The sequence below is a fragment of the Manacus candei genome, unplaced genomic scaffold, assembly GCF_025592945.1.
Source record: "Manacus candei isolate 608988 ecotype Guabito, Panama unplaced genomic scaffold, ASM2559294v1 h1tg000011l, whole genome shotgun sequence".
NCBI classification, from domain to species: Eukaryota; Metazoa; Chordata; class Aves; order Passeriformes; family Pipridae; genus Manacus; species Manacus candei.
In genome coordinates this window covers 769,307-840,945 of record NW_026138059.1, presented here as the reverse complement: position 1 = coordinate 840,945, position 71,639 = coordinate 769,307, and the positions used below count along the sequence as shown (strand labels likewise).

Below are 71,639 nucleotides of genomic sequence, written 5' to 3'. Positions count from 1 at the left end.
TACAAAGGTGAACATCCTCACTTCAAATCTCTTTAGGTGTTGAGGAAATTCTACTCTGAGACTATAATTAACTTCATGGAAGACAGTTCTGTAGGAGTCTTTGTTGTTTTCACACCTTTTTGGGAAAGTGAAAGAAAATGTCCTTAATCTAAACCTTCAACTAGATCTTTAAACACAGCAAGGAGGTGAGGTACAGGGGACCTTCCTTCTGTTTGCCTTGACCCACAGGGGAATGGATAGATCCTCCCCAGCTCATGATTCCTGTTTTTGGCCACAGTCAGGGGTATTTCTTGTTCTTTCTTTCCAGCTGAAAGCTGTTAGCTAGAAGCACTTCTGGTCACCTCCATGTCCTGCTGCCACCAGAAGGCACTGCCACTGTGCTGACACAAACACAGGCCCCATGGCCTAGCAGCCACTGCCCATCAGGACAGAACAATGCATCCAAGCTGACTTCTATCCTCTTCCCCTTTCCTCCCACCTAAAGTACAGGACTTTGTACTGAACAGTTACCAAACAGAGAAGGGAAGCCCTCCTTACCCATTTATAAGGATGGGCCACTGTGGAAGGCTGTCCTGGCTTTGGGAGTTTGTAGCCCAACAGTCATCCAGGTTGAGGTCCAGTCTTGCATCTTTAGGCTGGAGCAGTTCAACTTCAAAATACAGTGCCTCTCTCAGGTATTTTACCACAGGATATTCTGATTCCTGGTAGGGTTCTGAATAGGATTTCTCTAAAAGAGAGCATTGATAGAGTTTTGGTTTTGCAGAGGAAATATTTGGAAACTTTCTGCTTCACTCTTCTTTTCATCACCATTTACTCTGGCACAGTAATACAAAATTTGGGACAACAAATCAAAACAGAATGACAGAAAAGTAAAATCCAGCAATGAAAGCAAAAATCAACTGTTTTCCTTGGCATTGAGGATCCATAATTGAGACACTCCTGTTGCAAAAATCCATTAGATTAAGATGCTAATTCAAAACTGTCTTGGTAAAGGTACTGAGAAGGGAAAAACAGTAAAAAAATTCATCGAGGCCACTCCAGTCAGGGTGAACATTTGGTTAAGGCTTCAGTCAGCCCTTTCTGCTATTATAGGTATTATTTTACAGCAGTGTTGCACGTAGCTTCTTTCTCTGGCACAGGTTGCAACTACTTTGGTCAGTGCTAAGCCACCTAAGAAATGATAGGAGAGAGAAGCTGACATCACAGCCACTACACAAAACTCGTATCATGCCCAGACCAAGCAGGAAAAACCATACATGCATCAGTGATGCTAGGTCTGTTCCACTACAGTTATTTGGCCATTTATCTGCATTCTGGAATGGAAAACCCCTGTTAGAGGCCTTAAAAAGGTTTTCACCTGATCCTTTAAGATATTCAAAATAGTCCCGGGCAACCTGTTCTAGGTGACCCTGCTTGAGCAGAGTGGATAGATAAGATCACCTTCAGGTCCCTTCCAACTTCAGCCATTCAGTGATTCTATACAGTCTAATCGTAAATGTTACCTTTGAAGAGCTTCAGCGAAAGAGCGAGAGAGCCAAACCCTGGCTTAACATGAGGCAGTGGGTTCTTCTTAGATTCGTATCGGACATCAACAACCTGCTTGACTGCATATGAGCAGACAAATGCCAGCCTGAGAGAAGAGGTTTAACATTAGATTTTTACAACCAAAATAACACATACAACCTTCTTCTAGGGAATGACACTTACCTGTATACTGGTGTATCATTGCCAGGTCTGAAATAGAGTACCTCATTCTCATATGTCATAGTCGTGCTGTTGAACTGAAAAGATACACACCATTACAAACAGGACAATCCCATTAGAGTTTACTTTGTGTTTGACACAAATTCTACATCCCTTAACTGGCAGATTGCACTGAGCAGAGAACACTTAGAAATGGCCAGACTAGCCAACAGCCTTATGTTTACCGAACTAAAGTTGACCATAGCAGGCAGATGTGCCATAGTCAAGAAAGATTATTACCTCGAATATGACATAACACCCCAGAAGGGGAGTACATAAGGCCTGAGAAAAGGATCAGCTGTTCACTGAATCAGTGTATAGAATGAGATGCAACACCACAGAAACAAGTTGCTTTTATGATGACCTGAATTTGAGTGTGTTCTGATCTTATGTTATTTTGTCTGTTTTCTATGTATACAGTACATAGGTATAGCAACAGTGCTCACACTAGTCTTTGTCCACACAGTCATTAGCAACACCTAAACAGCTTCTGCAAGGCATATGAGTATATCTCAACAGCATAAACTTGCATTCAAGTCCCCTACTAAACAACTCAGAGGCATCAAACTGAAGGCTAGTTTCAGAAAGCACCTACGACCTTGAAAAGCTTTTTCTTTTTTCCAGATAAGAACTTCTGCCCAACTGAATTTAGTACCCTTGGAGAGAAAGCATAGATGTACTACTTAACAAAAAGTCAGCTTCTGCTCAACTCTGAACCTCTGAACCTCTGCCCATTCTAGCAGTAACCCCATTCCAGTGCAGAATAAACTTCATGTGACTAAATCCTTACCTTTCTAATTGTTCCACAAGTGTTCACACTGAACTTGAAGGTTGCAGTCTTCTCTGTCACTAGACTGGGTTTGCACTGTCTGTCCCTCAAGACAAGCAGACTAATGTCCAAGTCTGCAATACCTACCATTTTTATTGCAGTAATAATCACAGTGCCATTGGGCAGGCATTCTGAAAGAGAAATCTACATTTTCACACAAATCAGGACCCAAACTCATTTTGTAGTCTAACAATAAAGAGATTCTTCACAGATTTTCCAGCAAGTTCTTTGGCAGCTCAGAAGGAACTCTTACCCTCTTTCAAAAGGGTTTTTCTAGCCAATACTCAGGACATTTAACACTGATGAGTAACTTTAGAATGACTAATTTATATGCTGATTCTCCCCATGCCCCACCAAAAACCCCATTTCATTAAACTCTCAAAAGAGCCACAAAAACCCTATAAAAAAAAGCTTCATGATGTTGGAGGTGAGGGGAAGTAAAGTTTCCCACCTCCTTCCCTTGCTCCCATACTAGGCAGGATAGTCACTACAATATGTAATTTGACTTGCCTCGTTGCATATTAATTGGTAGAAAATCTGACAGCCAAATAGAGTGCATACAAGCATAAGCCCTAGAAACATTTCAGACTACTTGACTTAGTTTTGGAACTCAAATAACATTAATAGCTAATCCCCAAAATGCTATTACGTATTAGCTCTGAAGGTGAAAATCTGCAGGAAACTGAGAAGTCCCTCCTATTAGCCAAGGTGATGCCATCCTTCAAGGTTAAGTAGAGTGAAGCTTTTATTCCAGAAGTATGAAAGCCCTAGAGATGAAAATCATGGGTTAAACAAGAGAATAAAGACACTGTTCAACTAAAGCATTCAAAAACTGAGAGGGCAGGTTATGACAAGGCAAAGGTAATGGTGCTTGAGCAAAGACAAATTCTCAGGCTATATCTTTTTAATCCAGAAGCTTACACAGTGAGCTTTTTCAGTTGTTTTGCAATAGAATGCAATGCAAACTCCACTGCGTGTACAGTTGTCTTTAAAAGTGTTCAGCCTTAAAGTACAAGCAGAACATGTTTTTTTTTCTTGCCTATTTCTGCCAGCGTTAACCAAGGGAAACTAAAGTGTTCTTTCCAAGGGCAGAAAATAATCCTCCATTATTCCTTTGAAGTTTATCTCAAAGGGAAGTCTTATTTCACCTTCAAGGACATACTGTATCATGTTGACATTCCACAGCTGGAGCATGCCTTTTAATTGCCACATGCTGGAACCCTTACCTCATAGTTCACATGGGGAGAAAGGAAAGGGACAGAGATTGCCAAGTGAGTGCCATTGTCCCTCAGACTGTAGTTGTACTTCTGTGCTGCCTCTGGGGTCAGGTGCCAGTCTGAGATGAAGGGTAGCCAGTTTTGGTCCACATTCCCATGAGTGATAATGAGATGAAGGTTCCTCCCATCACAAAATCCTCTCACACTGGGCAGTACTGTAAGAGGGCCAAGAGTCAGCCAGCATGCTAGCTGTGATCACTTTATCACAGTTATTTGGGACTGACAGCTGAAAGTAGCCCAGTTAATAGCAGAGTTCATAGCCAGGTTGGTACAGTTTTGCCCAAGTTCCACTAAGTTTACCTGCATCTCTAACAGCTGACACTGTTATGACTGGGACAGTGAAGGTCTCCTTTGATGGACGGGTAATGAATGCAAGTGTGACATTCAGGGTGTATGCTCTCATGTTGTCTCTCACATACTAGGAAAATCATATTTAGACATGAAAAATCACCAAGTGATATCATCATCTCTATACCATGATATGGCACAGTGTCTTAGTACACACCTCTTTCTTAATGCTTGGGGCATCAAGTGGGACTTGTATTATGTATGCTTTGCTTCCATTAGAATATCTGGTCCTGTGTATTATATATCCATGCTGAACAGCTTGAGGTACAGCAAGAGTTACTCCCTCAATGGTTAGGTTCATAAGCTCCACATCTGGAAGGAATGTTCCCACTGTCACATTCATTAATCTTGTACTCAGATTTGAATCTGAAAAGGAAAATAACATTAAGCTCTTAAGAGTACCAAAAACTTGAATAAATTCAATGTTCAGCTACTTACTGTTGGTTATAGCAAGTTCTACTTGTTCAAATGGTGTTTCTATTTCCTTGATGAATGTATGTTTAGTTAGTCCCCATTTGTTGTCTTCCCACTGGTGTTCCAGGAACAGGTTGATGGTGTATTTTTTCCCAAGCTGTCCACTGCTCACAGAAGTCTAGAATTTCAAACCAGCACCCTTTAGTATAGCATGATTTTACATAAAGTTATATTGAAGCGTCTCAAGGTCAGCTAAAGGCATAGCTCCAAGCAATTACTCTTCTCTGCTCAGGAATCATGAACTTTTGTATCCCTGTGAATTTAGATTACCTCAGAATACTCAGAAGGTTTCCATTGGAAAATTGCCTCCCACTCCCAAGTTTCAAAGCAGCAGGGGACTATTTCACAGTGAGAGGGCTTCTCCTGCAACTTCCTTGGAACTTCAGTTATTATATTTGCCCAGAACTCAGTTCACTCCAAACAACTAGACTTAGATGTATAGTCTCAGCCCATCCTAATATCACACGGTCTGCTGGACAAATGGGTTGTTCCCATTCTCTTAAGTGGTCTGTGTAAAATACAACGGAACCCATTGCATGCTTTACAGTCCTGTTAGGACTGTCTCCAAGGAGTATGACATCAGGACTAATAGGTGAAAGCTCTGTGTTAGCCCGAGGAAAGAGACAAATCAATAGTTCTGTGTAGGATTGTGTCCATCTGTGTTTGCAAGAAAAGAAATTCTTCATAAAGTGGTGCTTACAAAAGCTATCTTTGGTCAGGGCTTCTGGAGTTTTTAATAAATCCTTTGTTCTCCCTCATGCCCATCCTTCATTTGAAAGGAACGAGATGAAGAATTATTCCTCCTCAAAAAACAAACAAACCCAGAAACAACAAAAAAACCCCAAAAGCCAGAATATTGCTTCCCAGTACCTAATGTAAGTCACTAACCTTATAATAGCCTCCCTCTGCACCTATTGGAATCTTCATCATAATTGCATTTAAGTCATTCGATAACACATATTTCCTGGAAGCCATTTCTTTAGCAGAGAGTTTGTGTAGATCCACACCAGCTTCCACAAGCACATCCTTAAAGCTAGTTGCTCCAGCAGAGAGTAGTGGAAAATACTTTGGAACAGTCCAGGTGATTGTTTTGTTAGTGTAATCCCCACCACCTTAGGGACAAGATATGAAAGCTGTCAGCTTATTACTCTAGTTTTAAGCCTTTCCCTGCACATTTCAGCACTGGAGAAGGGTACCACATTTCTTACCTACAGGACATGCCACAGTAGTGTCCACCATCAGGATCATCCATTGATGTTTGTAAAATGTACTGGATCTCACCACAGAAAAGTTGATTCCCTGATCCTGTAGGAAGAGATCTGGTTGGACCTGCACAGCCTGGCAGCTTGCTGGGCCAGCAGGAGCATACCAACCTCAACCAGCTGAACCTGTGCAGCAGTGTGTGGTATTCGCAGCACAACCCTGGTGTCTGTGGTGTTGAGTCCATAACCTGCACTCCAAGCATCGCTCACAAGCAGAGCCTTTTTTACTTCTGGCTGATGAAATACTATTTGCCATATTGAGGTTTCTTCTGATTTTGCCTGCCAGAGAAATTCATCAATAGTTTAAACATGATGTTCAAAGCAGCAGATTTACTATATCTAATAACTTATTATATTGAATTGCCCAGCAGTTTTGTTGCCTTTAAATACTTCTAGTGGGATACCCCTCCAGCTTTACCCTCACACACACACCCCAAAGACTTTCCATGTGAAGAGCAACAGATTAATTGCACTGCAGCATTGCAAATACAGGGTCCAAGAACAAAAAAACTCTCCACAGTTCTCTTCTGGGCCATGGGGTCTTAAAGACAGTTTTTGTTGCACAGTCTCTTACCTGGGGAAGACTTGATTTCTTCCTTGGAGACATAGTCTACAGCTGCCTATATTTCTAACCTATACAAATATACTAAAACCACTTGGTACAGTTTTCCTCTTCCTATTTAAGTACTTTTTGAAAGGACATTTTGTATTGTGTGGTTATAGAATAGAGGAATGGTTGTGCCAGAGGTAGCACTAGCTTTCACTAGGAAGAAAACCTGTAGTTTTACTTCTGGAAAGACAAGACTCCAGTCCTCAGGTGCATCTCGAATGAAGTCTTTTATAGGCTGTGGAACCTCCTTCCTGACAGAAACCTGAAGGAAAAAAGCATCTGTAAGGGGTTTGCTGATAGCACTTGTTTCCTTGTCTTCAACACCCTACAAGTTGTTTTCAATAGAAATCAGCACTTCCTAGATGGAGATGCCATCATGTTATGTGTTATCTACAGTCTGCTTAATTTCAGTTTCTTTTTATTTTCTGCTTGTATTCTAATTTCTATTAGTTAAGACCAGGAGTTTGTTCTTGACTCCCATGTCCTCTTCCAAGAGGAGTCTATTTCCACCTCTGCATTCCTCTTCAGCAAATTCAGCAGGTAAATTTCCTTCAGAAAGTATACATGGAGTTGTTGAGGCAATATTTAGTGAGTTCAATCCATTAGCTTAACCATTTGCATACCATTTCACAACTCTATTAGCTATTAGGGCTCACAAGTAGGCTATACAAGCATAATATAAAAGCATCACTAAACTCAAGCAGCATGCTGTGCATTCACTAGTGATCTGTTCATGGTGGAGCAGTCTGAAGCTGATTGGATGCTAGGAATATGTATTGGAAAGAAAATCCATGAGAACATCTTACAGTACTTACCTCTTTACTTTTAGTACTTTCTCATAAGTACTTACCTCCATGTAGTTACGTTCACATACTAACTCTCTCAAACTCCATGGACCATAATGGCAACTTGCACTTTTCAGATGAGATGTAGCATTTTTCATATCAGGAGTACGAGATGCTTTGATTTGTATAGTTACTGTGAATACATCTTTCTGCATGGACAAGGGGAAGATTTGCTCGTCACTCTGATTTTTTTTCCTAGTTAGGCACCGCCTACTCTCATGACCTAAAAGTAAATTACAACACTCACCCACCAGCCTCAGTAGAAAAGCATGACTCCATAGTGAAGCATTATCACTTTCAACTGAACTCCATAAGATATATGTATATAGCAACAAAAATACTTTGGGCAGCACCTTTGTCCTTTTGCAAGGCTCAGAATTGGACAAAAAACCCCCAAACAAACCAAAAATCAAACCAAACTTCAAATAACAACAACAACAAAAAAAAAAAAAAAAGAAAAAGAAAAAAAAAAATCAACCAAACCTAGACTATAGCTGATTTTGACATAGTAGCAATGAGCCAGCAAAACAAAACAGCCTAAGCTTGAGTTTTTACCCTGAGCTGTCTCAGACACTAAACAATATTAGGGCAGAGTGCAACACAGCTGCCAGACAGAACTCCTTATTCCAAAAGGAAACAGTTGCCCTTCAAGGGCACATGATATACTCCATGTGTTCATCTGTAGGCCATCCAAAAATCAGTACCATGGAATATACTCAGATCTCTGGATAAATTTGAAAAGAATTCAATAATTTTCTGCTAATAGATGTTCAAGACATTATGACACTTCAATTAATGCCTATCAATAATTTTGTCATCTTTTACATAAAGGTCATATATAACAGCACTATGGTCCAAGTGTTTATAACAGACTTACCTCTAAGTGAGCATGGCAGCTTGTTGCAGAAGCACGAAACTCAATGCTACTCCAATTGCTGTAAGTCACTGTATAGCCACACTGTGCTGCCATGGCCTCATCCAGCTCCCAGGTTATGCCAGACTGATCTACGGGCAATTAGTGAAGAGCTGTATTAACATGTATAACTTCTGCTCTGCAAACTCCTTGAGCAACCTGCCCTTGCCCCAGAGTTCAGCTGAACCTGCTCTCATACAGCCCAGCTGTATATCCTGGGCTCAGAGAACTGCAAAGAGAGCTGAGACAAAGTCTATGGAAAGAAAGACAGGTAAAATTTTAGACATGCTAGGACGGGGAACACTTGAAGCTCAAGAACTGGAGATGGAAAAAAACCAAACAAACCAAAATCACCAACGTGGAAAGATTAAATCCTAAAGGGGCAAACCCCACAGTAATCTCAGAACAGTCAGTTAGGTCATCAGTGTCAAAGCTGTCAGGATTGACAGACAACAACCTAGCAACACCAGGAGGTGACCTGTGGCTGGCACAGGCCCATGTTTTTCTGCCTGCCTGGTCAGCAGAGTTTTCAGGAGACAATCTACCAGGATGATGAACAGCTTGGATTTTTTTTAGTCTACCAAATTGTCTTTGTGATTTTGAGCTTTTTATCAATTTTCTGGTTTAGTTGTTTTGGGATTTTTTTCTTCCAAAAATAATTGCTTTATGCTTTTAAGATGTATATAATTGCAGCTGCAGTGTCTTTGTATATGAATGAAGGTGCCTAAACAAAGAAAATATTTCAAACGTTTTTTGACAAAAGTTAACATTCTAGAAAACTGGATGTTATGGATTATACATAGTTAGGCAGATAATTAGTATGGAGAACTAGTTCAAGGCCACATTTACATTTTATACATATAATATCTTAGAGCAGGTGTTTATAGCCTAAAAGCTATCTCGCTGTGCCCTTTCAGGGCATTCTGTGGCACTTTTCACTCAAATGCATCACTTGCTGACTACTAATCCCATAGCTAGAGGGCCTAGCTAATTTTTCTTAAATTTCATTAAGTATTTATTTGGCTCCACCAAGCTGTAAGCCAAGAAGGTGAAAAGCCACTAATGCAAAAGTCAGTAATGTAGTGCCAGCTTCAAGTAGTGAATTTTCAGAATAGTATGTACTGTTATTGGAGAACTTCAGGAAGGAAATACACTGGCATTGATATGCCTAGAAACTACTGTACACATTTTAATTTGAGTTCAAAGGTAGCAATACCAAGTCTACTCATGGCTAAATTATCACAGAACAAGTCTACAGGATAGGTTATACAGAAATCAAGGTATCATTTGGCTTTACTTAAAACAAGGTCTAACCTACTAAGTCCTATGACATTAAAATAATCCAGGGGATTCTAGTATAGAAGGACCTCAGAGAACTTTAAACATTTCACCATGTGTAATTCCCCCTCCAAGTTCTTCTATATCAACTTACCAACAACAGAAAAAGATAAGTATTTGTCCTCAAAGTATTCTGCACTCAATGTTATCCGCAGAAGGTTCCCCAAGCACTCCAATCTCATGGGTCCTGCATTCAATGCATAGAAAGGCTGGTATGTAGGAGATTGAAAATATGATACAAACAAATCTGCTGCTTCCCAGATTGCTCTATAAAGTCAGTGTTGTGACAGTCATACACTAGCATCTCTGGTCAGGAAGTGATAGAGATTGTGTTTATAGTGGCAATAATTCCAGGATAAAAGCTAGCCCCGAAATTAGTATCCTAGTAGTAACTGTGCCTGATCATCTGCCAATGCTGCCTGCAACAGTCAGTCAGTCATGGAAACAGGATTTTGGAACAGGGTCAAAAAGGTACTAGATTGGCTGCCCCCATCTGAACACCTTAAATTAAATAAAACAGAATATGAAAGTCCCACACATTCCTGAAAAGAAAAAAAACCAACCCCTAAACCAAAAAATCCCAAATTAAAAAAAAAACAAAACAAAACAAAAACCCCACCACAAACCCACAAACAAATCACAAAACAACAACAACAAAAAAACCCCAACAAAAACCCCTCCATCTCTACACATCTATTCACAAGAGGAGCCACAAGTCAGTTTGCGTAGGAAGCAGCCACATCAGCTGTCCATTAGCCTACTCTGGACACTTGCCCAAGTACCAGTACCAGAAGCCAGCTCCTCATACTGGGAAAAGACCACACAGGAGCAAAGAAGATGGCTTAAGAAGCTCCAGTCCCAAGCCATGACCACAGCATAAACCAGGCTACAGCTCTCAAACCTCTTAGAGGCAGGAAGCAAGTATTCAGTACTTGTTACTGGAGTCAGGAAGTGGAAGCATTTGCTTAATATGGCAATATATAAATCTAAAGAATGTCCACAAGTAGAACCCTGCGTGTTTGGAACTTCTCAGGGAAACGTGCAAGTAAAGCTGCCACAAGAGCTTCAGACTCTTCAGAAACACGCACATAAACACATATATCACCTACGCAAAAGCCTGGAAACTGATGTGAAATCAGTTTATAGCAGCATTACCTAGTCTGTCTTGGGTCCATACTTCAGAGATGAATATACCTATTAGTAGCAACCTGCAAAAGAAGACAGGGATTAGCAGCAGCTTCAGCTGTGATAACAGCTTGCTAACACATTTCTTGCTTAGAAGGATCTAGTCTGAATCTTATACTACTATGACGTTTAGAGCAAGAACTTTAGACTCAGAAATCAGAAAAAGGGATATTCATAGTCACGTCTAGAAAAGGTAAGACCACTTATGTTTAGCAGCCATGGAGTTCTCACCTCTGCACCAGCCTCAGCTTCATTGTGCATTTGCTCAGCATCTACTTGTGGTTTTTTTTCCTTTATAGTCCCACACAAACAAAAATCACCTTTGTGATTTGAAGCTTTGCATAGAAATCAAAACCCTTCTGACTTCTCAGTCTTGGTTTATACTGACGAAACTCCTTCTCAGCTGTTTACCCTCCTAATTATGAACCTCTAATGCACATCACCTGATTATTGGCTTTACTGATTAAATCTGCTCCTATTTTGGTCCCTAGGTCTCCCTATTTTTATATGGTTGCCAGTTCCTAACTATGAGGTTTTCAGGGGATAGGATAATTGGTGCTGTTGTGGTAAATCATGAGGTAATCCACTGTTTTGGAGTTACTGTGTGGTGGGCTGACCCTGGCTGAGTTGCAGGTGTTCCCTAAAACCTCTCTGTCACTGCCCTTCTCAGCTGGACAGTGGAGGAAAAATATAAGGAAAGGCTCATGGGTTAAGATAAAGACAGGGAGAGATCACTTGCCAACGACTGCTGTGGGCAGAACAGACTTGACTTGGGGAAATTAGCTTAATTTATTGCCAATCAAATCAACCTAGGATAATAAAACACAAAAACTAGATCTTAAAATCACCTTCCCCTCACCCCTCCCTTCTTCCTAGACTCAACTTCACTCCCAGTTTCTCTCTCTCCTCCCCATCAGCAGCACAGGGGTAACAGGGAATGAGGGCTGTGGTTGATTCATCAGATGTTGTCTCTCTACTCCTTCTTCCTCAGAGGACTCCTCACACTCTTCCCCTGCTCCAGTGTGGGGTCCCTTCCATAGGAGACAGTCCTCCATGAACTTCTCCAACGAGTCCTTCCCATGGGCTGCAATTCTTCACAAACTGCTCCAACGTGGATCTCTTTCCACGGGATGCAGTCCTTCAGGCACAGACTGCTCCAGCATGGGATGCCTGCAGGGTCACAAGTTCTACCAGCAACCCTTCTCCAGCAAGGCCTCCTCTCTCCATGGTCCACAGTTCCTGCCAGGAGCCTACTCCAGTGTGGGCTTCCTATGAGGTCACTGCCTCCTTTGGGCATGAACCTACCCCAGGCTGCAGGTAGATCTCTGTGACCCCCTTGACCTCCATGAACTGCAGGGGCACAGCTGCCTCACCAAGGTCTGTACCACGGGCTGCAGGGGAATCTCTGCTTTGGTGCCTGGGGCACCTCCTGCCTCTCCTTCTACACTGACCTTGGGGTCTGCAGGGCTGTTGATCTCACATATTCTCACTCCTCTCTTGTGGCTGCACTTGCATAGGGTCTTTTTCCTCTTCTTAACTTTGTTATCCCAGAGGCACTTACCTCCATCACTGACAGGCTCGGCCTTGGTCAGCAGTGGGTCCATCCTGGCTGGCATTGGCTCTGCCGGACATGGGAGAAGCCAAGCTTCTGGCAACTTCGCACAGAAGCCACCACTGTAGCCCCTCTGCTGTGAAAATCTTGCCACTCAAAGCCAATACACCCTGTCTCCTCTGTGGAGGATTTTGCATAGCCTTCCCTGGACAGCTGAAGTCTGCCAGAGGCAAATGTATAAAACACAGTTTTAAGGCAATTGGATTAACAAAATAGAGAAGGAACTGTTAACCTTTAAGGTAAGATATCTAAACTAACAGTAAAAGGGAACACGGAGATTGATGGGTGTCACAAACTAAATGAAGAACTCTCTTATTAGGTGATCTGTGTCACACCTAGAGCAGAAATCATCCTCAAATTTGGAGAAAATTAACCCAAGAACTGCAGAGAAGTGAATCTGACCACAAGGAGATCTGAGAAAAAGACCCTGCCTTTGCCACATGCTGAAGGCAGAGAAGTTATACCTTTGGCCCTGAGCCCAGATCAGTGATGGTTTCTCACCATCAGCATGAGCGCACTCTGGTCACCATAAGTGATGTGTGGGAGTGCAATGTTCCTGGAGTTGCTAAGCTGAGCTGCTGCTGGTCAGAAGGTGGCCAGGTCACAGAGTGAGCACAGGGGTTAGTGTGGTCTCCATTCACATTGTCTGTAAGTGTTGAGCACTATTGGTGTGTAATTATAGCCACATCAACAGCATAGCTGCAATATGCAATGTTGTTTATGTAATAAAGTGTGCTAGGATTCAGTATTCCTTCTCTTGGTCATAATTCAGTTCAGCTGTCATTTTCTCAAACCCTTTAATTTCCTTTTTTTTTTTTTTGTGCATGCATCTATTTTGTAGAAGCTTTACCAAGATTCAAGGAATACTTATCTTTCATATGTCAAGTTGCCCCAGGTGACGTTTAGATTGGATATCAGGAAAAATTTGTCTACCAAAAGGGTTGCCAAATATTGGAACAGGCTGCCCAGAGAAGTGGTTGAGTCACCATCCCTGGAGGTATTTAAAAAGGATGTAGATGTGGCACTTAAGGACATGGTTTAGTGATGGACTTCTCAGTGCAGGGTTAACGGTTGGACTCGATGATCTGAGAGGTTTTTTCCAACTCAAATAATTCCATGATTCTGTGATTCTGTGTCAGCATGTGTTGTTCTTCTGTTAGAAACACCTTTGCCAAGAGAAGCTTGACAGCAATTTCTAAGAAGTGCTCAGAATTGCCCACATCCCTCTCTCACTATATGTTTGCTATCGAGACTAACCTTATATTGGGGATTCTTCTGTCCTAAGCTTATGCCTGTGACATTTGGGGTTTGCTCACTCCATTACCCATGAGAAGGCTGCAGGAGCCGCAGGTCTGGAGGATTTATTTGTAATTAACCTCGATGTCCTGGAGAGGGAGCCGGAGGATCTTCCAGCTGCTCCCTCCGCTCCGGTACCTTCCCGGGAGCGGAGCCGGGGCAGCTGCTGCTGCTCAGGATTCGTTCTTAAACATAAACCAGATCGCAAACGGTCTTTTAAAATAGACGTGTATTTGTGCTGCTGTCACGGATAACCTCATTACACTAGTCCCACATCTTCAAAAGTATAAAAAAAGTTAACTGAATGTGAAACCCAAAGTTTGCTGTGCTCCAAAATGCTGGATTTTACTCCAGAAACAAGTGCTATCCCCAGCTGGTTTGTGTTGCAGTTGTTTTCTTCTGAAATTCCCTATACAATAAATTTTTAACTTTACAGAGAGTTTTCCTGAGAAGCACTAGCCAACAAGGATACTATATAAATAATGGGTTATACTAAATAAACCCATGATCAGGTAGTCAGGGCTTAAATATTGGATAGCATGTCCCTGTTTGTTATTGTTGGAGCTGAGACCATTTGAATTATGGCTTTATCTTACTGTGCAGTGTGCTTTCACAATACTACAAAAAGTTTATTCCACTTTTCCAAAACTTGATTTTAGGTACCACCAGGAAAGTGCCTCAGATTTCCTCCAGTTTTCTTCAACTCCACTTAACACTTGAAGCAGATCTTCATTGTTGACAAGTACATCCCAAATAATGGTAACCTTGACACACGGTAAGTGCCAAGGTTGCCTGTGTTTTTTCAACCCAAACAGATTCCAGCCATGTTTCCCCTAATCCTTCGACCTGCCAATGCTCTCATGCAGGCTGAGGTTACTGGGCAAAGTAGAATCTTGAGGTGTCTTATTCCCTCTGTGCAATTTAAACAGGATCATGATAACTAGCAACCATACACTGGAAAGGGAGAAGAATTATCCTGCTACAACACAGCCTTATCACAGTGTTACTGAAAGCATTACCTATCTAGTTTACCCACATAGACACTCTTTGTTTCCTTATTTATTTATTCATTTTTTTTTTACCAATCAAATGTAGATTAATTCCTTAACACTTTTATGTTTCTGGGTTGTTGTGGAGGGGTTTTAATTTTTGTTAGTATGCAGCACATGTCTTGGACCATAATTATGATTTCAGGCAATACAATAACACATAAATCTGAGATTCATATTCAACAAAACCTGAATTACCAGCTGACTTAACTAAAATGCAAGAAGAAGTCTTGTCTGTCGCAGTTTTACTTTCTAAAGATTACTGAAATCTAAAATGCTTTATTCAAACTCTATGGCCAAAATATCCAATATAACAGAAAAGAAATTCCTTCTGGCCTCTCAATTAGTATCAAGAAGAGGAAGAAAGGACATAGTATTATGCACACTTTCAGTACTAACAACTATGTGAAGGTAACAGAATATCTTAATTATACCAGTCTTTTATCTGGTGACTGATAGCTCTCCCACAGCAAGCAGAGAGCAAGAAGGAGAAAAGGAGGTCCATACAATCTAATATGTCTGTTAAGTACACCTCGAAAGCTATTTTGACTGCATGCAAAAATGCATGCTAAATTAACACAAAAGATAATTCTATGCTAATAGGAATAGTAAAACTGAAAACAATTTTGTAATCTCACCCTTATAAAGTGACCCTTGTAAAATGTCCACCAGGAAATATATCCCTGATTTTCTTACAGGGTTGCAGTGCAAAATAAGGTACTCAAACTACTAGTCCATCTGTCTCTCTGTTTCCTTCTCCTCCCATGAATCTGTTCCTAGACAGTGTGTTTATGTGCTAGCCTATTTCAAACATTTTCCATGTAAAAAGATATGGAGAGACAGAAAACACACAGTTCATCTGTAAGTGATATCTGCAAGAGCAGACACATTAGATAGAATGAGGCCATTAACTAAAACTCAGCAACTTATGCTGGGCTGTCTCTGCTGCAAGATATGCCTCCTCTGGGGATGTGAATGATTTCCTAAATCATCACTGACTTGATTTGCAGTTAAGCACAGTCCTGCTGTGGGAGTGCAGTAGGTCTTAAGATCCCCAGAGAGTCAGGAAACTGCTTGTCTCGGAGTTATGGGTGGTTTTCATTGAGCTCCCCTGTAGTCAAGGGCAGAAGGTATGATGATTGACAGCTGACAATTCACAGATTAAAACAGGGACCAGCACATTTAAAAAGAAAGAGATCCTGAGCTAAAGCTTTGGAAGGTAGGCTCTGGTAGTCCTTTTCTTTTCTAAACAGGGTACAGCAGGATGTTTAAAGCAAGTCTCTCCCCCCAGAGTGTTGAGCACGACCATAATGTCTTGTGAAGCGCACCTTGGTTTGTACACAGAGCATGCAAGAAGCCGTGTCATCACCTCACCTTCTTCCTGCTCATCCTTTTGTCTCCTTCAACATGGAGCTTCAGGAGTAGTGGATATCCTCCCCAGAACCAGGATCATAACCTACGGAGGTGTGTATGAGATCTCCTGCAATTGAGAAAACCAGACTCAAAGTTTGCCTGCATCAATAAAACTGAGTTAAATTACTCAAAAGAGTTATACTAGGAAGTAATTTGGCCCTTGAAGCCCAGTTAGGATTTGAGAATAGGAATTTATGTGTGGTGGAGAGCAGTGGGTGGAAATGTCTGGAACCAAATGCAAAGCAATTTAGATCACTGTGATAGCACAAAAGCGCTTTGTGTAGACGATTTAAGACATCTGCCCATGGTCCAGACATCTGTGTGCAGTGAATACCAGTTCTGAGCTAGCTCTTTATTTATCATTCAGTGATGTCCATTAATAATTGCTGCCCCCATACAACCCTCTCTTTGTCTAAATGTAGTTATATATGGTTACTTGATGACTGTAATAAAAAAGGAAAGAATTACTTGTTCCGAAATTGAAAATACAATTGCGATCTAGTTCTATTTCAAATATAGGCAAACACATTTTACTTTTCCCTCTCGTTCTCTGTCTTTGTCTATATTTGAAGATGCTATTGCACATCTATATCCCTCAAAGTAATGGACACATAAAGCAGCTCCTGTTATGCAGACGGGGCATACAGACGGAATCTTTTTGTATTTTTAGAGAATTGTCAGTCTCAATCCTCCTTTTCTTCAGACAGATTTCTTTTCTTTGGTCACTTTCAATACTTCTCTGGATTTATACTCATTATTTCACCGATTTGGAATCCCCTCTTTATTTATATAGAGTCTTAGAGATCTTGCAATATACTTTACTAATTTGGTTAGTAAGTCTTTGGTGTTGTAAGAAGGTAGGAAATTTTCTTTGATGCACAAACATACACCAGTACTAATTAGACTTTGTAGCAGCAAAGATAGCAAGTGAAAATAGTCTGTAATCTCCAACAAATAAACAGATTTATTCCATTTGTTCAAGTAAATCCATGTCTTCTGAGCAGTCAAAATGAAGCAATACAGAATCAAGAGAATTTTCCCAGAGTATCTTTATAAAATTTAACTTGTAAGTCTAATTGTAATCTATTTAAATACGCTTTTATGCTTATTTATTAAGTCTAATTTTTAACATTGCTGTCTTGAATGAACAACAATTTGATCCTCTTTGATTTTGGTGAGCTTCTGATTAGGCTCTCAAAGCTTGGCGAATGTGTTCCCAACTCACTTGTTGGGCTGAAATCTCTTGAGGTTCTGTGATTTCATCTGGAGATTATAGACTAAACGTCTTTAGGATTGGACTTGCTGGGCTTAAAGGTTTTTTCCAGTCTAAATGATTCTCTGATTCTGTGATCACCCCTCTCTCCACAGTAGGCCAAATTCCCCTACCAGACTTCCCCATCTGCAATGTATTTTGGTGTCTTCAAGCATCCTGGAAGATGTTGCCAGGCAAGAGACCCTGTGGAGTGAAACCAAAGATATTCAGCAACTGAACCACAGCTTCCACGAGGTACCATGGTAGCGGATGGCAGTATACCAGTACTGCTCATTTTGGAATTGCATGGACACTTTATAGTTTGGCAGTGGCCTGGTTTGGGCCAGGACAGGGTTAATATTTTGCAATAGCCATGGTCAGGACCTGGAGGTTATCTTATGGCTGAGGGACTGGGGTGATGCCAGTTCTAAGCCGCAGGGACTGGTCAGGGTTGCATGGCTGCAGTTGGGTCAGGTGAACAATTTGCATGTGAATCACTCTCTCTTTTGTACACTTTTGTTACTAATATTGTTGCTGTTACTTGTTCATTTTCTTATCTCATTACTGTTTCCAGTAAATTGCTCAGTGGGAGCACTAAACTGGGGAGTATCATTCCTAAACCACAACAGCCTGTAAGTCATGGTAAGTTTTAATATATATAGGGATGTCATGTTGCTGAAAGCAGCTACTTTATAGTAATTACAATTACAGTTAATTCAGTTAGGGTGAAATCCCAGGATGGAGAGGAGTGTGGAAGTCACCTTTACTCAATGATTAGCTGAGTCATTCAGGGATAACAACATATCCTCTCTGAACACCATTTTGGTTTGACATAGACTTAGATGTTTTGTTTCTTAATTTCACTTTGCTGACAGATAACACTTATCCACTAAGATTTCAGAATTTGAGTCTAATACAAAAATTCGTAAGTTGACCCTTACTTATTTCACCTGAAAGCTCAGCATTTTCTACTGAAAATGCCAGCAGTTCTTTTTGCCTCCATTTCAAAAGCACCAGAAACTTGTTCTGAAAAAAAACCCCAACAATTTATCAAACAGTTGAATATTTGATTATGATCTCATTCTTGTCATAGGGAAGTAGGAACTGTTCTTTTGAAATCAGTGAAGACCAGTTAGGACAAAACTGGTTTTTGTGCGACCCATCATCAAGGTCCGAACAGGTTCTGAATGTAATTTCATTATTTAGGTCTACAGAATCATAGGTTGTAGGAAGGATGTAAAATTAAAGGTTCTTAAGAGTTCAGGAGTGCTTTTAGTACACTTCAGTGAAAACGCCTATTTACTAGCTTATTTGGAATATTTAGAATAGATTGTGGTTTGACTGTGCATTGCCCACAGTAGAGAAACTGCCTTAACATTTTCCCTGCTTGGTTCCCATGATCTGGTAAACGTTTCTGTCTTTATGCTGCAAGGTGCTGACCTCATAGGAGCATCAATTTGACTCTTTCTAGTGTTATGGTGTGGACTGAATTCAACAACTGCACCACTGTTAGAAGAAAACACAATTTTTTCCAGTTCTCTTAAATCAGTGCTGGCACAACTGGACACAAGAAGAGGAGCTGGGTTGTTTAGGCATGGGGAATGGACCATGTACAGAGATGGTGCACTGCTCCTGATAAGAGTTTTTCAAATTATTTATTTTCAGCACAGCAGATCTTTTGACTACTTCTGCCAGTTATAGCAGAGACAGGCAGAATCTGGAAACCTTGAACAGTGGGGAGTGTGACTTACTCCTCTCTTAAACTTAGATGACACGACTGTAGTCAGAATGCCCACGTGAGGCATCTGTAAAGTGTGATTTGAGTGTGGCATGTAACTATTAGAGAAGCCTCCTGAAAACTGTGGTTTAGATGCTTTGTATCCTTGTCTGTTTATAAAACTACTACATTCCTGCGCTGAACTTGCAGGTCCTTTCTTAAGATGAGCCTGTGATATTGCCCAGCAAGAACAAGCCTATCAGGAATCTCCTGACTCCAAAACTAACAGAGAAACAGGGGGAAGAGCTAGGAAGAGTGGCTTAATTTTTTTATGGTACCATTGCCATATCCTAAATGACATGCAAATATACTATTCTATATTTTATAAATATTAGAGGCAAGACTACTACAGCTTGAAAGTAAAATCATGTTACACTTAGTGATACAACTTAATTTTACATAAGCTGAAGGGACCCCCTTTCAATGTATTGATTAAATTAAAGAACAGCACTCTGACATCAGTAAATGAGTAATGAGGTAGCTTTTAAAACTATCTGTCAGCCTGAAAATGATGTATATTAATCCAGCAGATGTCCCAGGACTGATTTTAGAGCTTCTGTGTGTAGCAACCTAACCCTGTATGTTTGCAAAACAGTTTACTTTAAATTCCTTTGCACTCTCTTTATAGCCCAGTACTGGGAAGCAATAACAATGTTTATTTTCTTTCAGAAAGAACAATGGGCTTTGAATGTCTTCATCTCCTTAAGGTGATGAGTGTTCTTTTTACCTCATGTAAGGTAATGAGCAGTGGCTGCTGTTCAAGAAAGTACTAATAAAATAATAGATTCTGCTGCAACTACTTTAACTCAGATACCTGGAAAAATGCAATTGTTATAGGGATCATCCCAAAATTTTTCATACACCTGTAGGGTATGAAAGCTCATGTTTTGACACCGTGATGGAACCCTCATAAATTCTTCCAGATAAATATTTTACTGAGTTCTGTACTATTTATTGCTTTTGTACAAGGGGTGTTACAGTGCCATTAAACCTAAGCTCACTGCAGGATTCATCTATCTTTCCATTAAGGAATAAGGTTGCTCCATAGCTGGCTTATCGTTGGCCAGCCTGTTTTTACTTTAGTAAGCCCAGTCTCATCAGATGCATCTACGTTTATCTAGTGCTTCCACATTCAAACTGGGCATATAAACAGATGTTTGTTGCTGAAGGAAGCAGTTCCTGAAGTACCTGACCTAATCACTGTAAGAATATTAATATAGTATTAAAAGGGTTTTTGATCATGGTAGCAGTTCACAGCTTGCTTTGTGCAAAAGTTAAATGCTGCTACTTTAATTTGGAGGTTTTCCACACTTACTTGCATGGTATCCTTAAAAATCTCAGAAGCTTATGAGTCATCCAAGTACTTAGTACCCCACTATTGTAGGCAATCCTCTAGACAATCATTTTCACCAGCTCCAAAAAACCCACTCCAAAACCATTAAAATTTCTTGCTTCCCCAAACTCTCTAATGAAAGAATGTTCCAGACCTTTATTTCATTGACATTTGGAAATGTTCTAATTTTTATCTAGACTGTGTTCTTGAGCAGTTTATATTGATTTGTTCTTGTATTAGTACAGCTCTTGAGCCCAATTTACTGTTATTCACATCCTGGTTTTTGCTTCATTTTCAAAAGGAGAACTCATTCTCACTGCTACTCTTCATTTTATGGACTGAAGCGTCCTAGTCTTTCTCATCTTATTTTACACTTGACTTTCCATTCCTCTGAACATCCTAGTAGCATATTTTTCTATAATAGAGATGATTAGAACACAGATAAGGTTTCACCAGCACTATATATAATGATACGAAAGTTTCTCTATTTCTGAGGGAGATATCCTGGAGTTTTTACGATCATGTTCTGTTGATGGCTCATAGCCATGCTTTGAGCCAGTTACCTTAATGACATCTTTCTCTATTCTTTCTAAACTCTGAGCAGATGGATTCACCAAAAGACCTATTTCCTCACTGCATTTGAACTGCTGGATGTGAAATTGCTCCTACCTTCAAGCAGCACAAAACTATCATGTTACGTGCCCTGCTAATAAAGCTGTATTTCCTTTCAAAAAGCTTCCAAAAAGGACAGGAAGGCTCCGCAAAAGAGGCGTGTGAAAAGTAAGCTGGCTACAGGCACTATTAACCACCAGTATAGGTTGTGTCCTGCTTAATTATTCTTTGCTGGAAAGTGGACCTGACATGAGTTTAGAACTGGGGTTTTTCAAAGATGTTAATATTCTGGGTTCTGGGAGATTTTGGTGGAGAGTGTAGAGTATAATGCAACAGAATATATTGCTGTTTGATGGAAAATTGGATAGCAGCCAAAGAAGACTTTGGCAAGGCCAGGCTTTACAGCTAATAGGAAAGCAGGGTAAGAAACCCCATTTCATCCACTTTCCCCACTCAACCTCTACATTTTTAGCCAGTTTGCAGATATAGTGATGAGGGTGGTTATCAGTTCTTTTGAGGGCAGAAACAGCATTCCTTCTCAAACAACAGTGTTTCTTCTTGGTTTTGTCACTGAGAACGTGTTAGTCTCATCTGCAATGAGCTATGCAGTCATTTTGTTGATGTTGCCTCTTTTGGGGACTGCTTCTTCCATAACTGTTAAATCACAAAAAAAATAGCCATGTAAATATCCTTTGTCTTAACCAGAAAGCGATTTCCCTGTTCTTTAATTACATAGAATATGATTTCCTTTACATTACTTTTAATCCTTTGATTTTAGGTTTCTCGCCCAAGTCATTACGCTTACGCTTGTCACAAGAAAATGAGCACCCTCAAACAAACAATTATTCTTATCAGGTGCATGTCTAAGATACATAGAATACATCAAATCACTTGTCACCAATAGAAGGAAGTTCTGATTATCTTTGAAGACCTAGCATTTGAAGGGATGCAAATAGGTGAACTTCATATCATTTTACTAAAATGCAGTGTCTCTAGAACTGAAAGACTTCCGTATTGAATCTGTTTGGAACTCATATAGAAGTTATGTCAATGGTCTGCCTCCATGGATTCTTCAGAATAGAAACTTTTCAAAATGTGGACTAAATTCTTACCTCCTAGTGCTCTATTTTTTTCCATAACACAATAACTAAACACAGGATGGAAATGAAAATGTACTATTCCCTTTATAAGCTCCAAAGTTATTATTTAGCTAACCTAGACCCACAAAAATGCCATAACTTCTTTCATTATTCATGAGAAGAGTAAGGTGGAATGCTTTCAGATTTAAATACACTTATATCTCAATAATCAGTGCTTTATGCCAGTATAGCAATATTGATTCCTGGCCCATTTTTCTCTGACATATTGAAGGAAATCTTTGCAATTCTATCTTTCACCCACACAGTTGGTGACGGAAAGTTGGAGAAATGAACATGTCAAGGACTTCAGAGCTGAACAGAAATGTAAAATAATGAAAAATCCCCAAAAGGAAAGAAAAGAAACTAGAACTAGTAGAAAAAAATATTATAGATTTCAAGATAAATAGAAGAAAAGAAGGTTTACAAATTAAGGAAATTGAAACACTACTGTAGCTGTAATATTGCTTTATTCATTTTAGTATTACCTTACCTTCCAAACCCTGAGTTTCAGTTTCTTCTATAGCCTTGTCTGTCTTATCCAATCTTCAGAATTTATTCCTTTGTACTTGATTGTATCACAGATATCCAAATGAAGTTATGTGCCTGGACTGAGGTTCCTGAGGGAGTACTTTAGTAATACTGAATAGTAATAGAGTTGAAAACTGAGAAGAAAGACTCAAAAGGAGAAATAAAAAAATAAAAAAAAGATTGAAGAAAGAAGGTCCCACCTTCTAGTTAGGCTCCTTAAGCACACACACACCCCTCCCCCTGCCATAAATTTGTAGGAGAAATAAAAAGATTACATACAAGCCATTTTCACTATTCTTTACAGACATCTTTTTCCATTGAAAGACCTTGTCTTCTTTTACCTCAGTAACTATGCTTTCCCATTAATTTTTTAAAGAGGCATAGCTCTGTAAAACCCAGTGCATTTGTTGTAAACAAGAACTCAGTTGTGACAGGCAAGCCAGATTATATATCTAAAGTGTAATTACTGTATTGGTAGCCTGTGTAATGATACCTGCTGCATTCAGCATTTCCACAGGACTTGTCGTTTATTGAAGCATATATTATGCTTCCAAGGCCTTATATTAGGTCTTACATTCTACTACAGATCACATTGTAATTTCAGATTAGTTTGAGTTAGGAAAGGTACCGGGAATTTCCTACCTACCTCACTGAGTAGTAATTCAGTAATTTACTGTCTATCATATTATGTTAAAGAAGGTTCTGTGTTAATATGTTTTCAGAATTAATGGAAAACACGCTTTTCAGAAATGGAATATGGTTAATGCACATGTACATTTGACTTCTCTAAGAACTGTGTCAATAGCCTGGTAACCAGGGAGTAGCTGACACGGACAAATTTCTTACCTTCTGCTTAATTGAAGATCTGTTATGGTTCACATATTCCTAGCAACATTTGCCGATACTTTTAAATTCAAATGCAGTATTCTCCTCTGACTACTCATACTTTACTAACAAACTCAGCATTAAAAAAGAGGAAAAACCTCCGGATCTCCAAGTTCTGTACCTGGCTCTCCAGGAAATGCAGTGTTTCCTCAAATGACTGGACCATGCTACCTCAGCAACCCTTTAAAAATCTTTGACTTTCTATTAGTAATACTTTCTTTTCATTATAAATATGCTGTTTAGTAAATCAAAGGCACTATGTTGCATTATATGAAACTATTTTCTCAGGCTAATTAAGCAAGGGTGCTGTCATTCACAGAGAAAGTTTATTTTCTTGAACTAAATAACAGAACTTGTAAATTCCCACTGATTTTCTTAAATCAAAAGAGTATAAGACAGTTCCCAGGTCTGGAGTACAAAAGCAAGTACAAGAGGGCTCAGTTCCCAACCTACTTCTCATCTTCTACAATACAAAACCATAATACTGCAACAGTAGTTCCTCTGATTTATATGAGAGGCAGGACTGAGTCTCTGGATATAACACAAACCCCATGTAAAACTCAATTGAATGAGACAGTTTTCATCCAGCCAGGATGCAAATGAAACCCAGGGTTGTGCACTGAGGAATGTATAAGTCAGTGAGAGAATGAAAAGCTGTGATTTGTATGACTTGTTGTGCGGCAAGTGGCAACCCCTGTGCTCACTGGTGTGGTGGCTGTGCATGGCCATCAGCAAACGCTGCAGGGGCTGGAAGTGGTATTGCAGTCCCTGTGCCATGTGTCTCCTGTGGGCTGGAGTGGGTGGGATTGCAGCAGGCAGAGTAGATCAGATTCAGCTCTTGCTGACAGAAGAATTGCCACTCTAATCGCCTTTTTTCCCCTCTGTCTCCAAGAAAGTACCTTAGGCAGAGTTACTCCCACTTTGTCCCACAGCTGTGCAGATTAAATTATGAGCATTTGTGGAGGAAGAACACTGAGTCCATTTGTCTTTAATAGGGTCCCCCTGGTGTAACTGCTGACAGAATTTGGTTGGATGAAGGCAATTCAGGGAAGAAAACAAATCGGGGGGAAATGGCCAGCCCCTAGGGACGGCAGCATTACACGAACACAATGAGCACATGCACAACAGTGCACAGGGCATTGTTGTTTCCAGTTTAGATTAGCCAGTGGCAGCTTGACTTTGGGTAGGTTCACTGCATGCTTTAGAGAGCCATGAAAAGGATGTAAGCCATTTTATGGGGGGTCACAATCCCTTCTGATGTAGCCATATGTTCACTGGTTGAAACTTCTCACTCCATTCACTCCACTGCTGAAAATCTTCTTATCTTAAGAGGCATCTAAAACAACAGTTTTGTCTTGAGTTAACTTACTACCAGCAGCTTTGAAGGAGTTAATATTTGTAAAAACTAGTCTGGACCCTTTGTAATGATTTGCTCCTAAATACAAATATTTCTGGTTGACCTTGGGCTAGAGCACAAGATACTGTGAGCCAGCCTTATATATGCCACTTTTCCTAAGTCTTTGTCTCACAATCCTTTTAAGCTGGTAAGCAACAGTTAACACTATTATAAACCATTATAAACATATTCTAAACCACTGTGGTGCAATGAAGACGATGGTGTTATAGCCTAGATTTCCCTTCAACTCTTTTCCTCACTGACAGGACCTAAATTTGTGCCCATCATAAACAGCTGCCAATAAGTTTTTCTGCATCAGGAAGATAGAAGTGACCTCTCTCCTTTTCCAGATGATTGAATCAGGGCATGTTTTAAAATGAAGTTGCTAAAACCTGCCAAAAAAACCCAAGTCAGCCCTCCATGTAAAAGAATGATTTCAGCTCAGGGGAGTTGCTGTGTTTTAGAGGAAGCACGTGAAAAATCGCTTCGTAAAGGAAGACGCTCCTTCAGACAGCTTAGTGCTCAGACACTGCTTATGTGAAAAGAAACCATGATGCATCAAATACAAAAATAAATGCAGTTCCTAAGTCTTGTGGTATTTCTTGATGTGGATAAAATAGAGAAGATGCCTGAGTCTGCAGAACACTGGGAGGAGAGAACTGGCATTTCTAAATGTGCTGCCCCCAAGGGAGTGGGTCGGTTGTTTAGAAAAGAGCAATGCAAGATCATGCTGATGTAAGGAGCTCTAAGTTATGATAATGCAGGTTGCAGCTTGACAGGCTTGATAAGAAGCCAAGACAGTACGTTTCTGCCCTCCCTACCAGGCAGAGCAGGACCATGAGACATATCCAGCCCCAGAACAGTGATTGAGAACAGGGTCACCAGCGCCACCAGATGTTTCAACATAGGCAATGAGGGCACTTCCCCCCTCTGCCACTCCAGATGTCACAGTGTGTTATAGAAAGGTATGTGTCCTTGCTGCCCAAAGAGCTGCCACTCACCTTCCTGGGCAATTTCCAGCATCTTGCATTCTTGTCTGTGATGACACGGTTGTGTAACCATCTGATTGGCTGCTGTGCTGCAGTATCATTTCCAGAAGTCAGTAATAATATTTCTGCAGAATCTTTCAAATTTTATGCTGAAATCTCCAAATGACCCACTAAGATGACCTTTTTTGTTTTCAGGAAGTATTCTGTTCACATTCTTCTATTTGAACAACTCTGAGGAACTCGCTTTCCACTCAGTTCATGACTTTTTCACAACTTTCTGTAACTAAATGCTGTTGTGTGCAAGTCATTACTTTTGATCTTAATATACTACTGGTTAATTATCTTTTTGAAAAGGATGTGTAGCATAAATGAAGATTGCTGTGCACAACACTGAAGGGTTGTTGTAATACCTGGACAAGCCATATTCTGCAGTGATTAAAACTTCTGTGATTAATGAGAGAGAAATGTGATAAAATTTAATTTAGTAATGTGATTATACACCATAACTTGTAATAAAAAGAATCTTTTCTGCACAGCCATAGTATCTTAAGGGAATACCAGTAAACAAAATCAGAGAGAAATGTATTCTTAGGATCCCCACTCTTCTTAGTCTTCACAACTGAGGACTCTTGTAAGACTGAAAAATTACCAGGAACACAACAGTATGGTAAGTATTTATGTTGACTTCAAAACAAGAGGTTGTCAAATTCTTTTCCTTAAAACATGTAATAAACTCTAAAAAAACCTACCACAAATAAAGCTCCTCCAAAGAAGAGAGGAGAATTTTCTTCAATATTCGTGCACAATTTTTTTCAAGGTAATATCGATTAGGGAAAAAAAAATTGCCAAAAGAGTTACATAGCAGATTTTTTTTTAACAAATCCTGCAGTTGGTTATGATGAAATTGATGGTTTAGAGGACTTTTTTTTTGTGAAAAGTTCTGAAAAGTTTGGCAAAAGTACAGAAAATACTTTTCTTTGTGTCGAAATTTGTAACAAAGGAATAAACCTCCATGTTCATCTTTGGCAATTTGCAAAATGATACCAGTGGAACAGACAAAACGTTTAATCTTGGAAGGCTGATGCAGTTGTGCTTTGGAGCTGACCTGGCTTCCCATTGCTCTCTGCCTTTAACTTGGGCAGAACTGAGCCCTGACACAGACAACTACTTTCGGTCATAATACCGAAAACAAATGACTTCCCTCTGCAGCGTGCGGGGGACACTCCGCATCTCAGGCTGCACCCTCCCCAAATGAAGCCGCGTGTGTGCCACTTCAGCAGGCGGGCTGTAGGAATCAATGGCAGATCAATCCCTTGTCACTGCCCGCGCAGTCCCGGCCCCGCCGCCGCACAAAAGCGGGAAGGTGGGAGCCCCGCATCCCAGAGCGTGGGGACCGGCGGCGGCGGCAGGAGCTGCTTCGCGGTGCCGCAGCCCCGGGAGGGGTGAGGCCACCCCCAGCCCGGTCCGCCCCGGCACCATCGCCCCTCCGGACGGGCTGCCCCTCTCCCGAGCCTTCCCCCGAGCCCTGGGAAGGCGGAGAACTGCCCGGGGGTGCCTGGTAGGTGGCTACGGTAGAGAGCGGCGCCGCCAGGTCCCCACGCGTGCTCGGGGAACGGGATGCGGGTGGGTGCGGGACTCCCCAGGCAGGGACCCACTGAGCAGGACCTCCCCGGGCGCGGAAGGGGGACTCTTCGGGCGCCGTGTGAGACGCCGCGGATGCGGTGCAGGACTGACAGCAAAGTGCAGGGACTCTTCGGGAGAACAGAAGGGAACCTTGGGGGCAGGATCCCCCGCAGCCATAGAATAGGATCCCTCGGGCGCGGAGCGGGACTTCTGGGGAGCACTGACCGCCCAGGCATGAGCAGTACGGGACCCGCGGGAGCGGAGCCAAGGCCCCTGGAGGCAAAGGCGACACTTCTCAGGCACACTGTGGGATCCGCTGGAGGCAAGGCGACACTTCTCACGGACGGTGCGGAACCACTGGGTGCGGAGCAGGTCTCCCCGAGGGCGCTGCGGGACCCCCGGGGGCGGAGGCAGCGCAAACCCTCCGCGACCGTGCCGGGACGGGACCGCGGCGTGGGGCAGGGGGATGCCCGGAGGCGGGGTGGGGACTCGCCTGAGCCCGCCCGCCGCTGCCTGCGTTCCCCTCCCACCTCTGGCGGCCCCGCGGAGCCGGGCGGAGCGCGGCCGGGAGCGGCTCCAGGTAGGCAGCGCCCGCCCTCCCGCCCGCTGGGGCGGCCCCGGCGGGGCCCCGGGGCAGCGTCTTCGCGGCTCAGTGGGGAGAGCCTGGCGAGCCCGGCCCGGTGTGTTCTCCGTGTGTTTGCGGGGTAAACAGTCGGGGGAGAAGGAGGAGGAGGAGGAGGAGGAGGAGGAGGGGTGCAGGGGTTGCCGCCTGGTGCAGGGGGAGCCTTGGTGCGGGGCTTCGCTGCTCTGCCGGAGTCTTGCCCTGAACTCTCCGGCTCGGGACGTGCAGCCCCTCTCTCTGCGGGGGCAGGGGCACGGGCACCGCTCCGGCCCGCGGAGGGACCGTGTCCTGCCGACTTCTCCTCGGGTGCTTTGTGGTGGCCAGTGCGGGAGCGGATCGATAGCGATGCCTCTGAGCCCTTTCGCATTGCAGAGCTCTGCCTTGTCTTTTAGAAACTCGTTTAGATTAAAAAGTAAACTAGTTTTAAGCAGCCGCAAACGACTACAGTAGCCTCTCTGGGTAAAGAAATGTGGGAGAAGTTTGTTCTCTCTGCGTGTCCGATCTAAAGTAGACTTAATAAGTTTGGGATGGTTAACCTGAGTTTAGATCCAGGTGGATTTTGAAGGAGCTTTCTATTTTTATAAAAAGACTTTTCTTATGTGCATCTGTAGGACAGTGAATTTCCTCACTGCTCATTTTCTGGATTTTCTTGCCTGCGAGGTAGTCCTATGTCAATACTTTTTTTTTTTTTTTTCATTTGCCTAATGCAAAGCACAACTGCTGATTATTCTGGGAGCTGAACTCAATGTTTGCTGGGGAAGGTAGACCTCAAGATCTGAGCAGCAGCAGTGTATTGATTCCATTAACAGAATTTACAGATTCCTTTTAACATAGTCTCTTTCCCAGAATTAAAGTTCTCCTCAGAGCATCTGTCGCTGGTCTAGGCCAATAGATGGCATAAGGCACTCAGGCTAACGTCCTAAGGGGACAGGGGGAGCAAGAATCCACTTTGTACGGAAGCCAGGGTTTTCAGAGGGGATGTGTGAGTTAGATTCTGCGTGTCTGACTTGGGATACCTAGGTGAGATCTCATTTTCAGAGATATGTCCTGGACCGCTCATTTTCTTTGGTCACAGTTGCAGCATTTTCCAAAATCCTTCTCTGCTCTAATCAGTTAGGGTTATGTCACGCAGTTTTTGTAGGATTTGTTCAGTGTTGATATCCTTAGCCAGGAAGCAGAGGTGGCTTTTCAACTTTGCAAGGTGTATTTAATATCTGCTGCTGGGGAGAAGCTGCATTGTAGCAGTATTGAAACCGGTAATCATGAGGGGGAATAAAAGGCAATTGGCTAATAAGGAAAAACCTTCTTAGTTTCTGTATCAAAATTTCTGCTGAGATAGCACTGTGGGTAGACAAAAATGATTTTATGTTCTGAAATTTTGTAAATTATTTGAGTATAGGTAGGTAGCTAAATGATGATAAAAGAGCTTTAACTGACAGTAATCATACATAGCTTTTATATGGGTGCTTCTTAGGTATCGATTTCAAAACAGTTCTTATAAAAAGAGGTACAGTATCATTATTTTTTTTTTTTCAATTTCAGCAATTGAAGAGTGGGAAAGGTCCAGAAATAATACCAGATTTCTTAAGTCACAGTTCTTAATTTGTCTGTTAAATCTCTTTATACAGTCTGGACAGATTTGTTAAAGTGGATCTCAAATTAAAAAAAAAATCTATATGTATATATAGCAAAGGACATTAGAGGTCTTTTTCCTTCTTTTTTTCTTCTCTTTCCTTCTTTCTTATCTATAAATGTCTATGTCTTGTTATCAGCCTCAGCACTAAGGCAACCCACAGAAAGTATAGCAGCCCTTCAACTTCCTATTTGTGAGTGTGGGCAAACGAAAATCAATGAACAGTGGCTTTCAGCTGAGCTGGTGCAAACTCCAGTGTGATCCCCAAGCATTATTCTTGGGACAGGTGGGGTTGAATATTTTACTACAATTTCCTTTGTAGAAACAGAGATGTCCCTTAGGAGAGGCGATTCTTTGCTCACCCTCTCTAGGACTTCGCAAATTTCCATGAGCAAGAAGAATAAAACTACCTTAAACCTGAAAAGATGATAACTCGGTATTAAGCCACCAGCATCGCCTTCATTGTGCAATTACAGCTGCAGGCAGGGTGCAGTCAACTATTAATACTCAGTGCCAAGACCATTCAGCCTCAATGCAAAACAGGGTTCAACAGTGCCTGAGCTGAGCTGCAGAGGCATCTTAAACCTGTTTGGAGAGTGGAGACAGCCGGGCTTTCCCCGCTCGGCATTGGTGCATCTGCCAGCGGTGTGCTCTTTGTTCTGGCTGAGCCCCTAATGAAGCTGGTGCTGGACACAGTGCCTGCCTCTGTGCTGGCATCACTGCCAGGGGCCACTGCCACGGCTCCTGTGGCTGCCTGCTGTTTGCATCCCTTTCCCTGCCAGCTGGGCAAGCTGAACCCCCATACTCTCAGGTGAAATAAGTGCTGGTTAACAAGGAGGGCATGTGAATGGCAGATGCTCTGCAGAGTCTGATGTGAGTTGGGGTCAGAGGGAGAAGCAGATAGTATCCTGTTTGGAAATACCTTTACTAGCAGGCTAAGCTTCAGCTTGGTTACTTGAAAACAGCTTATGGCCATGCTTTCTGTCTTTTCTCCTGGAATCCTTCTCCATCTGAGCCCATTTGTTTGCAGCATGTCTCCTGTCCAAAGGCTCTTGATTTAGAGAACTTGTTTACTTGCTACTGGAGCACATATATTAAAAAGATCTGCCCAAGGCTAATGACTAGAAATAAGGCTCAAGTCTCTAAACTTGCATCATTCTATGCCTTGCAAATTTTCTGTTATGGGATATCTGCCAAGGACGCATAATAAAACAGAACTCATGAATAAATAAAATGTATTCCACTAATATGTGGATATTTTCTTTTTATCTTGCCTTTGCCCCATCTCTTTGTTTTTATTTCTTGCTCCTCATCTATTTTTTTTCTGTTTAGTCTCCTTCTCCTTTTAATTTATGGGGTCATCTTATTTTCTTCCTGTGTTACTGCTTTACTTTCTAAGGGGAAAAACACCCTGAGAAAACCAAGCAGGATGCTGTCATTGCCATTGTCTGATTCTGTGTGGAGGACCAAATTCTCAGCTGACAGAAACTGTCCTTGACCTGTTCCAGTCAACGATTCTACACGATTTAATGCCAGGGAATCATCTGCTTCGAAGTGTTACCTTGGTATGCTGCTCCATTCTTTACCATTTATTCTTTTTTATTCCCCATTTCCTTCTGGCCTTCTTCATTTTCCTATATTTTACTGATGCTTCTTTCCTTTATACTGTATTTTCCACTTTATTTGAATATGTTCTGCTCTATCTTGTCCATTCATAATGTATCTGAAGTCCTAACAGCATTGTGTTAAACTGCTGTCATCTACCATTTGTGGATAACTTACTCATTTTTCTTAGAGGGGAGTTCTCTATGTGACAGTTGCTTGTAATAGTTTTCTTTTGTTTTGTTTTTCTTTCTGTTCTAGAAGAGGTGACTTTTGGAATATTTATCTTGCTTGCAAAGGAAGATGGTGTTTCTGAGGGAGCTCATTCCACAGTCATTTTCTAGAGAAATATGTCTTCTGGAAAGACGAGCTTTATCACTTATGTTAGAAGGTCCCATTGTGGTCACTGTTTTTGTTCTGGAGCTTAGTTTGCTCTGGATTTTGGGCCATTTTGCTGCATTACAGGTAAAGCCTGAGACCTTGATTTTCATGCTGTGTTCTGCAAGGAGCTAGAGTAAGTCTGGGGTAAACATGGTCTCTGTGGTTGATAATGTTGATATGAAGGTTCTTGGAAGGCTTCACTTGTTTTTGCCTCTCTAAATTGTTTCTCTCACTGCTGTCAGTCTGCTGGGTACTCCCGATGTCCTTGGTCTTAGCATGATTTTCTGTTCTCCATCCTTTTATCCACAAGCTCTCCAGCTCATCTTGTCCTTCACACTAAAATGTCTTATCCATTTTGCCTTCCCATCCCTGACAGGTGAGTGGGGACTGAGGTGAGAGGTCTCGGTTTACTGTCTCTTATGGCTGCCGAGGAATTTCTGGGAGGGGATGCAAGGGGAGGCCATTACAGCTTAGCCCTTTGGACTCCCTTCTGTTCAGAGCAGCCATGTGCCCTGGCTGCAGACATCTGCCTGACTTCAGCTTGCTCAGTGTCTGCTGCCATCTCCTCCAGGTAGGTTTATGTCTTAGAAGTTGATCTTGGGCAGGGGGAGCTGCAGGACTGTGATCCAGCAGAATCAATCCACATGTGGTGGCAGACAGGCAGTGTGGCACCATCCTTACCTCTGCCAGCAGCAGCAAGAGGTGCAGTTGTCCCCTCTCACCCTGCAAAGGGTTGTGCTGGCAAGGTGTGAGTGCCCTGAAGGTGCCCCTATACTGCTGGAGCTGCATGTGCTCTGAACAGTATTGTCTAAGGGTAAGGGCTCATAAATTAACTTTTCTTTTTTTTTCCCCTTTTTTGGAAATGTTTTGGTCTTAGCAGCCTGCCAGTAACAACCACCAAAGGCCACATGGACTTCAACCAGTGTGGCTGGTTTAAGGAAGACAGTTTATTTACGATCTGAGACAGAATTTTCCTTCTCCTTTTTTCTTCCTCTTCTGTATATTTTTGTCCTTTGTCCATCAACTTGGACAAGCAATTTGGATGCCAACTGATATCTTAAAAACTGGTTAATTCTTCCATGTGCTACTAGCCCAGTGCTACTCTAATGACAGGCTCAGAGCTCAACCTGTGCAGAGCACTGCTTATCTTTTCTTTTGGTTCTCACTAAAAGCAAAGCAAAGACAGAGGCTTTATGAACTTGTGGATGTTGAAGCAGAACATATTGACCTGCTATGTAACATTGAGCAGGTCACATCTAAAGTCTCAGGTTTGGTTTCCAAAGCATGGAGCTCAAAGTATCTGCCTCACAGCACTTATAAGTTAATAAAATGCTATGAGATTTATGGACAAGGAACTATCTTGGATGTAATGATCTTGTAAAGCTTAATATTGGCAATTTGCTGCCCCATATAGGAGGCATTTAATATTTCTCTGTTTCTTGTTCTCTGAGCCTAACAAATTGATTGCTGCTGTTCGTGTAAGTACAGGCAGGTTACCTGTGGGAGGCAGATAACCAACTCAGGACAAATCTATGACAGCTTTGATTTGCATGGAGGAGTTAATACACAGCCTGGGTAGTTTAATAAAGATTGGAAACACTTCTGATAGCTCTATTATGCTTCTCACTTCTCTTCTACCTCCTCTCCTTTAGCAGACAAGAGCTGTTGCTGCTTCCAGCAGTATTAACTGCTGTGAAGGCTTCAGCTCTGAAACGTCCTTGATACTAAAGGGGAGTGTGTTGCAGAGGGCAAGGGGATTCTCCCACTTGACTTCAGTGAGAGAAGAATCAAGCTCATAGCTTGTGAGATGCAGTGATAAATCTACAATATCACTTTGTGTACAGTCACAGTCAGTCAGTATATTTAAAACAGGGGTGATGAAGGATCGGATGTGTCTCAAAGAGGACTTCTCTTTATTGAAGTCTTTATTTTATCTTTTCGCTTTCTTTTAATTTTTTTTTTAAATTCCTCCATTACCTCAGTCATTGCTACTGCTGATTTCACTGGATTATGATTCCAAAGCTGGTTTGTAATTTTATGAACTCTATTTATTGCCAGTTGAGAGAAGAGCAAATAGAGCCATAAGTTAGGTTTTCATTTTGAAAACGACTAAGTCATTACTGCAGCACAAATGTAAATCAGACCTCCATGTTTTAGCCCTAGTTAGTGACAAGCACTGAATGACGGTTTCAGCATGACATTTTAGGGGCAGACACCTTTTCCCCCGAATAAGCTGCTGAAAAGGACTCTGCTTTGGATGTTCTTCTTAAGCTAAGAAGATCTGTGTGTCTCCCTGTCCAGTGTGATGTTTGCTCTGGAAAAGACAGCCAGCATGGATCAATTCTACTCTTTTAATTCACCTTGGTAAAATTGGTAAAAGCTTGAATTGGACAAGGGGGATAGCATGAGTCCTTCCATTAGTCTGAAAACAGTAATGATGTTTATGGTCTCATTGTAAACTACTCTTTTCAGGGAGCTGTGATTTTGTTTTACAGTTTGTTGTGTGTTAGGCCAGGGAGAGAGCAGCTTTTTTCCCTTATTTCGATTAATTTGTTGGGGTGACAGAAGAGAAAAAAACAAAGGACAGATTAGCTCATAGTATGTTTGGTGCTCAAATAAGAGCACCAAATGTTGTGGGACACACTGAAACCCGAGAACCTTGAGAATGAGAAAAGCACTTGCTGCAAGAAAAGGTGCTTGTTTCTGGGTCTCTGGGATGCTCCATCCGTGACCTGGTCATGAAGCCAGCCTTTTCTGAGGTGTTCTGTTAACTGCTGGAGGCAGGGGACGTGTTTGAGCCTTTGTAAGCTCTCACTTATCCTCAGAGCTGGGCAAAAGCTCCAGTTCAAGGTAATACTTAAGCACAAGTTTATTCAACAACTTTTAAGAAGTCCAGTGTGACTTGAGACTCTTTTTTGCTTGTGAAACTTTATCTGAAAACCTTGGACCGAGTCTCAGAAAACTTTTGACCTAATCTTAGCTGGCACCTCTAAAAGCTCCTGGTCCTGAGACTTGGATCTTAGGCAATGAGACGTTTCTCTTAGTGATATATCTTACTTATTTCAGCTGATATGAAGGGTTTATGTATTGAGATAAAGTCTGGGGCCTGTGGAAAACTGCCACACAAATGAAGAGAGAGGCAAGAAGTTGTCATTTTTCTCTCCAAAGATTTACTGAGGGCATATTGAAGTACTTCATTCAAAAGTAGCCAGAAAGAAAGAACTATAATTTCAGATATCTTCTTTTTCCTCCTAGAGAATTGTGGATTAGCACTGCCCTTGAGGCCAAATAGATTTTTGGTTGCAGTGGTGTTCAGTGTTTTGCCTCAAGCAGTAGCAAAGCTACTTGCTTCAAGCAGTAGCTTCAAGCTTTAGTTGGAAACTACCAACTAAAACCTAATATGTATTGCTCTTGGTTTCTTCCAATGCACTGCATGTGCTTAATTAACTCTAATTCTTTCTCTAAAGACATGTAGTCAGGATCTCAGATTTTCCTCTAGACCTTTTGGTATGTACTGCCTCCATATTGTGGTGCCTTCGAAATCTGTGGGGATCCTTGTGGGAGTTTATGAATCTGTCTAGCTGAAGTTTAGCCCAGGCAAAAACTTGAAAAATCGCTTGTCCTGTTAAAGTCTTCCACAAAACCTCTGCTAATTTTGTGAAATTAGGATTTATCCAACCACCTGCCTTCATTTTTCTACTCTGGACATTTGTATGGGTCATCTTAGACATTAGAAAAATATGTTTGAAGGTGGGAGAAAGAAGGAGAGAGGGGGCTGGATTCTGGCTTCTGAAATTCCTTCTAGTTTGTTTGGGCTTTATATTTGGCCAAAACTTTCTTTCATTGAAAGACAGTGGTGAAAATTGCATCCAAGTAACTTTATAGGGTCTGACATTGGGTTGATTAAATGGTTCTGTTGTTATGGACTGTGCAAATTTATGTATTGGCCAGAATCCAGCACAGACACATAACACCTATAGTACCTTACAAGTTGTGCTAATGTGTGATATTAATTCGCATATGGAAATCCAGATATTAGTAGCTACTCATCACTCCTGAAAAAAAGATGGGTAGTAATAATACTGAAATGAATTGAACTGGTTAGGACTGATGCTTATTTTGTGAAAAACTTATTTGCTGGCTGTTCCTTTTTGTGTGCAATGACAATGCCTCAGCTTCTGCTATGAATATTCAATTGAACAGTGGTGCAGTGATGCAATTTTGCATCTTAGCCTGTTATGTGCTCAATTCCTTCATTTTCTGGCAAATGTCCTTTCTTGCTGAATGCTTTGTGGGGACAGTCAAGTTGAAATAAACAGGGAAAATATCTTTGGTTTTTGAGGACTGAGATGGCTAACACTACACTGGTATGCTGATGGGATGCTATTAAAAGGGATGTCATCATCCTGGAGAAACTCCATCTGGGATGAAGTAGCCTCATGCAACAGTTTGGGGGGCTGACAGAATGGAAAGCAGGTCTGTAGAGAAGGGCGTGGGCATCCTGGTAGGCAACATGGTGAGCAGGAGTAGGCAGGAATGAGCAGTGTGCCCTCATAATGAAGGCCAGCTTTATCCTGGGCTTTATTAGCAAGGCTGTAACCAGCACTTGTTCCTTCCTGCCTGGCACTGTGAGACTGTGACTGAAGGACTGTGTCCAGATTTGGGCTCTCCACTACCGACATTCACATTCTGGAGTGAGTCTCACAGAAGGTCATCAGTATGATAAGGGGTTGGAGCACACAGCATACAAGAGGCTGACAAAGATGGGTTTGTTAAGTTTAGGAAGAGAGAAGGTGCAGGGGAAACCTCACTGTGCTGTGAAGTTACCTGATGCGTAAGTTTTCTCAGAAATGCTCAGCAATGGGATGCAAGCCAGTAAACCCAAACTGGAAGAAAAGAGTGACTTCAGGAAAAATAAGGGGAGTCTGACTGGACCAGGTTGTCTAGAGAATTTGGGAAATTCTGGAGATAATAAAAAATCAGTTAGCCTTGAACAGCCTCCTTTAACTGGACCAGCTTTGAAAATTGGGTGGGAAAAAAGATCCTTCAAAGGACCTTCTCACCGCAAATTAGTCTGTGATACTACCTGGAAAATCAAGAGGAGCCGTGTAACTAAATGATGTCCGGTGTAGGAGTGGTGAGCATGTACCAAAATCTGAGTGCCCAAGAGATGGAGACTTCCAGAGGCCTCAGTATGAGTAGGGCTTACACAGTGGCTCTGAACCACACATCCTCAGAGCTTAGTCTGCATCCAGCATTTCTGTAGCACCATGCTTGCTTGTCTCCCACTATGAGATGGCACCTGATGCACACAGCTGGCTCAACCTGGCTTGGCCAGCTGCTCCCAATGTTGGCTGGAAGGCTACGTCCAACTCATTTTCTGCATCCAGAGGTTTCCATGCTCAGGAAAGTCTCTTGCAGATATTCTCTCCAGCTGCCTCCACGTAACCCTCCTTAGCCTGTGGCCTCATGTCACGCATGCTAACATGTTGTAAAAGTTACTTGGGTGCTTTGAAAGTGAATGTTGGATCGAAGCAGACTGCAGGACTTGTATCTAAGTGAGATTTGGAGCTCTGTTTCAGGGTTGTCTTGGGTCAAGAGAATTTATTTTGAACAGAACAGACTCCTTTAGTGAGATTACCGTGCTTCAAACACAAATGTTTGTACAGATTATCTGTTGAATGTTTCACTCAGAATATCCACAATAACAATTGCTTGTGTTCTTGTTGCCTAAGAGACTCTGTGATTATCTTGGAGAATTTCACCCTGGTAAAGAAAACCTTTTTTTATCTGTGAAATTAACAGACTTTTGGAAAAAACATAAAAAAAATAAATACCATTTAACTTTATTTACTCAGACTGGCAAGTAAAAGAAGAAACTGAACTGTTATGGAGAGTTTGTAGATAACCTGTTTCTGCTGTCCATCCTCAGTAACTCCATCCTATTCCAAATCTATTCTTAAGTATATACAGCCATAGGCGTGAACTGCAGCACAGAAGCTTAAGTAAATGTTAGGAAAATACTTTTGAGAGAACAAGGGCATTCAAGCACTGGGTCAGATTCCACAACTTCTCTGGGCAGGCTTTATCATGGGAGATTAAATAAAAATCTGTCAAAAATTGTCTAGAAGTAACTGCCTTGAGGTAGGGGAAGAATTGAATTATATTACTCTTCAAGGTCCTTTCTAAACCTGTTTTCTGTATTCAATAGCATATTACTGATGTATTTTATTTATAAAGAAAGAAAAACAACAAAGTGACTGAGATATACCCAGAACAATACTGTGGGGAGAGAATTTTTTTCAAGCTGCTTATCCCAAAGCCAGGACTTTACAGAATAAAACTGTAATGGATTCAGAGGTTATAGGTAACCAAGTAAGTGGTTTAGCACTGTGCTCTTCACCTGAATTGCCCTTTTAGCTCCTCTGGTCCTGTTGCTAATGGTGTGGCTGGTAGCACAGACAGAACTGATTTCATGTCTCCTAACAGTTTTTTCTGGTGTGATGTGTTACAACGTAACCCTGGTGTTTATGGTCCTAGATGTGTCTTCCCAGTTTAAGGTGGAAAAATCCTGCTTTATGGGATGCACAGAGTTTAGATTTTTCAGAACAACTTTTTCAACCAGTGACACTGACTGTTGCGATTGGACTTTGTGTCCTTTAGAAATATTGCCTTGCTTCCAAAAAGGAAAAATTAAGAAAAAAAAAAAAAAGAGAGAGACTAGGAGGGGGAAGAGATAATCTGGGAGCAGAAATGATCGACACTTCTGCCATCTGTACTAGGAATTAGAGGACAATTCCTCAGACTACAAAGTGAGAAATAAGAATTAGCTACTTTGCAATCAGGAAATGTAGGATGGACTAATGAATGGAAAATTTTGAGTATCAGGTCAATCTTCTTGGCAGTGAGTTAAACCTTAATTTTAATACTCTGTACCTCTTCCAGAGATAAGAATATTCTGAATTGCACTGAACTCCATGTTCCTTTCCTTAATGTGGAAGAGTTGTGGCTCACTGTGGGAATAATTTGCCTCTGTGTAGAGGCTTGTGAACCATTAACACTTTTGAAAACTCAAGAGAGTCTTAAATGGTTCAGGAATCTGTTTATTAGAGAAAATATATAATGTCTAATTGTTTATTTCTTTATGTTAGGCCTGGAGGGATCGTAGTGATGGGATAGTTGGGGCAGTTTCTCCCCTCTGCCATCATACCCTCTTGGTACAAACACTGCCTCTTGAAACTGCACTATAAATGCAGGAATGATATTTAGATTTTCTATTCTAGCTAAATGTACTTTTTTTTCATTACCTGCTATCGGACTGGTCCATCAGAATGCATGTGACTGCTGGCTCTGGGCCCAAGTGTCTCAGCATACCAGTACCTGGTGTGTGATAGCTATGGAGGAGACTGGGAGGAGGGTAATGGTGTGCAAGGGTGTGGGCTGAGCTTGTTTGTGGACAGCTGGTCTGCTGTGTGAGTTCAGGCACACTGCTTTCTGTGTCTGGATATCTGCATCAGTTTATTTGCTGAGGTAATTAACCTTTCAAAACCAAACTGCCTCTATAAGCAGAATACAATTTCACCAATGATAAATGAGACTGCAAATTTATTTTCAAGAAGTATGTTGATATATTTTCATTCTACACATCTTTTTTCCTACGTGGAAAAGTGTCTGATCCTGGAGTCATGTATCAGATGTTTTTGACCACTAGTGGTACTACAAATTACTGCAATAGGTGTAGGATTTTTTGTTCATTGTGATCATTGGATAAGTCCTTGGATAGCAACAATTGAGAACTCAGTGGAAAACGGAGTACAGAATATTAATTGAGGAACAGATCTGTAGAAATTGCCGTTATTGCAGAAGTCCCTTGACATACAACTTGCAGTGTCCACTTTGAACAGTACTTCATGTTTTGAAACTGTGCTCTTGATGGGTGCCATTAAGATGAGCTGTCAAACAAGATTATTGCCAAAATAATTGACCTGGAGAGAAACAATTTCTTTTACCATCAAACCACAGCAATGCTGCTCTGGCTGTAATAGTGTCTTTGGTATCTTCTCCTCTTCTCAAATATGTCTATGAACTTCAACCGTTGAGACAATAGAGCTCAAGGAAATGCTTAATGTGGTCAGCTGTCTGTGGAAGGCATTTGTGGAACAGGTATCATAACTGCAGTACTATAACTGCACTTAATTGGTGGGCGTTTACGGGTAGATTTTCAAGCAAACACATTTTAATCTATCATTTCCACTTAGTTGTGGATAATGATATTTTGATTTATAGGAGCAGAATATAAATTGCAGAGCCTTTGGGAACATTGAGTGGTGCAAGCCTTGTTGACTCTCATAATGTGTGTTATCTCCAGGGGCTTTTCAAGTCAGGTAGAAAATACCTTTTTCTTTTTTTTATTTTTTTCATTTTAATAATTTTACAAGATGACATTCTGATGATATTAGATCTTGCTCCTTGTTCTTTATGTATATGAGAAAGCAATTCAGATCACAGACTGCATTCCCAAAGAAGCTTCTCTCATGTTGATGCTACAGCCGGTGTGTTTTTCCTGTGCCCCTTTTTCATACCCAACCCTTTGCGTATACTCTGTCCTCACCAGCATCCTCATAGTGGAAATCAGCAGAATTTCACTTTGGCAGGATCCATTTTACCTCCTGTTAGTCACATGGAAGTTATACACCTTACAGCACTAGTCATATAGGCTGCTTATCTAGTCAGTACAGAGGTGGACCCCACCTCTGGTGATTCACCTCCCCTGAAAACCTGTGCCTAAGCTAGGTGGTATGAACCATGGGCTAGAGATGCTTATTGCTCTTCTTGCTTGTGTTCTTTTACTCTGAGTTAGAATAGCTTCATTTTTTCCTTATTAGTCTTTTGGAGGAGGTGATTTAAAAAAAAAAACAACAACCCAAACCCAAAACTATATTTGAAGAATATTTTTCCACAGGTATAGATATTTAAATAATTTTACATTTTATTGTCAGCAGCTACTGTTGTTTCCAAATTATTATAATTTCTTTCTGGTTTCATTTTATTGCAAAGATGCACAAACATTTGGCATAAGTTCAGTTTCTAAAACTGAATTTTACAGGGGTGAACATAGCCAAGTAGGCTTCCTTGGAAGTAACATCAGAACAAAATTTGGCCCTGGGTATTTCAATTCAAACTTTATCTATCTAAGGTCTTCTGGGAGGTTCTACTAAATCCATTTTAAAAGAAATGTAATTGCATAATTCTATTATTTTCATGACGTTTTAATGCAGTATTCTGGATAAAGGATGTTACTGCCAATGGAATATAAAAAATAAATTACAACTGATCGAATAATTTAGCTGATGAGTTTATCCTCTTTGCCTCACAGAACGTCCATAACTACATAGCAGTTTCTCAGATGGGCTTGCTGTTTGTGCCAGATGACTTTTTAAAGTTAACCTCTGCCTCCACAGGCTGTGAATGACTTTATAGTTAACTGTCTCAAATATTACAAAGGAGAGTTGAATGTTACATCTTATATCACAATGAAAGAGGCTGTGCCAAGTAATATTATCTTACATTTTTTCAGGCTTAATTATATGTGCTAAAGCAGTTATTACTGCCCTGCTGACAGAGAACAGCTTAAGTCATACTAACTGGATTTCAGTCCAAATCCCTAATTGTGATTGATCAAGTAAATTATATATGCATTTAGATGTTTTTCTGTGCTCAGTGAGTCAGAAAGCATAGACAGTACTCCTAGGCAGTGCTTTAGACAAGTATTTGTCCTGTGATGAGTGGGGAAATTCAAACACTTAAAAAATCAGTGAAATGTTGATCCTGAGCTGAAGTTTGTTAGGGTCATACTCACAACTTTTTTAAAAGTAGATGTCCAAAGCTGCATATGTGTAGCTAGGGAAATTTGGAGAAGCTGTTAACTGTCAGGAAATTAGCAGAAGTTAGAGCCGAGGTATTTGTATCATCTGGTGACTGGGCATGGCAAATAATAAGACCCTTGAGAGTGAATTTGCTCAGAACTCAATTTTCTGAATGGGAACCCTAAAATGGAAATCTACCAAGATCATCAGATTCCTTGGGAAAAAATTTCCTTGAGTTCTGGAAGTACTTTGTAGAGTTACCGAGATTTGTATGCGATGTCAGTGTTGTATCCCTTGTGACTTCAGTCTGAGCAGGACTAGGCCCTTGTATTTATGTTTCTTCAACTTAGAGGAAACCATCCTGAAATGTGAATTTAGTCTTCAGAGTCTTATGAAGTGCAGCTGTTCAGGAAGCAGGAGGCGAGGCTATGGACAGCATAGCCACGGAGCAGACTGGTAGAAAATCTGTAGGCTTGTGCTGTCTTTGAGTATTTTAAGTGGCAGAACACAACAAAGCCTATTCAACTGCAAAGCAGTTAAACTTTCTTTCTGTTGTGCCTGAGTAATCACAGAAAAGCTGAACCTACCCTAATTTGGAGTTACCAGTAGCCAAGGTACTACCATGCTAAAATGTGCAGCATGTCCAAAAAGATGTTCTGCAGCTTGTGATGTAGAACCTCACAGAGAATGGGGACTTCTTGTAGATACTATGTGGAAGATAACTGAAATAACTGAGAAAGCGAAACTTTGCTGACAAATAAATGTGTAGTCTGGGATCCACATTACCACTAAAAATCTTTGAGCAGTTTGTTCCAGAAGAGGTTGGAAAACCACAGCACTTTGGGGTGTGTTATACATCTGCAGCATAGCTGTCTCAGAGGGATCATATATGCAAACTCTGTCTCTGTGACCCTCCTATTGTGAGCTTTAGGGATTTAACAGCGTGCTAAAAGCCCAGAAATTTGCAGTCCCCCTTCCAAGCAGACAATGGGCCTGTGGCCTCACCAACAGTGTATGACTGCAGAAGTGCTGGCTAGAGCCCATCTTCAAATTGGACTGGGAAGAGTTAGATCCTGTTGTTTTGTTTTTTATTCTAATGTTTATATCCTTTTCACACAGCTTTCCTTATGACTGGCTTTTATTTAGCCCTCAAGCTTAACATTTGGAACTTCTATTTGTTGGGTTTTTTTCATTATCTTGGAAAATAATGTCCATTATTCCAGTAAGCATCTTTCTTCTGTGTCATTTCATTTTCTATTCCATATGAGTCCTTATCCAGTAGCTCACTGAAACAACTGAAGCAATTAAAGCAAACAAGTAACTAACATCTGGTATGTGTTTACTTGCTCTCTTATACTCTCTCCAGGGTAAGAAGTGTGTGATTTGGAATGGTTAGCAGTTTATTATGTTATATATGAATACTTGTTTACAGAAGATCAAAGAGGTTAATGTTGCTCTTCAAGTTGAGACTTGCAAAGTTTGTGGTAGCTCTGTGTTCTTAGGATGTTCCTGACACAGTCTTTGGCACTCAAGGCACTTAAAGGAAAAATTGTTTCCAGCTGAGTATTTTTACCCTTGAGTAGAAAACGTTGTTTGAGTGGGTAAAGGGTCCCCTTGAGTAGAGACCATGTTGTGTTGAGGCACCCTGTGGCCGGATTCACTTGTTTAAATGCCTCAAATTGTTCTGATGGTACCTAGCACAACAAACCATGGCTCAGGAATCAAGGTCCCTGCAAGTCAAACAAGACATTCTTCAGATCCTGAAGCTCTTCTTGACCTAGCTATCATGAATCTTTCCAGTACATTCTTTTCATAACCTAAAAAATCACATAATAGTAGTAATACAGCAGGTTCCGGACCATGGCCTTTCTAAGCAAGATCCACTTTCTTTCTGTATCTTGCACAAATTGTGACTACAGTGCCCTCAAAATAAAGCAGTAAATTATTGCTCACTGAATTTATTATACAGAGCAATTTCATGGAGGCACCATTATGAATATCATCTGCATAATCAATGTGGTTTTATACTGCTGTCTCAACAGTAAGTCAGTCTATTGTACTAAGGATTACTGAGCAACTAAGTTCTTGCTTTAGTTATTTCTGAGTAAAACTTGCTTTGTACTTGTCATGGTCAGAGGTGCCTCCAGATAGGACAAGAGGAATGGCTCTAAACTGAAGGAGTGTAGATTTAGATTGGATATTAGGAAGAAATTCTTTACTGTGAGGGTGGTGAGACACTGGCAGAGGTTGCACAGAGAAGCTGTGGATGTCCCATCCCTGCAGGTGTTCAAGGCCAGGTTGGATGGAGCTCTGAGTAGCCTAGTGTAGTCAAAGTGTCACTGGTCATGACAGGAAGGATTGGAACAAGATGATCTTTAAGGTCCCTTCTGACCCTAATTGTTCTATAGTTCTGTGATCCTATGATCTGAGGTGGTTTTTATAGTGCTGGCTTACATTGCTAGTGTTCTCATCTTAATGAATTGCTGAAAGTGGAGATTTTATTGACTGAAATGAATCAATACGTAGAATCTTTTTGGGTTTGAATATACTTTGACCCCAGTCCATGGTATTTATGGGTTTTTTATTTATAGTGTTACAAAACAGGGCCTGGGTCTAGATCATGAGTTAAGTGTGGTAATGTTTATCAGATGAGTCCTGCTGCCCTTATTCTGTGAGATCAGTGTTTTTATGTTACATCTTAATCATTCCTAAAAGCTGAAGCCTTGGGAAGTGTCTGGAGAAACTGTGTCTTATAACCATTCTGTTAGCTAGCAAATACCTGGCATCAAACTACATCTTAAGGTGCAAAATGACTTTTGTGTCGTGGTTTAACCCCAGGTGTCAACTCAGCCCCACACAGCCTCTCATTCCCCCTCAGTGGGATGGAGCAGGGGATCAGAAGGGTAAAACTGAGAAAACTCACGGGTTGAGATGGAAAAAGTTTAATAGTAAAGCAAAAACCACACATGCAAGCAAAGCAAAACAAGTAATTATTCACCTCTTCTCATGGGCAGACAGGAGTTCAGCCATCCCCAGGAAAGCAGGGCTCCATCACATGTAACAGTGACTTGGAAAGACAAACGCCATCACTCGGAATGTACCCTCTTTCCTTCTTCTTCCCGAGCTCAGTATGCTGAGCATGATGCCATATGGTGTCATCTCTCAGGACTAGAGAATTTTGATGCGATCTTGTCACATTTAAAATTAATTTACTTCTATATTAAATTGAAATAAATTAGCGTAGTACACATCAATTAATGTTTAAGTGTCAGAGATCAAAAAAATTTGCTTTCCTCGTGGTCAGAAGGTTATATATAGTCTGATGACAAGTGTAAGAACTGCCAGTTTTGGCTCAAAGACAACTGCTTTTTAGAAGGACAGCAAGAAAGCTATTCTACTGTAAGAGTTAACTTAGTAACTATAACATCCTTTTTGAATCCAACTTCATCTGAATGTTTTCAATTACAGTAAAATATGGAAACGTTTAAATGTCATTCTATCTATCTGCAGGTATCCACAGTTAGTTATTGAGGCAAAATCACTCTGGAGGTTCCATCTCTGAAAGCTCCTGTTTCCAGAAATGACATTTCAACACCAACTTCCCAGCGTTGCCATAGTGGTAGTAGCTATGCTGTGGCAGAACAGGAATTGCTTCTCGAACTGACCAAGGTCATAAGAGGGTTGTGACACTTCAGGTGAGTGGGAAGGCAGATAGAAAAGTAACTGATGGGACTGCAGATACCTGTATATGTACTAGACAAAATTCTGAAGGCAGGAATTAGAAATCTTTAAATGAACTTTTAATATGTTTTCAAGAATACAGGATGCTTTTCTGTGGATTACTCTAGAAGTAAATTAATTGATATGTCAACAGGAGTAATTGCAGTTCACATTCAAGCAAACAGCATTGGAACATAGTGGATTATAAATTGCAACATCATATAAATCAATACAGTTCTACTGAAACGTAGTTGAGAGACACCTGCTCTAAAGCTTTGTACTAAATATTTTGATGGATTGACAAGTCTTCTGTCTTTAAATTAAAAATTTTTTGCATAATTGAATGCAACATTCTTCCTTCACCCTGGGAAAAAGGAGACCTAAACCAGAACCTATTGCTTTCAAATTTGATAAAGCTGTGTTGAACTATCAGATTGATTTAAAACTATGTCTGTGAAATGCTGAATAATGGTATTCATCATTTAGTTTCTTCTTTTTGTTTGTTTGTTTTGTTACAGCATTTCACGGTAACCGGAGAGGGAAAAAAGAATATGTCACAAGAGCAAAACTGAATTAAGTGCTCTAACAATATATTGTGTTCTTTTCAGGTTCAGTGTAATCTCATTGGGCAACAGCAGTGGAACTTGTCTGTCCAAAATGGTTTACGGTGAATTTTTCCGCAGACCTGGCAAGGATACAGAACTTATCAATTTGAATGTGGGTGGCTTTAAGCAGTCAGTGGATCAAAGCACCTTGCTCCGATTCCCCCATACTAGACTCGGAAAACTTCTCAAATGCCATTCAGAAGAGGCTATTTTAGAACTGTGTGATGATTATAGTGTTGCAGATAAAGAATATTACTTTGACAGAAATCCTTCCTTGTTCCGATATGTTCTGAATTTTTACTATACGGGCAAACTCCACGTTATGGAAGAACTCTGTGTCTTTTCCTTCTGCCAGGAAATAGAGTACTGGGGGATAAATGAGCTGTTTATTGATTCCTGCTGCAGCAATCGGTACCAAGAAAGGAAAGAAGAAGGTCCTGATAAAGACTGGGATCAGAAGAGCAATGACAGTATAGACTCCTCTAATGAAGAGTCATCCATATTTGATAAAGAGCTAGAAAAGTTTGACAATCTGTGTTTTGGTGAAATAAGAAGGAAGATCTGGGTCAGAATGGAAAATCCTGCATACTGCTTGTCTGCCAAGTTAATTGCCGTGTCATCCCTGAGTGTTGTCCTGGCATCAATTGTGGCCATGTGCATTCACAGCATGCCAGAATTTCACAGGGTGGATGCCCATGACAGGGAGATTGAAGACCCTGTGTTGGAAGCTGTGGAGATTACGTGCATCATCTGGTTTACTGGTGAACTAGTGATCAGGCTGATCGCCGCTCCAAGTCAAAAGAAGTTCTGGAAGAAACCACTCAATATTATTGATTTTGTCTCTATTATCCCATTTTATGCCACACTGGCTGTGGACACAAAGGAAGAAGAAAGCGAAGATATTGAAAACATGGGTAAAGTGGTTCAGATCCTGCGGCTAATGAGGATATTTCGCATCCTGAAGCTGGCCAGGCATTCCGTAGGACTGCGGTCTTTAGGTGCCACTCTGAGACATAGCTATCAAGAAGTTGGACTGCTGCTTTTGTTTTTGTCTGTTGGGATTTCTATTTTTTCAGTGCTTGTCTACTCAGTGGAGAAAGATGACGACTCATCAGAACTGCAGAGCATCCCTATTTGCTGGTGGTGGGCAACCATTAGCATGACCACTGTTGGTTATGGGGACACTTACCCAGTCACACTTGCTGGAAAGCTGCTCGGCACCCTATGCATTATCTGTGGGATACTGGTGGTAGCACTTCCAATCACCATCATTTTCAATAAGTTTTCTAAGTACTATCAAAAGCAAAAAGCTATTGATACAGACCAATGCAACAATGATCGCAAAGAGAAGTGTAACGACCTACCCTATTTTAACATTAGGGATATTTATGCAAAAAAGATGCACTCTTTCATTTCTAGCCTTTCTTCAGTAGGAATTGTAGTCAGTGACCAAGATTCAACAGATGCCTCCAGTATCCAAGATATGGAGGATGTTTATAACCCGATATCTTTAGAGAATAGTACAGGAAAATGAGTTGAACCTTGTTCTCTTCCCTTTATCTCTTCTGATTCTTGGTAAATGTGGACTTCAAAACTTCTGTGAATTCATTAAGAGCAGTCAATTCTCAGGGTACTTAACTCTCAGCCATATTTGGACATTCTTTGCTCTGAGGATGCCATAAAAACTTCATTGGTTATATGAGGCTTTAAAATATGCCTCATGTGGTGGTTTAGTTTTTACACACTAATGTTATGCATTTTTGGGGAGAAAAAGTTGGGAAAACAGTTTTAAATATGAGATCAGTGCTTTTTTGGTTTTGTTAGTATTGTCGTTTGATTTTTTGTTTGTTTTTTTCCCCTGCAGCAGTCTGATATACAAAATTGGCTATTGTAATTTGCTGCTCTTCGGGTAGAGATATATTACAAACATGTAAGAACTATTGCACAAGTTAGTGAAGTTTTTACCTGCGAATACATTAGATGAAAGAAGGAATTATGTACACATAAATCTGTGCTCACTAACATATTTATATAATCGTAGAGTTGGGAACCTGTTTCCTAAGTCGGGGCAGAAAATATATTGGCACATAATGTTTTTACTCCATGGAAGCGTAATATTTATGAATTTCTTTCCAAAAGCACAATACATTTTTAGTTTGTTAAAATAAATTATTCCCATTATGCCTATAATTTTCCCAGGGTCCAGCATGGCCAAGCTCTATCAGGTCCAAAAGGGTGTAAATCATAAGTCCCATGATGAAGTATCTGGTGTAGGCAGGACAGAAGCTTCTTGCACCATTTAGCCGCCTTTTCTGCCATTGTGAACCTGAGCAATTCTGGTGCCTGGAGAGGATTAAGACTTCCCCTCTGGCTTCCCCAGAGACCTTGTTTTGTGGGCACTGGAGCAAACACCTGTGGTGTTCTTTAGAAGTTCCTGCTCCATACTGTGAGCGCTGCCCCTTGCTGGAGGTTCTGCCTTGCGGGTAGGAGCAGTGTGAGCAGCATCTTCGATTGTGCTGAAGTTGGTCTGAGTCTGGGGCTGTAGTGCCAAGCAGTGGAGATGTGAGGACATGCTCTTCTCTGCAATATATTGCCCATCAGATGGATGAGATGTAGGGTGGGCACTGCATGTGGGCACCCGTGTTTAAACTATTTCAGCTCCTTTTTCTAAAGCTCATCCGCTGGTGATGGCAGCTTTCCAGGTGTGTGCTATGTGCTGGAGCAGTGCTCAGTGCCTGGCAGAGTGCTGCAGCTCTGTGCATTCCTCTCATCTCCAAGGATTTCTTACGCAGCCAGCTAATTCTGCTCTGTTTCAAAAAGGATCTTCTAGGGCAATTTAAAAGGAAAGCCAGTCCTTGAGCCTAGCATAAAGGAGTGCTGGAGAAGCTCAAGGACCTTATAGTGTTAAGTGGACCTTATAGTCTGTGGTGTTTCTGAACATTCATTTTCTTTCATTTGTCGAGTGACTTAATTAAATACTGGACAATGGAGAATCGAAGACACTGTGATGTTGATATTTTCCTTAAAGAGAAGTTTGACTACTTTATTATATTTTAGTATTATTGGGCCAAATACAGAAACCTGTCCTGAGTTTCTAGTCAGGAAGATCAAACTCAGTAGGAGTTGACTTCAAAACTAAGATGCCAGAAAGATGGCAATCCATTTTAGCTACTGCAGAAGGTTGATTTTTCATGTGTCTGCCAGATTTTCTAGTGCAAAATACATTAAGTAAGTAGCTGAGGTGCACTTATATTTGCTGAGGCCCAGAGCTCTAACCTCTTTCTGAGATGGAGAAACAAAAAAGAACAGGATCAACCTATACATTGGAAAGAGGTGTCCCTCAGGACACTGTGCACCAATATAGTGATGTGGGACTTAAAGGGAATATTTTGAGCTTTGGAGAAACCTCAAAATTTGGCTTATTACTTGCTGAATGTAGTAAGTGTATGTGATGCTTCACAGGTAATTAAACGTAATTCTTCCCATAGTTAGTGCAGGAATACCAAAAGGGAAGGTTAGCCTAAATGTGTTTTGTTCTTACTGAACACTTAAGATTACAAAGATACAGTGATATAAAATACTAAATATCCATGTGCAGCTGAATCTAACAGGAACCAGCAGAATAACAGCAAAAAAAATTACTCCCTGTCCAAAGAAATTCTCCTGGTAGTCTCCATATAAAGATATATTACATTACCACTGAAGGTCAAAAGAAATGAAAAATATTGCAATACAAAAAAACCTGCAAGAAATTTGTATTAAATAGTTGAAAAAATGCTACTGAAAAATCTCATTTGATATATCAAGCATTACTCAAGGATCACAGATTATACAATTTTGTGTATTAAATTTTACTGACTGGTAATTTGTCATAAAACTGATAAGCTCTTGATCAAACACATGAATCAGTCTTAAGGCTGTGACACTGTGTAAGTTCATATGAATTTTTTTATGCATAGATACAGCTTGCAGCAAAGTGAGATGTGTCTTTTGGAACACATCAGAAGGTAAAGTACATATCCATGTATCTTGCAAGGTATGCTATTTTGATTTCTTTGATGAGATCTTGGCCTTTTTCAAATCAGTTATGTTTTAAAAAATGGCTTTCTTGTATTCTGATCCCTTTGCTGGAATAAATCAAGCACACTGGTTTCACATAAGTGTAAGTGGGAGCAGGATGTGATCTGTGTTTTGTGCCAAAGGATACTCCTCTCAAGGCAGAACTGCAGCCCTGTGACATGCTCTGGTACTACAGAGTGTCACAAACTATGAGCAGATGAGATACCACACGTTATTACTGCTTGTAAAAGTTCTTAGTAGAATAATTGCCTAGTTAGAAATAACTGTAAGAGGGGATTGTTTCTTATTTCATTTGTCTTCTTCCTTGATCTACAGTGGCATATTATCAATTTGTGATACCAGTGTCAACAGAAGATACGTTGTATTTTTTTTTTTTTTTGCTGAACCACGTTTTTCCCTTTAAAAATGCTTCCTAAATTCACACCACTCAGCTGCTCTGTTTCTGACACCAAAGCACAGGAAAGGTTACTGTTCAGATGTGCATCCCATTCTGTATGGGAGAGATTTGTTTGTTCTTATGCAAAACAATTTACTGTCATGTCATTACTTTCTTTGTCTTGATGCCAACTCAAAGGGAAACCTTTTGATATCCAGTATTTCCACAGGAGCATCCATCTTTGCAATGGTTTTCCCTGCTGTATAATGGCAAGACAGCACTGCACTGCATTGCAGTTCCCTGTTTGAGAGGCTTCCAGCTGGCAGGGGTATTGCCCAACTGCCCACAGCTCTTGCCTTGCTGGGAGCAGGCTCTGTCACTTGGGACCACTTTTTGGTGTGTGTTAGTAGAGGAAAAAACCAGATGTAAAGGAATCAGAAAAGACGAATGGGAGAAGGCAGGAAGCTGTCAATCAAAAGGGATGGTGGAAAAGCCTGAGAGGACCTTAGAAAAAAGGAAAAGAGGAAGTTTACAGAAAGAGGCCTCACTTGTCTTCACTTTATTTCTTGTTTTTTTCCACCAGTGCTTTTCTCCCCTTTCCTCCCTTCTCCCTTGCATACCTTGTTGCTGCCACCCTGGCCTCCCTTCCCATCCAATAGTCTGTTTCTGTCCCAGAACAAGGGTATTTCTGAGTCCAGAAAGGCATGTTTCATCCACTTGGATAGCAGCAAGCAGAACTTGGTGGGAATTAAATTAGTGAGCACTCTTGCTATGTATATGAGCAATCAGTAGCACACAGGCAGTGCTTTCTGTAAGAAAAGTTGCAGTGTCACTCAAATTATTGAACATAAATGTGAGGTAAATAAACAGCACATTTGAGTCAGGTATGTAAATTAAATAGTACTTTTGTCTTAGGTAGAAATTAGTGTCAGACACCATAATACAAAATATTACCATTTAAAAGCAGACTCCTTGTCAATTCCCATGTGAATGGGTCGCTTTTAGGGAGTGCTGGGAGTATCAGGCAGATTTGACTGGCAAATGCAGTACAAGGGCTCATGACGTGCCAAGGGCTCCTGACAGGCTGCTGTGTATTAATACATTTATTCATTTCCACACATTCCTAACATCTAGAGTAAGTGACAGAAAACCACTAAGCTGTGGAAAGCTTCTCTAATATTTTTTGATTAGCTGACAGTGTTTGTGAAGCTGCTAATACCTCTTCATCCAGAAGAGGACATTTCTCAAACAAAATCAGAATAACCCTCAGCTAGATGTGCAATTTGTGACTGATTGCAGTAGCTCGGTCACAGTTGGTAAATAATGCTGTCTAGTGCTGTATGGCTGCAGTAATGCTGCTTGTACTTTTGAAATGTTTATGCTCTCAATCAAGAGACAGCAGATGCCATTAAAACCATCTCAGCACTTCTTGCTGCACAAGAATTGTGGTGTCTCTTCTAAGCATAGCAAAATGTCACAGCTTGCTGAGACCTCTTAACTTATTGCGTAGTTGTAGTTAGTTTTTCCTGATGAACTTATGGTCTAAGCACAATATGACAGAAGAAAAACTCACTGTGCGTCTCTAGACAAGTTACAAGATGCTGTTATTGACTTCCACTCGGGACTTTGCCCTTCCACCTCACTGGCATAACTGAGGTGATGCAAGGAGTGGTAATTCACTGTGGTATGGGCTGATAGTTGTTACAGGTAGTAAAGGAGTGAAGGCAGAGCTCCTTAGGGATGGATATAATTTGTATGTAATTGTATATATGCCCTCTGGACAGAGTTCATTTAGGTATATAATCAGATTAAATATAAGACATGACAGTTCCCCTGAGGAAACACCTACAGCTCATCTTTTTAATTAATATATTGGATGGAGCAGCCTTTGCTCAGGTCAAGGGCTGTGGCTCAAGGGTTCTCTTATCCACACATCAATTTTCTCCAAATCCCATTTACCAGCGGGAGGGAGAGACTTCGCAGCATCCCCAACAGGCCCATGAGCCTTTAGGCCAAGGAATTGGGTTCCCAAGATGAGGGCTGTTGGTGGGAGAGAGCCTTCACTGAGGGAGAATCAGTATCATGTGGTTTCATGTGGTACCTTATGAAGGTAATCTGCCATCACTGTTTCTTCAAAACTGGTTCAAGGTAGAGTCCAAGAACCCATTGCATTACAATGGCTTAATCTTTAGTTGCTTTCTACTATTTAATGTCATATATGTTGTCTAAGTGACCTATTTTTTTATGCCATTTATTGCTATTTCCTCTGTCAGTCCTACTCTAACTAGTGCCTGACTGTGTTAGAAATTGCTGTAGTCTGATTTAGTGTAATTGTCCTAGAATGTCTTATGAATCATGAAAGACAGAAAGACACCCTGACAGAATTAGTTTCCCCTAATCTCTGCAATTACGTGGCTGATCATTTGGTTGGTCTCTGTCAACAGGGAAACTACTGACCTCCTCAGAAGACAGCATGTCCATCCTAGCTATACAAAGATCCTGTCTGAAGATGGCTATACAACAGTTCTGTATGATTTAGCTGGGTTAGATGCCTGGCCTTTAGGTGGCTGCAGTTAGATACGATGAGTGCTAGGCATCAAGAAGTTAGGGGTGTGTTTGTCCTCAGGTGATGCTATCCTTTCCTTCTCAACACTGTTCCTGTAGGGAGGACTGTGTTTCTGAGGTAGGTGTCTGTACATGGGTGACATGAAGCCAGACACAGGAATTCGTTCCGAAGCCTGAAGGCTGGTGTGGGATAGCCACTGGTTAAAAACTAATACAGATTATAGGATTAGTTTTTAACTATTGCTAAAACCAGATTCCTGTACGAGAAAGTTTGGACTTTCCCAAAAAGCCTTGCTAGTTGTCTGTTAGAATCTATAATGACTTGCCAGTGGAATTTCAATCTCCTATAGTAATTATAAAAAAGACATAATAAAATATGAGAGGGAGCAGACTGGCATTGGCAAAGAAGGAGGCTCAATATGCTGACAGTACTTTTATAACCCAAATTTGCATTATTTCTTGGCTTCTTGTAAGCCATGTAAAATATTCTTACTGTGTCATGTGTTGTAAAATCTGCCCCTGTGCATTAATATAAATAGAATAGTGGAGCCAAGACCTGGAATTGCAGCTGCAGAGATGGAAAAAAAAAATCTGGGCTTTGAGAAACTGCAGAAGTATTGTTTAGTTGTCATAGCTGTTTTAATGTTGCAACTGCCTCAGTGGTGAGAAGGAGCAAGGGACTATGTACAAGCGATGATATGTGAGCTTCCTTTGCACATTTAACACTGAGCATACAGGCTGAGGGACCCCTACAGCCTTGAGGGCTGCTCAGCAGACCCTTCCTGGGGCAATTAGGTGTGCAGCCAGCAGTCCCTAAAGAGGGATGTCATTGTGTGGGAAAGTAATGAGGTCCGTATGAAATGGTCTTTGGGGAGGTAAAATTGTATCACTGAACTTGGTGTTGCCACCCTCCTACACCTCTAAGAGACCTCTAAGATAAAGCAGAAATGAGGAAGATGGAAGGTTCAGATATTTAGCAGCAGCCATTTGGAGGCTACTTTGTGCTGTGTTAATCCAAGGACTTTTACTGAATCACAGGTAAAGATATAACCTTGAACCCATTCCAATTAGGTGGAATAATGCGTTGTCTTCCCACAGGCTTTGAGTTACAGGTCCAATATGTGCTTTTCTCTAAGCCAGTTTCGAGATGTGGTGCTGTTGCTGCCTCTCATGCTGACTGGACTTTGGATCTTTCTGAAGTGTTGCACATACTATAAATCATCCTTGCAGCTTCTATCTCATTTCCTAGAAACCTGGAAACTATAAGTGTGAAAGAGTTCAAAATAGTTTCTCTAGTTCAATATTATTTTTTGACAGCATCAAATGACATGCAGTTCATGGAAGAGGCTTTTTCCTGCTCCTGAATTGTGAACTTCAGGACTTTTTGTTATTTTTTACATCAATTATGTGAAGACCAGCTTAGGTCATGAGACAGGCAGACAAGTTTGGCATTTTATTGCAGATGGTGTAACTCCAAGTACACCACTAAGTACCCCTTTCTTTGGTTTTTGGAAAATGCAGTTGCAGTCTTGCATATTTGGATTGTGGATCTTTGGGAAAATAAATAGTGGTGAACAAATAACTCTGGGTGCCAGAATGCCAGCTGAATGCTCATTGAGTGCACAGGAATTCCTTATGAACAGAATGATGCTGGTGTCTGACAGTATGGCTTTATAAGCCTCCTGACTGGAAAGCAAAACACTTTTTTCTTTTCTTATTTCTCCACGTATTTCATAGGAGATGGAGTAACAATCTTGTTGCTCTATGGTGATGGAGAGTGTTGAATGAAATGAAGGGCACATTGAAGTTAAGGCGGTTAAAAATGAACATGACTTTTTTTGTAAACATCCCACTTCCCTCGGGACAATATCTATATCTAGGCATATACTGACTGCTTGGACAACTGTTAAAGTGTTATTGTGCAGGCTTTTAGCTGCCTGTCACCAAAGGTAACCTTTGCTAATCTGCCATGCTGGGAGAGCTACTGCATTTCAGGGGTGTGCACTGGAATGCCAAGTGGTACCACTGGGCAGTGCAGGGTGAGCAGGCTAGTGGGACTGTGGGACTTTGCCAAGGGCACTTGCCACAATAGTCTTGGGTTTTGTTGACCTGCTTTCCCTGTATTGTCACCTGATCAAAACATCTGTGTGCTGCACTTAATGTGTTCATTAATCCCCAAAAGATTTATGGTATCTTGAAGGGGTTTAGAAAACACAAGTGTTCCTCGGAAGAAAATGCTGAGATAAGGGTGAAAAGGTGGCTCAGAGACTTTTTGCCCTGCTTTTCTGCCTTGTCATAGAAGTAATGACAGGGCAAGAATGGGAGTAGCAATAACCAGATGCAGTGTTTGGAGGGTCTTTAGGGCTACTGAGACTCCATGTGAAGATAAGCACTGGGGGAATCTGGGGATCAGGGTGGGGAATGTGCGTGCTGGATGTGCCACACAGCTGTTGTGTACTCTGTGCTCCAGGCGATGGGTGGGAAGATGACATCTCTGCACCACTGTTTTTCTCCTGCTTAGGTGTACTGCATTGACTGCAGTGCTCTGTGCCCTCTCAATCCAGTGCCAATTTCCTCAAGTGTTAAAATGCTTTTTCAGACCTAAAAACAGAGGAGAGATGTAACAAGAGCAGCTAGAAGCAGGTAATGGAATAGGAAAGGGGCTGATGTCAAGAGCATGTAGAGAGGACATGCTGCAAAGATGCTTTAGGAAAATGTTCTTGAAGCTTTTTATCTCTTCATCTCCAGTAGAGAGTCATATAATGGTTTTGGTTGGAAGGGACTTCAAAGATCATCCAGTTGTAACTTCCGTACCATGAGTAGGGTCAACTTTCACCCTAGCTTGGCCTTGAACACTTCCAGAAGTGGGGCATCCACAGCTTTGCTGGGCAACCTGTTCCAGTGCCTCACCACTCTCACAGTAAAGAATTTCTTCCTTGTATCCTATCTAAATGTGCCCTCAGTCAGTTTAAAGCCATTCCCCATTGTCTTATCACTACATGCCCTGGTAAAAAGTCCCTGTCCGGCTCTCTTGTGCTTCTTCGTTGGGTACTGAGAAGCCACAGTAAGGTCACCCTGCAGTCTTCTCTTCTCCAGGCTGAACAACCCCATCTCTCTCAGCCTGTCTTCATGGAATAGGTGCTCCGACCCTTGGATCATCCTTGTGGACCTCCTCTGGATTTGCTCCAAGAGGTCCACATCTTTCCTGTGCTAGGGATCCCAGACCTTGATGCAATACTCCAGGTGGGGGTCTCATGAGCATGGAATAGAGGGGGAAAACCACCTCCCTCAACCTGCTGGCCGCAATGCTTTTGATGGAGCCCTGGATGCAGTTGGCTTTTTGGCCTTCAAGTGCACATTGCTGAGTCATGTTTAACTTCTCATCCACCAGCATATCCAAGTCCTTGTCCTTGGGGCTACTGTCAGTCCAGTCTCTGCCCAGCCTGTACTTGTGTTTGGAAGTAAAACGACTGTCCTAACACAGCGTTAGCAAAGTGCAGTCTCCCTTCTTGCTGTCATTTCAGAATGGATAAACCACTGTGGAATGGGAAGGGGACAGTGGCTCACTTTGTGGTCTTTCTTTTCCTTTTGGTTCTCTACTTCATTGCATCCAAGAGGGCCTTGGCAACACGAATTCCCCTTCAAGGCATACAGCATGTATCAGGCTATATAATCCATCCAATATTCCCAACTCTTCAGCAAACTAAAAGAACAGGTGATGGGAATGAGGTCAGTAAGAAATGCTTTGTATTGATGAAATCCTGTTCTTCTGCTTTTAATTTCAGCATCCAGTTTCTTTAAAATTCAGATGACTTCCACATCACAAATCTAGTTCATACAAAAAACCCCGCTTGGAATAGACCTTACATAGGCTGATTGATGATTTATTTTTTGATGAAGATGAAAAAGAGAGGAAAAATGCCTTGCTTTTTGTGTGGTGAGAAAAGGCAGGCAAAAATATTTGAATAGTAATTCTCATGGCCAAATAATTCCACAGTTATCAAAGTGATTATTGTTGGATGAAATAATCAAAAAAGAAGGTATACAGACAGTTGAGCATAAAAAAATAAAGACAAGTAAGAAAAATTGCCGACTCTTTTCTCTCTCTGACTCCTTTTGTGGAAATTGAGATACCTTTCTCTTGCCAAGTCAGATGATGAACCACTTGTTAATTAAGTGGTTGAAAAATGTAGTTGAAAAAGGAGTTCAGAATTTGAGACAGCTCGGCATGGAGGAAACCATCTCTGTGATCAATTCTGTCAGTTTTTGACACCTTAATTAAAGTTATCCTTGGCAGTGTGAAGGCAGCTCAAGTGCGGGGAAAAGTGGACAACTAAGCATTTTATTATGGTCATTTGGGAACAAGGGTACGAAAGGGATCAGCAACCAGCCCTGGTTTCCACCAGGAAGAGACAACTGTAGGCATTGTGGTGCAATGGGCATGGAGCACCAGGACAGATCTGGGCTGGCTCAGGCGGATTGCTTCCATGGTGGAGTGCAACAGCTCGGGACTAGAAAACATTGGGATCTTCCCTGGTGACTGTGGTTGATGTTTCATGTGATCCTGTGCCAGCCATTCTGTCACCCAGCACTTCTGGTCTCCATCACATCATTTGCCTCTCTTTCTGACATTTGAGCTATGTAGAATTGCAGTTGTCTCTCAATCCATACACTCCTTCCCTAGCAGGGGTGGGGTGGTGAAAAGTGGGATGGTGGTCTTGGAGAAGTCCTTATGTTACTGGGAAAATGATGATTTAACTGTGGAGAAGTGGAAAAAGTTGAGGTCTTGTTGGAAGAACTGATTTTAGTTCTGGCCAAGTTGTTTAAAATGAGCTGTCTTTAATGAAGTGTCTAAGAAAAAAAGGAAGACATATTAGTATGAGGAGAAAGAAAAATAATTGTCCCCTCTGCTCTCCTGTCATAGTTATATAAAAAATAGTATAGTTTATTACAGCAAACAATAGATTTTTCTACTTGGTTGCTGAACCAAATTGTTTTTAAAAAAATCTGTAATTTAAGATCCCTTGAGCTTTTTTTCTTTGACTGAATGTTTCATTTGATTTGGAGGGGTTAATTTGTTTGCATCTAATTAAATTTAGGCTGGTTTGACATTAAAAACAAAGTTTCACAATGAAAAAGTATTTTTTTAGAATATGTTGAAATGAAACATTTCAGCATCTTTGGAAACAAGAAGCTCTCAGAAAATTTCACAATGAAATATGCACTGTTCCAAGATCCCTCCTGCCTTTTTTGTTTTGTTTTTCTTCAGTTTGTTTGTTTTGAGGAAGATTCCCACCAACTGTGGGCTGGATTCAAATATAAAGTTTGTCTCTCTGTCACAGCCTTTTTCAATGAATTTTCTATTCACAAAAAAATTGTTTTCATCCGGTTTTAGCTGTGTTCTTTGCAAAATGCTTATTTTCCTTGGAGAATTCAGATGGAGGAAAAAAATAAAATCTGTGTCACCTCCATGTTTGCTATCACAGATCCACTGCCTTGCCTTGATGCGTGTGACTACCAGTCATTTAGGTGATTGGTAAAGAGAAGTGGATCATCTGGTTTGCTCAAGATGGAAAGTGAAAGATCCTGATAAAGAAAATGAGCCCATTTTAAGAACTTTGAGGGAGAGCTTCATTATGAAGCACAAAAAAAGAAAACATATGAAAAGCCTGTTGGACCCCATCTGTTCATGAGATTCCTTTGATGGGAATCTAACTCGGAAGGCTGATCAGAGAGCAGATCATTGTTTCTTTTAAGTAGTAGTTACAAATGGATATCTATGTTCTTCTGCAATAATTGGTGAATATGTTTTGAGTGGAGTTCTTTCCAGTAAATAAATTAGCATCAACCAGTAACTGCTTAGTGGCTGGTAAGCAGAAGTATTGCACTTAATTGGATAGGTCAGCTCAAGAGAGAGATTGTTATAATATTATTATTTAATATTTATGCTGTTTAGTCTAGAGAAGTCTTGGACAGTTAGAGAAATGAATGTATATGAAAGGCTTTTGCAAGAAGAGCATAGGGATTTCTTTTCCTGGTACTGTTTAGGGCATAAAGCTCAAGCCAAGGAGAGTGAAGATGAAGGGCTGATGGTAGAAGTGGCTCAAGAATTCCTCCTGTTCACTGGCTGCTCCTTGCTCAGCCCCAGCTCCAGCTGCTCACTATCTCAGTCATGCTGATATGAATCTGTGTAAAGACAGAGCAGATTGCTCCAATGACCCTGGTTTATAATAATAATAATAATAATAATAATAATAATAATAATAATAATAATAATAATAATAATAATAATAATAATAATAAATTCTCTGCTGAGTGGATGGAAGGGAGCTGTGAGCCTGAAAAAATTGAAGAGGCTCTGGATCCCTGTCTTCTTGATAGAAACCCAACCCTTTTTTTTCCTGACTCCATACGTGTGGCAACAGTCCAAATTACAGAATCACAGAATCAATTAGGTTAGAAAAGACCTCTGAGATCGTTGAGTCCAACCTATGACTTGCATAATTTGTCAGTTTGTTGAGAATGGGAAAGAAAATATGCTCCACTGAGGTTCTAACTCAGTGGCTTCAGTAAGGACTTCACTGGGCAACCTCCCTGTGTCCAGAGGTGTCCCTGCCCTCAGAACTTAGGTTGTGCTGAGGATAAAACAGCTGGATAATTGGACCAAACCTTGTACATTTGAATTTCTGTTGTGACTCTGTCTCAGGCCCAAGGGGAGGAGTTCATATACTTAGTGGTATTGATCAGTATTTTCCCATGGAAAATGAGGAAGGACTTTCCAGGAGAAAACTGGGAATACATGTCAGTAAAAAGTGAAATAAAGTCTTACTCAGTAAAAGGGTCCTTGGGAGCATGATGGAGATACAGTGATAGTCTGCCATGAGTGAATTCCATGGCAACTCCCAGTCTTCGATGTATTTGCCTAATTTTTCTTGGTAAAGATCATTTTTGGTATGCGAGCACTATATATATGTGATTTGTCTTCCCACCAGCACAGCTGTAAGGTAACGCTAATAATTCTAGTTTATCTCTGATTTTAAAAGTCAAAGTGCAATTTCCTTCTTCTGTTCTATTTATCATGCACATATTTGCATATATTACTGAAAAGGTTTTTCTGGTTTGTTGAGTATCTTTGTTATCATATAGCTTTTAATATTTTAATTGTATAAATAGAGGTGAGCTGGACTACCGAAATTAAATCTGGATCTTTACCTACACAAAGCATTTCATGTGCCAGAAGCAACATATTTTTATGACTCTGAATTAATCTTTTTTTTTTTCCCCTAGAAGCTTCTTTCCAGAGGAAGTTTCAAAATTTGACCCTTCCATTGTGATTGGGAATGCATTTTGGTTTTGTTTAAATTTCCATGGCAACAGGAAAAATTGTTTTCTGGCAGTCTCTGAACACAAAACTCTAACTTCCCTGTGCTGTTTTGAATACATCAGTTTGCATTTTTATCCCTTCAAGTATTTTGAATCCCCCTCCTTAACCTCTTGACTCCATTTAACTCTGTGAAAACCAGTCTGTTTCTCCGTAGTCAGCACAGACAGGTTTTTCTCCATACTTTCTTAATTCTTCAGATATAATTTGATTCAGTATGCCAGAAATATAGCCACATTTTATGCTTAGACTAAAAGTTCAGTTCTTTCCTTAGAGGAGCATTATTACTTTTTAAATTACTTCTAAGCGCTAAACTTATCTCAATTCTGGCTTCGAGGTTGTGGAATATAACCTCTATCATTTTAAAGTCAGGAGCTTACTTGTCTGTTATGTTTTGCTTACATTCATACATCTTACACTGTTTGACATGCTGATCAGCCAGTCCATGAGTGTTCTTGAAGAGTGCCAGCTACATGATCATTAAATTTGGTACTGTCTCCTGCAATTTCAAACATAATATATTAATTAATTCCTGAAGAGATGCCAGGCTTCTGTGGTTTGCAAAGCTTCATCATTCACTGTGTGAATTATGAAATCTCATTGTATTTAGCACTGACATCACCTATGCCACCAAATTATCATAAGTGGTAGAAAGCTTCAAGATACATGGTTTAGATACAAGCAGCCTCTTAAGTTGGAGTGTGAAAGAAGAATGGAAGAAAGAGCCATGACAGTCTTAATCTTCTGGGCTTTGCCTGCCTTTTAGCTCCCTCCACAGGTATTTGTGGGATTAATCTCTGTATCCCAGCAGAAAGTGTTTAATCTGTGAATCTGCTGGAAATGCTGTTGTGCCACTCCAAACCTGGACAGTTTTCTTGCCTTAGTTCCTCTCCAGCTGAGCTAGAATACATCCATGGCTCCTTAACTGGAGGGGAAAGTATTTCTAATAAGTCCCAAAACCTCCCCCTGCCCTTTGTCCCTTCTCCATAAAATGAAACTAAGGCAGCACTCATAGAACCTGGCTATGCAGATCTACATCCTTCCTCTATTTGATTAAAGGAGAAAAGAGACAACAACCCTGACCTGTGAGTTACTGTCAGCAGGAATTAATGGGGCAGTGCAAACCTTTGAACTCTGCTTTGCCACCATAACAGTTGAAGGACTTTAGAAAAAGAATTGAAAAAACTGATCTTGTATCACAGCTTCTGGGGATAGAGAGCATTTTTGGAGGACAGTTGGCACCCTCAGTAGGCACTTCCAGCTGCTTCATAACTCTTTAGAGAATATTGTGCTCATAGAAGGTAACTTTCATTTCATTAAAGCATTAATAAGATTTAACTTCTAGCATAGTCTATTTGGGCAGTTATATGCAGTTTATTTACAGCTTTTTGCTATATTTATTCATGCCTTTGGTATAGTTGCTTCTCATTATTAATAGATATTTATATTATACACACTTTGTTGATACTGATACAATAGAGTTTTCCATTAATGTTGAGATCTGAGCTTAATTATGCACTCTGCACTCTTGTTTGAAAGTCATGATAAAACTGGTCTGCATTTTTAATTTTTGCTGTCAGTGAAATACAGCCAGCTTGTATTCATTACCAGCATAGATATTTATAACTACATCTGATTTTTATTTTCTTAGTTGTTAGATCTTTTATTGCTTTTCTTGCATGGATTATTTGAGAAAAGTGCATAGGCTCTAAACTGTGGTAAGAGTCAATCCTTATATCTTAATATGTACCAAGCAAACCTATCGCTGCTCAACTGATTTGAGAGTTGTTTTGCTTTTAGATAAATATTTTTGAGACTGTATCTATTTATGACTTTAGCCTCTTGTGAATTGTTACTGGAAGTCATCGGTTGTTGATTCAGAAGTATCAGTTAATCATGCAGGAAAGGGAACATGGGTGAAACACAAGGATTTCTTTCTGTGGGAAAGTGAGCAATCATTTTTGTTCTAGATTAGTTCACTAGAAACTGTGAAACTGTATTCCAGTCCATGCATTTGTAAATGTTTGAAATAACATTTTGAATTTCTGTGAGTGTAAAGAAACAGTTATTTTTTCCAGCATCTATCCCTCCTCAGTCAAAAAAACTTATCCTGTAATAAATATAGGAAAACCAGTTACAGTATAAAATCAAATGTCAGGAAAAAAATCTATTGCTCAAGTATCTAATGATTCTTGATGCTTCATTTTCATCTCTTGATATATTCATGTAGGAGGTTCTCAAATAATTCTTAAACCCTAGAATTTTCATTGTGTCCAAAATGAATATGAATCCTTATTAAATACTGTAGGCTTTGGAATAATTCAGAATACTTTGTATCAAAACATCTTTATTTCTTCTCAACCCTTCCATAAAAATACTATTAGGAGCAGACTAGAAAGCTGAAGCTCTGGTTGCTGCAAAGGACAGAGAGATGTGCTGCTCTCAGTCATACAAATCTGTGGACCTCAAACGGACTTGTGCGAGGAGAAAGACTGAATCTACAACCCAGTCTGAGCCTTCTGACAGGGCACACATGTAAGAGAGAGGTGAAGGAGTCTTCTCCTCCCTGCCTGGTTGTCATGGTTTGAGATCTCCCCAAAATCTAATTCCCTAGTCCTATCCCCCTGTCACATCTCAATTCAATGTGAGATGGGTTTTTTCCAGACAAAACACACCAGACTCAGAATGGGGGAAAGGGAATATGTTACAATGACTGTACAAATAAATATTATAACACATTATACACACGATCACAACTATCCCTACCATGACATATAGTATTTACAATGGATCAGATCTCTTCTCCCCTCCAAATAAAAATCTAGGAGGGAAGAAGAACAGATCCCTTCCAGTCTCTAAACAGCAGTATCTTCTACAGCAGCAGTCACCTGTCCTCTTCACATGCATGCAGCAGCTGTGGCTGGATTTCTGCCAGCACTCACGAGGGAGGTATCCAAGCTCCCTCGGCCCCGTCACCACCAAGCGAGGGGTCTTCTCCGTGGACTACGTCACCCCAGACAAGGTCGTTCCACCACGGTCATATCACAAGCACAGGGGGCTTCGTGACGGTCTGGTATCTTCAGGAGATTCAAGCTCCTTGCAGGGCCTCTGTGCCCTGTCTCAGGCTGCGAGCTTCTTTGTAGCTTGCAGCAAGGGAGGGCCCCCAAGGCCAACCTCCCACACCGTCCTGGCTCAGCTCTCAGGATGACTGAGCTTCTCAGCTCCTCTCTCTCTCCGGTGCTGCATGTCCAAAACTCTTCTCTAAAATAGGAGTCCATGTCCCTCTTTTTCTCAGAGGGGTCTCAAAGGAGTTTTGTGGGGGGTTCTGGTTCAGTTCTTACCCCCAAAAACTCTGTAGCTCTGCTGCTGGCTCTCTCTCTCCTTCCAGGAGTTCTTTCTGTGGTGCTGCATATCTCTGTTGCTTCGTCTTATCTCTCCTGGCTCTCTGCCACCGTTTCTCCGGTCAGTGTTGGTCTGTTGCTACTCCTGCCGCTGCCCAGGGTGGAGAGAAACATCTCCCAGGCACCTAACTACAGGCACCTAGTCCAGCTTTATGCTGTTCCAGGTCCCCGCAGGCCCCCGCTGGGGGCTGGGGGCCAAAGCCCCCCTGTGGGGCTCAGAGCCCCTTCCTCGTGGCTCACAACATGACCACCTCTCCAACAACAACCAAACTACAACTCATCTCTTCCAGTCAGGTTGTGGTGTGTTTACATTTTGCAGGAGCGCCCACTGGACAAAACTTCAAAACTTCCAGGGGTTACCACCCCTTGGGGGTTACCACCCCTTGGGGGTTACCACTTTTCTTAGCTTCAGAGGGGAAAACTTAGTTCAAACCACTGCACTGGTGAAGAGCTGTGTCTTTGTTCTTTGGAGGTCACTGGCAAACAGAGGCATCTTTGTGGTTCCCGGCCAGAGTGAGGTGATGGAGACAGCGGTTTAGGCACTTCTTCCTTTGTAAACTCTTTGGACTGGCAGGTGTAGTCTGGAGCCAAGGAGCAATATCAGGAATTAATTGCCTCCATGGACAAGAAAATTAATTTGCAATTATTGTACAAGCTACAGTCTTCTAGACCTTGTCTTGTTAACTGCCATCTACTTTAGAAAAACAGCTCGAATTTCACTGTTGGTGCAAAGACCATCACAGATTTACAGATGAAACCAAGGAATCTAGGCAGTCACAGCTATGCTCAGTGGGTTTTAATAATCCCTGTACCACAGACCTCTCCAGTCCTTCTGTTTCTGATCTCCATCCATGGGAAGTGTTTGTAAATTTGGGTTTGGAAAGGTCCTGTGTTCTAGGCCATCATGTTCTCTCAACACAGAGGAGAGTATTAAAGCTGTCCCACAGGGCGTATTGACCTTTCCAGGGGAAGGGCATTATGGCTTACTGTAGTACAAAAACAGATCTGCTATATTTTTATATCCCTCTTTTAATGAAATTTCTCTCTAAATCCTTTTTATTCTTTTTTTTCTTTCTTGAGACAGTGTGGGATAGCAGCACTCTATCAGCATTAGAAAAATAAAATTTTTGTTTACTTTGTTACTTTGTGACAGCTGGCTTTGACAAAGATGGTGGATTGATTTTATCTTGTCAGCAAATTATTTCCATTCATCTGCAGCCCCGGAAACCTGCTTGGATCTTGGAAATGCGTCTGGTCCCAGTTTCAAATTGAATTGTCTCATTTTTATTTGACATGAGGGAGCATGGGCACTTAGATCATAATTTCATTTCTGTGCATCACAATCCAAGGAGAAATCACTCACCCCGTTCCTCCCAGTCCCCTCCCATCCACAGAACAAACTTTGGTACCTCTCAACTGTAACTGTCTGTCAGTTCTAAGCTTTCTGGAAGGTATTTATGGCACAGAAGAACTGTTCAGGTAAACATGCCTCCTTCTGTGAATTCCTATTTGTGTGCATAAGCTTTCCTTGGGAACACTGAAAATGGTATTAGTTCCTTGGGAACACTGAAGACGCATTTAATTCCTGACATTATCAGTGAACTCTTTATGCCCAGTGACTGCCATTCTTTGTGAGGTCCTTTTTACTGGGTAGATAATAGTGGGAGAATAGGAAGGTGTCTGATAAGAGTTTGCTATTGGGATCTGACAGCCTTTTCTGTTAGTTAACACTCATATTTGTGAGCTTCCCAAAGGTTCCCATTTTTAGGAACCTAAAAATGGACAAAGTAAGTTGCAAACTAAAAGTGACTGGAACATACCTCTATTTGACATCTCTCTGAACATCACAGATATTTTTGGTAACAGAAAGTCTGAAGGTACATGAGTGGGCCAAATTAGTTAGAAGACATCATTGTAGGCTAATTGATTGGAATTAACTTTTGTCCTCAAGAGAGCCCAAGCTGAGCTTCTCTGGAGGTCAGAGTTAGTTGAGACATAGAAAAAGCAGCTGGCAACAGACAGCCACTAAACAAATGAAACCTTGTTCTAGTCAGAGCCTGAACTGTGACAAGGTGGTAGCAGAGGAGGAGTCACTGATTGTTCTGGAATCTTCACATCCTGTCCTGAGCATTTATCAGCTGTAGTAGCTACTTCATTTCATTTCATTTCAAGACAAGGCATTTGCTTTAAAATCTGTTTTGGTGAGTGCAATTCCTGGTAGAGTGACTGAGAGCCTGAGTGCATTAACTGATAAACTGGCTTGGGAAGGGCTTTTTAGCATAAAGAGCAAATATGAGATTCAGCAGGAGCTAATGGTAGTCCTTCTAACTCCTCAACCTGACATACATCCAGCCTATGACTAAAGGAGATAGAACAGAAAGAGTATGAGTTGAGAAACTTGGGGGGGTTGATAATTATAAGTGAATTACACCATAATACATTTTTTGTTTGTCTTTGGTATAGCTGATAGCAACTGGCATGTCCATTGCTTATCAATACAAGCAGCAAAATATACTGTTACTAAAGGTTTCTGAGGCTCATTAAAATGTCTATTTTAAGTTTCTTAAACAGGGTAATTCACTTAATAACACTTACATAATAGGATGCAGTAAAATTTTATTTTCTCTGCTTCCTTATGCCTGCATTGCAGGACAGACAGATTGACCTTCTGTAACCTGCCTAGAAAAGGGCAGTGGAGACTTGGTATACATTAGCTTTAAATATTTTACAGATTAATGTGATTTCCACAAGAGATTTTGGGCAGTGTTTTTGCATATTTTCTATAAAAGAGAAGAGAATTATTTTGAGAAAAAATATTTCAAAAGACTGGAGTGTTTGCTTTTCATCTGAGGCATCCAGACTTTTTATTAGCAGTATTAAAATACTTTTAGAGACACATACCCCTTCATGAAAGTGATTTCCAGCTGATCTCTCCAAGCATGGTTATTAACAACCTCCTCCAGAGGGTCAGTGTGCATCATCAAGAAAAAATAGATGTAAAATAACTCTTTAATTAGTTTAGAATTGGCTAATGTAGCTCAAATTCAGAATGAATCTCTGATTGGAAGTGGAACCCAAACACTTTCTTATGTTTTCCTTTGGTTTATTGGATAGGAGCAGGAATTGTAGAGCAAACAGTTAAAATTTTTGAACACTTTGTTTGAAAATAATGTTTTACATGGATCTCTTGCCTTCTGTGGCCATTAGAGAGATTCTCCTAAGCAGTCTGATGCATTAGTGCTCATAATTCTAGTTTGTGACTATGATTATTTCTTGGTGCTGAGTGAAGCAAGAGATCATAAAATCAAAATGCAAAGCTTTTAGATGTACTCTTGGCTAGCAGGAAATCAACATCTTTGCTAACTGGACAGAAACTGGACTAAGTGATGAATTCATCTGACTGAAAAATTGGATAGATTCTCCCAGAAGATGACAGTGCACCTCTGAGTACTGTTCTTCCAACTTTTTAAGTTATGTAATTTCTAGCTGTTTTTTCCAATATTGAGTGCAATAATAAAACAAGTAGGGACAGAAACTACCAGGTTTGTGTGTGGATACCGATGGTTCTTTTGATCTTGAAATCTGAAGTGAGTACTAGTAATTCACAAAGACCTGTCTTGCAGGGATGGTGACAGAGTGGATGCTTTTGAGTAGGTTGACAAGTTACTCATCATTTTGATACACTCATCAGCCTAACAGAGATCCCCTTTCCACTGGAGTTCTTCAGATAATTCCTATGAAATAAACAATAACTACATCCAGAGCTTTAAAATATGTCTGAGTTCTCAAAGTGTCATTGTTCTCAGAAGAATGGATATTGTAGAATAAGAGTAACTAAGAAGTGGAATAAATTATGAGATTTGAAAGTCTGGCCATGTTGTAACTTTGCTCCACTGTTTCTCATCGAAGAATTTCTTCATTCAGATAGGGATCAAAACCATATGTTCAAAAATACCAAATAAGACTACTTCTGTAGTAGTTGTAGTCTAAGAGCAATCAGTAATTGCTGTAAATTTAGGAAAATTTCAAATTCAATTTCCAAAGCAGGAGTCTAAGCGTGGATTTTAAAACATGTAATCAAACCAGAACTACTTAACCTTTCAAAAATTGATCCACTCCTTATAATTTTGGTTTTTTTTTCAGAATTAGAAGTAGGGAATGCTAGTATCTCTTTAAAAATAATCTTAATCTATAGCTGTAATTTACAAGTAAAATCCAGTAGTTGTTCTAGTGCGATCATCTTATGAACTGTTTGATATGTATATTTACATGCATAAGCAACTTCTTTTTTTGTGATTTTTTTTTGTACCTGAATGAAGAGACGTTTGTAAAGAGTGGAGAGAGAAAAGAGGAGGCTTTAGACACATAGCAATGCTTACATGTAAATTTTGAAACTAAATCTTTCCATCTCCATGTTCTGTCTTTCCCAGAATTACTACTAGTAAGCTAAAGCACATTTAAATATTTATTCTCTGTAGCTTAGTCTGAAAAAAAAAAAGTTCTGTTCTGGGTCATTTGTAACTATTTACTTAGTTTTCCAAACAGCAAAAATACACTAGCAGTAAAAAGAAAAAAGAAACTGCAGCTGTTTCTTAAACATTAAGAAGTGATGAAAAAACAATTATGTGCTCTTATTCTGCAGTCATATATAATTGCATATTCTTGTTCTACTGCTTAGACACTGTGGATGCTAATTTTACTAAATTAATATATGCTGCATCATTTCCTTTGCACAAAGCACAAAACCAAGCAAGAAATTAAAATTTGGTTGCTTTTTTTGTTTGTTTTCTTTCTGTTTTCAGTTTCCTTCTCCTCCAGTAAGTCATGGGAGCTGCAAGATACATTGGGTTCTTAACTTTTTAGATGTCAACCCTCCATTTTAAAAGTGTGTTTGTCTTCCTCACAGAGCAAGCATCTTTAGTTTCTTTTAGGACCCATCTGTGATTGACTCTGTCATGACCATAAACTCAGGCAAAATCTTCCTAGCACCTGAAGAGGCACAGCAGCACCTTCCCATTCAAATGGCCAGCACACCTTTCTCTAGCCCATCTTTGATGGCCAAACCCACAGTTCATATGTTGTATGAAGGGGGCAGCAGTGATGGATATGATCTGTTCACCCACTCACTAGTAGAGCCTATTGCCAATACCCACTTCTCCACCTAATAATCCCCCTTTCACTACTGGCAAGCATCTTTCTCCTTTGTCAGGAGAAGGCTCACACTAAACCACAAACTCCCTCCTCCTTTTTACCATCACTTTCCTGGTGCTTGCACGACTCGCAGTGCTTGTGTGACTGACAGAGCTTTTGGGTTCTGTGCAGCTGCTCAAACTGCTGGCTTTGTGTAATCTGGATATGCTGTGACATGTAAATGATGCTGCTTGCTATTTCCTTGTTCCTACTGTTTAAAATCTCAATAAAAGTGAAAAATACCACTATACAAACTGCAAATATCTCAGCTGGCTATTCCACAATAAGGCAAGCTACCTCAGCACCAATAAAATATTGACATTACTTTCTTTGTGTATTTTTTCCCAGTGTTCTTTAGTGAATTCTCCATCTTTAATGTCACCACTTGAGGTAAAATCAACCTTGTTATTTGGTCTAGAACAGTGTTGTTCTGGGCCAAATTCTGGAACTTTTATGGAAGCAAATGGTATTTATATAAGGGACAATAAAGACAGTACTAAAAATGAAGGATCGCAACACGGGAGATTCCGTAGGGTCAGTGGCTCGCAGAGAATTTTTCTTTGTTTTGTGAACTGCACGTGACTTATGAATAAAGTTGCCATACTTTCTGTAATTAAACCATTAAAACTGTCTTCTATAACAGGCTATTTTGATTAAATTTTTCAAATGTATGTGCCTAGGATACTGAACTTCACCTGATACTTTCTTACAGTAGTAGTTTTAGGGTTATGTGTTTTGAGGGGGGTTTAAAGTGATTTCATATCCAGCCATGTTTTTTGCCTACCTCTTGGCTAATATGGATCTGCCTGTCTTTCCCAAATATTAAGAAGTTCAGTTCATAGGACATGCTGAAACTATGTTAACTGTATTGGAGTCCTTCTGATAGCTCAGTCACAGCTTTGTTGATAAGACGAGAAAATGGGGGAAGCTGGTTGCAGTCTTTCTGCAATATTTAGGTGTAACTAATAGCCTAATGCTTACAGTGCTCCTCTAGGAAGTAGGAGAGCCAAGTCTGACTTTCGCTTCAGCCAGAGTGGTTTCAAAAATTAACTCCCAGGCCAGCCCTCATCCTTCTCTTGGAATTTTGTCAATAGACAGCAAAAAAAAAAAACCAACAGGATAAAAGGGGTGCTTCAATGGGACAGAAGGATCATGTAGGCATCAGAAGTGGCTCTCACTTGACAAGTTTGTATTGGCTTGTCAACAATCCTGCTACAGTCCCTGATGGTGTAGCCATCAGGGCTACTGCTCATACACTGTCCCGCTACCAACCAATTCTATGCAGTCCACTGCATCCAGTGTCCTGCAAACCAGTCACCTTACTATTTGTGATGATATCAGATTGGGTGGCCTGAAGGTCATGGGAAGGAAACCAGATCCTCATAACAGCTAAGTCACTCTTTTCAGCACACAATACACTCATCCTGAAAACAATCTGGCCAAAGCTTGCCTTCTAGGTTCTCCTCAGGGACTTTGTGGAATTGCACACATTTCCATTGTGATTCAAAACCAGAACTCATAGAAAACAGCTAGTTTATGAGCATAGTACTTGTTTGGCTTGTGTCTGGAAGCAGTGTCAAAGAGGTACACAAGCTGTACGAGGTATTTTGAATACACTCTCAGACTGCAAGTACAGCACCAAACCTCATTAACACTCAAAGTGGATGTTGTCTGGACACGATTTACAGAGGACTTGGCTATGTTTGGGAGCTCTCACAACTGTTCTGTCACTACCCTTTTCATAAGCCCCTTAATCTGTCTTTTCAATTAAAGGTGCAGACAAGCCTCTGCTGTGCCACCTAACCTTGGAAAATATTAACTTTTGTGAGTAGCTCCTACTCCATAGATAACATGTTTCCAGTGAAGTGCTGAATTTGAGCTTTTCCCTGTTCAGTTCTTGTCCCAGGTGAACCATAATGTGCTGAGTTTTCCCCCAGAAGCATTCAGTGCACTGTAGAGGGAACAGGAGGCTTGGACATAGCCTACAACATTGCCTGCACCAACCTGTGCAAAGATAGAGTGGCTACCTTCCCATCCTGGTGATCCAGGTATAGGAGGAGTTGAAGAACTGCTTTCCTTTCCAAAGCCATGTGTTTCTGGCCCCTGAATAAAGTGTGTGGATAAAGTGTCTTCCACGCTCTGAGCTGCCACTTTCACATAATGACTGGTGGCAGACCAGAAGTTTGCTTCATGCCTCTGTGGTGGTTTTGGTATGGATGCTGAGGAAATCTCCTAAAAAGGGTGTCTTGGAGGGCATCATCTCTGATGGGCAGAAGAGCCAGGCAAGGGATGCAGGCTGGGAGGACCCTGAAAAGGCCTTCAGAAAAGGTGAGGTGAGTTGACTAACTGATGGGTGTGAGTTCAAGCCTCCTGAAGAGCAGTGATGTGAACATGGCACAAATTCTCTTCAACCTGGAACTTAACACCCAGTGAGAGCTGTATGGGCTTAGGATTCAAATGCAGGAACAAGGTCTCTGTGGAAAATCTGT

The 71,639-nt window shown here is 40.8% G+C and overlaps 2 protein-coding genes across 4 annotated transcripts in view; one reads left to right on the top strand and one right to left on the bottom strand.

The window, feature by feature from the left end:
* LOC127466907 (uncharacterized) overlaps positions 1–11,841 on the bottom strand; it is a 12,892-nt gene extending 1,051 nt beyond the window's left edge. Inside the window, exons 1-19 of the mRNA XM_051778306.1 lie at positions 11,673–11,841; positions 10,795–10,847; positions 9,734–9,826; positions 8,266–8,393; positions 7,394–7,537; positions 6,722–6,805; positions 6,045–6,212; positions 5,880–5,976; positions 5,560–5,783; positions 4,636–4,789; positions 4,355–4,563; positions 4,150–4,267; positions 3,799–4,004; positions 3,222–3,339; positions 2,534–2,703; positions 1,708–1,781; positions 1,503–1,630; positions 538–727; positions 1–115 (exon numbers count right to left, since the gene is read on the bottom strand). The exon at positions 1–115 is cut by the window's left edge and continues 27 nt beyond it. Of these exons, the coding sequence (XP_051634266.1) occupies positions 1–115; positions 538–727; positions 1,503–1,630; positions 1,708–1,781; positions 2,534–2,703; positions 3,222–3,339; positions 3,799–4,004; positions 4,150–4,267; positions 4,355–4,563; positions 4,636–4,789; positions 5,560–5,783; positions 5,880–5,976; positions 6,045–6,212; positions 6,722–6,805; positions 7,394–7,537; positions 8,266–8,393; positions 9,734–9,821 (2,415 nt within the window). The 5' untranslated portion in view covers positions 9,822–9,826; positions 10,795–10,847; positions 11,673–11,841. The remainder of the gene's footprint in view (positions 116–537; positions 728–1,502; positions 1,631–1,707; positions 1,782–2,533; positions 2,704–3,221; positions 3,340–3,798; positions 4,005–4,149; positions 4,268–4,354; positions 4,564–4,635; positions 4,790–5,559; positions 5,784–5,879; positions 5,977–6,044; positions 6,213–6,721; positions 6,806–7,393; positions 7,538–8,265; positions 8,394–9,733; positions 9,827–10,794; positions 10,848–11,672) is intronic.
* Positions 11,842–28,036: 16,195 nt separating this feature from the next.
* Positions 28,037–49,945, top strand: KCNS3 (potassium voltage-gated channel modifier subfamily S member 3). 3 transcript variants are annotated; one of them, XM_051778321.1, is made up of 3 exons: positions 28,037–28,074; positions 45,343–45,527; positions 46,161–49,945. In XM_051778321.1, the coding sequence occupies exon 3, from the start codon at positions 46,210–46,212 to the stop codon at positions 47,689–47,691; it is 1,482 nt and encodes a 493-aa protein (XP_051634281.1). In that variant the 5' UTR covers positions 28,037–28,074; positions 45,343–45,527; positions 46,161–46,209; the 3' UTR covers positions 47,692–49,945. The 3 variants fall into 3 exon arrangements, with proteins under 3 accessions (XP_051634281.1, XP_051634280.1, XP_051634283.1); XM_051778320.1 differs by lacking the exon at positions 28,037–28,074 and adding an exon at positions 28,270–28,308; XM_051778323.1 differs by lacking the exons at positions 28,037–28,074; positions 45,343–45,527 and adding an exon at positions 32,486–32,537.
* Positions 49,946–71,639: the final 21,694 nt, after the last annotated feature.

Excerpts from the sequence above, each read along its gene's own strand:
- KCNS3 (XM_051778321.1), top strand. The coding sequence starts at position 46,210 with ATGGTTTACGGTGAATTTTTCCGCAGACCTGGCAAGGATACAGAACTT.